The 72,089-nt window shown below is 41.8% G+C and overlaps 1 pseudogene; it reads left to right on the top strand.

Annotated features, from left to right (window-relative positions):
* Positions 1 to 18,330: 18,330 nt before the first annotated feature.
* Positions 18,331 to 44,292, top strand: LOC144253374 (heat shock factor protein 2 pseudogene; annotated as a pseudogene).
* Positions 44,293 to 72,089: the final 27,797 nt, after the last annotated feature.

The following is a 72,089-nucleotide window of genomic DNA, read 5'->3' as shown; positions in this document are numbered from 1 at the left end:
ACATGTTATGTCACTGTAGACTCAGAACATCTCTGCTCAGCAGGTGGGCAGAAAAACTGAGGAGTCTATGAGGATGAAGTCCTGAGATGTCAGTAGAGATGCCAGCAATGCCCTGGGCACTTCACAGGCTTAGAGACCCTTTTTGCTATCCCTTCAGGTATTCTCTCTAGGATGGCCCGTTGGGTGTTCACTTTTCCATAAATAGATGGAGAGGCATTCCTTTCGTGTTCTCCACTGAAGGCTGATTCTGTTTCTGGCCATTGTCCTGACTTAGCAACTCAATGAGGGGAGGAGGGAACTGGCTCCTGCCCTCCAGATCCCCACCCACAATTCCCCCAAACTTTACCCTCCATCTGGGAGCTAGACCTGTGTCTCTGATGTTTTCTGAATTATGGACATGGCAGAGAAGGAAGGATTTGCCCTGTCACACGTTCAGACACCCCCCAAAAAGCTGAGGTTCAGTATTGTCTACCTGTGGTTCTTCTCCTCCTGAAGAGTCAGAGACTCTACCTGCCACCTGCCCAATGGAGACACCCTATAGAAGCCTCCTTCAGGAGGTCAGCCATGTCTAGAGGGAGCCTGACACTAGCTTGTAGCCTCCAAGACCTGAACCATCTGCCTCCCCTGTACCTTGTGGGGGTTGCAGAGGGTCTGGGAAACCTTGGCTTTGGACCTCACCTACCCACAAGGTGCCACCTAGGGACCCTATGGAGGACGAAGCCTATGTTCAGCTTAGTTCCTGGGTGACCTGTGGAGTACCAGTGTTGTACCCATTGACTGGAAGTTCCCCAACCTCCTTGTCTTCTCTGCCTACCTCCCAACAAATATATGACTCATTCAGTGGGTTTGAGTGGAACTGTAGTGAGCTCAGCGGCTGCAGATATGAATATGGCATATGAGGACACAAGCCACATTGTTGCTGCAGGTGACTGAAGGAGTAATAATCAGACCACAGGACACCTTGGCCAAGGTCATGTCCAGTACCAACTCAAACATGTTCCATCTTTCCTCCAAGTACCCCAAATGCAGTTGCCCCTACTCATCTGGGTCCCGACCTCAGGGTGCCCTATGGTAGAGTGTCTGACTGGGGCAGGGGCCATGCCCTGAGAGTCTCCCTACCTGTTGGGGTTGGGGAGGAGACTCCTGTCAGACAGAAGTAGCCAGGGGCACAGAGTCCTGAAGGGGCAGCAAGGCCAGAAGCAGCACAGAAATGTCCTGGAGGGCAGGACAGACACTCAGAGGCCATGGAGAGAAATATCCTGGGTAGACAAAAAGAAATCTGGGAGATAAGAAGGTGATCAGTGGAACCTGGAGGCTCTGTAGGTTGAGGGTGGATACATCCTGGTAGGTGCTGCCGTATGGGCTGCCTGTCCTCAGTTCAAACTCAAGCTCTCTGGGGCTGCTAACCACCCCCCTTGAAGCTCTAATTGGAACATCTAATAGCCTTCTCATATCCATGGGCTCCTTGGCTGTTCCTTTGCTCTAGCTTGTCCCCTTTGGGGGGCTGAAGCTTCCTAAAGAGGGATATGGGATCTGGTCTCAAATGGGACTCAGGAAAGCACATGGATTCTTCATCACTTTGCTCTCTTTGAGTATTATAAGCCCCCAGGAACCCATGTTGGCCACAATTGTCTGACTGTTCTCTCTCCAACCCACAATGACTTCCCAGGGGATTTCCACCCTTCCAGGGTAGGGAGGGTTCTACTTTCTGAGACCCATGTTCCCTGTCACTAGGGGAGCATGTGTTGGGAAGGAGGTCTGGGAGGAAGCTGGGACTGTGTTTGGCCCTAGGTTAAGGAAGCAGCACTCACGGATCTGAGAAAGTACCCACAGGGCAGGGCAGGGGCAGCCCAGTGCCCATAGGACAGAAGTGGCCTAGAGGGCAGGGCCCCCCTGCCATCACCAGGATACCATCTCCGTTGGGGTGTGCCACATCAGCTCCTGCCCAGATAGTTAGAAGAAGGTTTAACCAAAGTGCAGCTCTTCCCTGGTCCCAGCCACCCCCTCCTTACAGAGTTTTACAGTAGGACATTCAAGAAGAATGGAGTGGAGCATAAAGACTGGAGTAACTGAACCTTCTATGGCAAAGGAAGCTTCCAAGCCCAGGTTCCTGGGCAACCCTGACTCTCCTGGGACTAGTGGGTGGATCCTCAGAGGTGCCCCTTTGGAAGAATTATTGGCTATTTTGGTAGGACCCTGCACAGGAATCCAAAGAAAGCGTGAGAAAGAGGTGTCAGGATTTGTTGTTCATCCTGTGCTTTTGGTCCTCCTCAGGGTGGAGGGGACCCTACAGCGGAGCTGGGAGGTGCCAGACCCAGCCAAAAGATAGCACAGGCAACTGAGCATGGGTTTCTGGATATTTGTTTTCAAATATGCTCCCATCTTGGCCAACATTGTCACTTTTATTTACACCTTTAGGTAATTTCCTGGTGGTATGCTCAGATGTTTGTAGAATGAGAGTGGACACACATAATTATTTGAATATACTCAAGGAGAAGGGGCCAGTGTTATTATGGGAGGATGAAAGACCCAGTTACATGGTCCTGTTCTTTGTCTTCAAGGTGTGTGTGTGTGTGTGTGTGTGTGTGTGTGTGTGTGTGTGTGTGTTTAAGGATGTGTCATCAGTGCATCAGTGTGGGTATGTACTGGGAAATGTGTGGAGACTGAAGGTCATATTCCTGCTTGGGAGACAGGTGCAGAGAGATGGCAGTATGACAGTTCTTAAACACTGGGATCCTATAATTTGCACAAAGTTATGCCCATCACTCTGAGGTTACAGGAGAGAGGTAAATGTCTGTTATTACTTCCTGGCTCTATGTTATTTAATGTTCACCTCAGATCTACAAGGAGAATGGATGCTTAGAGCTCCTGAGTGAACTGATTTCCCCAAAGGAGAAAGCAGATCTGTTCTATCCAAAGGTCCCACCTTAACTTTCTTTTTTTTTTTTTAAAGATGTGTATTTATTTATTTATTTTTCAGTTTGCTTCATTCATCTATTTTCATGTGGTGCTGCGGATTGAACCCAGGGCCTCACAAGCACTAGGTGAGCGCTCTACCACTGAGCCACAACCCCAGCCCCACCACCTTAACTTTCAAACAGAGGCTGCAGAAGAAGCAGTTTCTAGCAAGCCAATGTTCTCTGATCCCAGGACACAATCTTGGATTCTTTCCCCAGGATAGACCCCAGCTGCCCATTCTCCTTACCTGCAAGACATGGCAGACAGCTGTGCATCTGGCCTTGACCCTGCCAGGGACTGGACAAGCTCAAGAGGCAGTAGTGACCAGGAGGACAGGTCTTCTTGGGGAAGCCCTCTTGCTCTGGAAAAGAAGTGGCTCTGCTCATCTGAGAGTCTATCCCCCTTGGTCTGTAGCAAGTTTTCAAAGCAACTCTGCCACCTTCTGAGCTACCAAGTACCTGTGCCATTGCTGTGCTCCTTGTCCAGCTTGGATATGGCCACTAGGGGGCCTCCAAGATGTCCACAAAGTCCTCCCAGAGGTCTTGGGGTCCTTGCCCCTCCTGGGCAATAAAATCCTGCAGGCAGAAGAAGCAACAGACTGGAGCTTTGTGGACTGGAGCCTGGCACCTCATCCAGCTCAGGTTTCTGCTGCCCAGTGCTGGTTGTATAGCATCTTTATGAACTCATGATTTAGGGCCCATTTCAACCCACATCTTTAATTTGTGTCCCCTGTGTGATCAGGGGAGGCTGTGGGTTTGAGTGGCAAAATGGTGGAGGAACTACCAAGCCCACAGGAAGTTGTGGTGCACAGGACCCCCATCCTAGAGGCTCTTGGAGGATGATTAGGCTTTCCGCAGAGCCTGGTCAAAGTGTCTTATGAGGATACAAATTCTTCCCTGAGTGAGCAGGCAGGAACCTCTGATTCAGCTTCGAGGATACCTCTATCCTTCTCCCCTTCTTCTCCCACTCTACTTGGGCGTTGGGGCTGGGTTGATGCAAATGACTTGTGACAGGGTTACCGTGTGAGGCCCCATCCCTACCTTGGTCATTCTCCAGCCTGCCTCCCTCTTCCTAGCCCAAACCTGGCCATGCTGACCGAGGCACACTTTAGCATGCCTGTCCTCTGGAGGTTCTTTTTAGGTGTTGTGGTTCCCAGGGCTATTGGATGTTCCTCCCACTTGTGCTCTCACCTGGTGCACATGGACCCCTAGGGGCTGCCTCACCAGCCTCAGTGCAGAATAGCCCGGGTGGGCAGGGCAGACACCAGCTCTGGTCCCAAGCCCCTCTCTTTGCATTCCAGGTCCCAGCAGGGCAGGGCCACTGCCTGGGATCCTTGGTGCCAGCAGGGCAGAAGTGGCCAGGTGGGCAGAGGTCACCAAAGGGGAGTCCCTCCTGAAGAAAGAGGGACCATTGAGGTTTAAAAGCTGAGAGCCAGAGGCTTCCTCCAACCATGGCTGACTTCCCTCCCATGGCTGGCTCAGCTTAGCTGAGCTTAGCGTGGCTCAGTCCAGGCACATCTGTTTTCCTGCACTCCAGTATCTCTCCAGAAACCACTCTGGGATCTTAACTTCCAGAAAAATGTAATCGGTTTTAGTTTTTAAGTTGTTTAATAACCTAAACAATCCCAACTCCATGTTTTTTAGCTCATAGTTCTGATACACAGCTTTAATTGTGGTGAGTGCACCTCTCTGCCTTTCTTCCATCTATCCTCTATTAATTAATCAATCTGTCCACTTTTCATATATCTATATTTTTATCAGTTAATCTATCACCTATCTTTTATATTAGTTAATCAGTTTATCTATCAGATAGGGAAGAAAATCAAAGTAGGGCCCTGACAGATAAGGGCACTTAATGTGCAGTGGGGAGGCCTTGCTACACCAGGTGTCACGCAAATTGCCAGCTGCACTTTTTAAAATTTGTTCTTTTTAGTTAGCCAAGCCAGTAGAATGTATTTTGACATATCATACATACATGGAGTATAATTTCCCATTCTTGTGATTGTACATGATGTGGAGTTATAATTGTTGTGTATTCATATATGAACATAGGAAAGTTATGTCTGATTAATTCTATGGTCTTTTCCATTCCCATCTCCTCCCTTACTTCCATTCCCCCCTTCCAATACCTTGAACCTCCACTCCTCCCCCTCTTCCCCTCCATTGTGAGTAAGCATCTGCACATCAGAGAGAATATTCAGCCTTTGCTTTTTAGGGATTGGCTTATTTCACTTAGTATGATAGTCTCCAGTTTCATCCATTTACTGGCAAATGCCATAATTTCATTCTTCTTTATGGTTGATAATATTGTGTATATGTATCACACCAGCTGCACTTTTGAAGTGAGCTGTCTACACATACCCACTGGTATATAAGCTTGTGAACTGGCAAGCTGTAACTTTCCAGAATGAAATTTACTAGCCTTTTTAACAGTTGTGAAAGCAGACCCCTTTTTACCTATCTTAAACTGCTCAGAGATGGAAAATATGCCCTATTTTTTCTTACATTTTTTCTTAAACAATCTTGTTGAATGAATAATTCTTAATAATCAAGTGATGTCATTAAAAATGTTCTTTTTAGCTGGGTGCAATGGTGCATGCCTGTAACCCCAGCAGCTTGGGAGGCTGAGGCAGGAGGATCATGAGTTGAAAGCCAGCCTCAGCAAAAAAGAGGCACTAAGCAACTCAGTGAGACCCTGTCTCTAAATAAAATACAAAATAGGGCTGGCGATGTGGCTCAATGGTTGAGTGCCCCTGAGCTCAATCCCTGGTACCCCCTGCCCTCCCCCGCAAAAATGTCATTTTTTTACATCATCAAAGGAGGGTTTGTTAATGACAAATCCCCCTTTGTAGTTTAAGTTGTTAAAAAGAGCCACCAGCCTATAAAACCATGGAGTACAAAGTCAAGGCCACTTGAAATTGTTGTCTTCAGGATGGTGATCTTTATAACACCCAGATAATCATAATTCTTCTTTGTTCTTGACTAGATTGTTTTTCTCCTCAAACTGTCATCTACCTATCTAAAATTTATCAAGTAATCAATGTACCTGCCAATCATCTGTCTGTATCCATTTAATTTGTATTAATTTATCAATTAATTGTTCTCTCTATATATGTATGTATTTATGGGGTTATCAATCTATATTGTCTATCATTCATCTATTTTTTTCACCAAATCATTTTATTTAAAAACATTGTCATGCATAGACTCTATTATAAAGAGATCCTTTTTAAATTTTTTATTTATATGTGACTATTGTTCATCTATTAAACAATCACTCAATATATCTTTCATATACTCATCTTACATGTATCAGACATTATAGCTACCTGTCATTATTACCAAATATCCCCCTAGGTTGATTTGTTATTTCTCTGTCTAGACATTTTTCTATTACTAGGCTTTCTCACTGTTTTGTTGTTGTTTTGTTTTACCTATTATAATTTGGTGTTTTGAACACTTTTACGTAAATGACTCTCCCCATTCCAGGTTCTTCCCCACATTGAAATTATTGAACCCAGGACAGAAATTTTCTGGGCTCTTGCTGTGTATGACAAGTATCCAGACTGCAGTGGGGTTGGACTCTTCCATAGTGATGCCTTGTATGATTTCCAGGGTTAGTAGATGTGTCTGGCACAAGAATGATATTGCTTCATGTGCCCTTGATATTAGGGCAATGCTTTCTTTCAGTTGATGACATATTTGTATTTGGGCTTTGCACAGTAGACCCTGGACATTAGATGTGTCCTTTATTGTCACTGCATGTTCATTGGGTAAAGTTAGTGTCCATTGTTCTACTCACCTTTTTCTGTTTCCCACAAGGCAATAAGCACTAGTGGGCAGGCACTGGGCTTTGCCCTGTTGTGGGAGGCTCTGAGGGGCCTGCACTCACCGGAGATGCAGTGCTGGAGCCTGGTCCACAGTGATGGCCTGGGCGGCACAGTCCTTGGGGCTTGGCTAGACCGGCTCTGCCACAGAAGGTCCCTGGGTGGCACAGCTGGCAGTCCTCCATGTGGGCAGCCCCAGGGGCCTCTCGAAAAGTGCCCTGTAGTAAGAGGGAACTGCCAAGGTCAAGGAGGCCAGAGTTGGGGCTGCAGGTTGAACAAGGTGGACTTCTGCTGAAGAGGGAGCACTGTCCTACTGACCCCACCCTCCCCATTGGCCAGACATGACAAGGGGAGAAGACAAGTCATCCTACCCAAGAATGCATCCCCAAGACAAGCACTAGCGGAGGGACTGACTTCCTTAGACTAAAAGTGTTTGTGAAAGGCTCACCTCACAAGGAAGTTTGTAGCTACCATTGCTTCATAGCAAATTGTGATAGCACTAGGACAAAGAAAACAGGGCAGCCCTCATCACTTGTAGAGGGGTGTGTATCTTGGGAGGGCAGCCATGGCTGGGAGTCATAGAGGTGAGGCTGACCCCTCATAGGAGCTCTTCCTGCACTTGCTCTCCCAGCATCCAGAGCCCCTTCCTTCTTCTCCCACCTTCTTTTCTTCCCACACAATGGGATAACTCTGTCCTGTGTCATGTGAAGGGATGTTGTCCTTCCAATACCAGTGCAAGGTTAAGGGCTCCAGGACTTTATCATGCAATAAACCCAGAGGTCCAGTGGTGATCCAGAGGAGGGTCTTACCATGGGGCAGGGGATGGACAGCAGGCCTGGGGCTGGGCAGTAGTGGCCAGGAGGACATGCTATGGGGTCAGCCAGGTTTGTCTGGTTGCAGAGCTTTCCTCCTGGGCATTTCTGGCACTGGAGACCTGCTGGACCCTAAAAGGTATGGGAAACAAGGCCAGGCTATCTCTAGGTCTCTACCATTAGGTGGGACCTGGTGCAAGGCCAGTGATCAGGACATGAGTGAAGCTGAGCATGGCTGCTTCTGACAGGACCCCTAGGCTCAATGTGCATCTCCCTTCCCTCAGAGCAGAAGTGTGGCAGAACTAGGAGACTCTCTGTGAAACTTAATGCCCACACAATACAAATTGTTATAGTTAGACCAGTACATTATAGCTGGGAATGCATGAGGGGTACAGCTCTTGTCTGGCTAAGAAGAACTTTTTATAGGTTTCAAAGAAATTCTGTCATTATGTATAAATATTCTCCTCATGTTTTGTAAGCATCCAAGGATGATCCCACAATTGCAAAATTTCTTTAACAAATTTTGTTTTTAACACTTGTTAAGACTAACAATTCAGGCAAGATGGCTTTCATGGCACCCCAGTCAATGAATCCAATCTTCCTCTGATCTCCAAGACCCATGACTTTTATATCCAAACAGCTCACATAAATCTCTCTTTTTGCCTTTAAAAACATCTCCCTGCCTTAGCTTCCTTGAAGATGTCCATATTTTACTATGATGTGTGTATTCTCATTATAGTGCTCTGTTGTTTCAAAACTAATTATCAGTATTCTTTGGAGTCTCTCTCTGAATATTACTTAGGTTGAGATCTAAATGTCTGACATGACCAACTGTTAACAATGCCTGGAGGAAGAGGCCTGGTCTGAAGGTGCCTCAATTCCTAGTGGAGTAGTACCCTGTGTGAGTCCGGAGAGCTGAAGTGGGCACATAGAAGGTTCTGTTCCCTGCTCCCCACTCTCCTACCTCCTCCTGGCTGCCAGGACTCCTGGTGTCTGAATTAGAGTCTTAGGCACTTCAGGAGGAAACTGGGCAGAGAGATGGATAAATAAATGGTGCTAGAGCCCCACTGGATTTGTACCCTTGCTCTGCCATCTGTAGACTCCCCTCATTTAGAAAAGGGGGAACTGTGTTCTGTGGATCCCTGGGTTGGCACATGTTTGGATCTTCACAGATCAAAGCTCCAAATAAATGGAAGGGGCAAGGAAACTGCTTAGTGAGAAGCAAGGGAAGATCCTGTCTCTAAATACACTCTGGGCTCTGTGGGCAGCAACACAATTATCCTCAGTTCTGCTGAGTGAAAACCTAGTCATACTCATTAAAATGCAGTTTATGACTTGCTCTGAACAGCCCTCCAGTGTCAGTATCACTGCCCTGAGCTCAGTTTACTTCCTTGAATAATCCTCAAACTCTCCCTAATGAGAAAAACCTGTAGAGATGGCAATGGCAGAGCCAGTAAAAGTTAATGAAGTACCACCTTCCCCTTCACATTGAATTGCACTGTTGTCACTGGAATTATGAGACAAATGAATGCAGTTGTGGGTAGAGGAAGGAGAGCATGAATGTTTCTCTGGATTAGAAAAGGAATCTCCTAGACTCCTGCTCATTGCTAACCTACTAGCTAAATGAAGTCAGATGCCTTCACCATCTGTAGCTTCCTGCAGTGAGCACTAAATAGGGATGCTTCCCCTAGCCAGGCTCATGGCAATGACTGTGTAGAAGGCAGCAGTGAGTACAGAAGTTGTGTGCAAGCCCACACAAGAAACTTTTAAGTCCTCCCCAGCCCCTGGACTCCACTTAGCAGGGCTGGGCTATAGGTGAGTCCAGGGTAGGTCTGGACCAGCCCTGCTCCTGGGCATACATATAAAATGCCTCTTCCCCGGTTTCCTGCTGTAGGGTGGGCTTGATCATGGGCAACTTTATCTTCAGATGCCTGTGAACACTGAAGTCCTTCCTCCAGTCTCTTCCCGTTACCATAAATGTTTTATTTACACACAGCCTGTGTGCAGGATTCTTTCACTTGAAAGGAAATGGATTCCCTTTCTGGCCCAGGGAGGAGGCTCTATGCTTATTTTCACATCTCTTCCTTAAAGGAACATCTGGGGCCTCCCCAGTTTTAAACCCATCCTGGAGGGGATATTCACTACACTTCCCTCCATGCCCTCCACAAATTGTGTGCTCCCTCCTTGACTGGAACTCAGCTCAGGCTTATCAGGGCTGAGCCTCCCACCTCCTGCCTTCAGGGCCCTCTGAAGATGGCATTTGTCCCAGGGTCACTTACAGAGAAGCTTCCAGCATCACATGGCTGAGGCTTGATGGTGCCTGGCTCGGGACAGTGGTAGCCAGCAGGGCACAGGGCACAGGCTGCAGCCTGTGTTCCACCTGGAGCTTGGCGGAAGGTTCCTCTAGAGGAGAGAGTACCAAAGACCCATAGCATTCCCGAAGGAGCCTCAATACATGGCAGGAAGTCTCTGCCCCAGATTCCTTGCAATAGGTCAGGGCAAGTCCCAGCCTGCTACAGCCCTGTAGTAGGACCTGAAGATTAAAATAAGGCCAACTAGGCTGTTTATCAAAGTTATCTCTTCATCTATTTAATTTATGTTTTTCTGTTGATTCTGCCTCCATAGTCCACCCCCTCTGCCTGTCTTATTTTCACTGACTTGTAAGGGCTTTTTATATGGTAAGGCATGGAGTATATTGATACTTGGCCTGTCTTTCCTGTTGTAAAGGCCTCCAACTTTGCTCTTGAATTTATGCCTTTGTTGATAATGCTCTCAAATGACAGAATCAAGAAATGCTTTAAAATCCTGAATTTGGCGCCTCTTTTAAGGCTGGATAAATATACCTCACACTGATGCCCTCCTTGGTTTATCCAGTTTAGAGTTCTTTTTGGTTCAACATCTAGGCCATGGTGATGGTGCCCATCACCTGATTAACTGAAGCCCTGGAATTGCTTTTTCCCTGTGTTCTGTCTCCTCAAGGCATCTGGGTCCTGAGTTCAGCATGGATCTTCTTTCTCTGTGAACCCCTCAGTGCCCAGGAAAATGCCAGGTTCAGCAGGGACACAGTACACCATGGTGACTTGGTTTCAAACACAGCCATTACATTTGGCTCAGCTTTCCTTACCGTGGGCAGGGCAGAGGCTTGGGAGTCCCATGGGGGCAGAAAGCTCCTGGGGGGCAGGATGCACATTCCTGTAGCCAGTCACTGCTGGCTTGAGAGTTGTAGGTGCCCGCTGGGCAGGACAACTGGGTACCCCACTTTGTGCCTGGTTCAGAGAAAAGAGGGAGTTGAAGGAGGAAAGAGGGTTAGACTATGTCATCCTTCACAGCAGCTCCTCAACTGCTTTCTAAGGATAGTTCCCTAGGGGATGCCATTGGGAACAAGGCAGGGAGCAGGGTACCATAGCTCAGACCCCATCCTTTAGGAGGCTGCCTTTTGTTTGGGCTGAGATGTCCCCAAATGCTCCACCAGGATTCACAGTGGTTGACCAGTTTCCTTTAGCCTCAGTCTACTGACGACCTCCCCTCAGTCTGAAATAGCACTCAGAGATCCTGCCTCTCCCAGTTCTCCTCTCAGGAAGGTCTTCCTAAAATCTGGTCTTAATCCCTTCAGTTATACAGAGGCCTTTCCTGCCATATCTTCTCCAGAAGGTGACAGGCTGGCCCATGGCATCCACTGCAAGCATCATTTCCTAGCATTCAACTGAGACTATGCCAGGGCAGAGGTTGTCCCCCTACCTTGTGGGCAGTAATATCCAGCCATGCTTGTCCCTGAGGGCTCCTGGGCTCTACTGATGCAGAACCAGCCACGAGGACAGGGCATACACTCCTTGCTCGTGGTCAGTCCAGTCTGGTTACTCCAGGTGCCTGGGGGGCACTGGAATTGGGTGGGCTCCTTGGTGCCCATGGGACAATAATGTCCAGCTGGACAGTGGATAGGGGGATAGTCTGGGCCTCTAGTTCCTAAAAACAGTTCTGGACTAGGCATGAACTCCAGCCATATCCTCTGGCAGGTGACAGGGTCAGGGGGCTGAGGCATGGAATTGGGGTAGGGGCATCTGGATCAGTAGCTCCCCAGGCTACTACAACTGGTGCAGTTGGTTGGAGCTCAGAGTGCTAGTTATGGGCCCATATTGGGGGCTTATTCCCACAGTTAAGTGGATCTTGTTCCTTTTTGGGAACAAAGACCCTGGGGAAAGGACTGTTTTCCTAAACCCCTGCCCTAGATGGTGTTGGGTCTCCATCCTGAGGCACGGCCCTACATTTCCACCCACTCACCTCCAGTACAGGCCTGTTCCATGGGGCAAGTCTTGCATTGCAGTGGGTCAGAGAGGTCTGTATGGTTGCTGAAGGTCCTAGGTGGGCTGGCATGGGAGGAAGCATGGGGATTGGAGGAGCCCACAGGGAACACATACCTATGACGTTGGGGAATGGGAACATGGTGCCCACAAGGCAGAGCCCAGCCTGCAGAGTTTCATTATGAGATCCTAAGGAGCTCTTGGACTTCTATGTGACTTTCACAGTAACCTGGTCTCTATGAGCTCTCTTTGCCCATGGACAAAGTTAGGGTGTGGGTTCTTGTGCTACTTCCTTGGTGTGGGGACCTGAAATGTGGCTAAGCTGAGTGTTTGAGGGGCAGGTCCTGGAGTCCCAGGCTGGCTGAGGCTGAGCCCTTATCTGGAAGCATGACCTTTGTCTGGCCCAAAGAGGGCAAGAGGCTTGGAAAAACCTGGTATTTCCCTGAAACGAACCTCCAAGAATAGTTGGGGTTGTCTCTGGCTCCCATGGGGGAACTGCCATTGACAAATGGCAATACTCACCCTGGTGTGCATTGTGCATCTGGTTGAGTCAGCCCAGCCTGGGTGCAGGCCCTGCCTGCTGGGCACAGGATGCAATCTGTGGTTTTGTCTTGGCATGGACAGGGACCAAATATGCCAGGCTGGCATGAAATGGGGTGGGTGGCTCTGTGGGGACAGAAGTGTCCTGCAGGACACTGTAGACACAAGCTGAGCACTGTGAAGAGAGCAGTTATCTCTCTGAAGGAAACCAGAATAGAGAAATTCAGCAAATATTACTAGGCTCTAGCCCTACCTGATCTCCCCTGGATCTAGGCCTGCAGGGATCTGCCTTTCCCCTCTTTATCAGAAGGGGAGTGAGCTTCAGAGTAAGGCCTATTCTTTTGACTCAGTGACTTTTGCCATATATACTGTCTAGTGTCCCTGCTCTGAGCTTGGTGCTGTGTACTTTGGGGAGCCCCCACTACCTCCCTCACTACACAGTCCAGGAGCTGCTGTGACTGGGAACCCTCCAACTTCTAATCTCCCAGTTTTTCTTTTTAAAATTAAGGTCATAATAACCTGTGCTCCTAGACCAGCTATGAGGACTGAGCATCCATTGCTCAAATGTGCCAAAACTTTGCACAGTTCTGGGCACATTGGAACTCTCATTGATCACACTGGCAGACCCTAGAAGTGGAACAGCTTCAGGTTGCTGGGCTCACACAAAATTCATGTTCTCCTGCCCTGAAGTCTTGCTGCTTCTCCAACTTCTGCTGTGGCTGATTATATAAGCCCCGCTTGAGAAAACTGCTGCTCTTCCTACTTTTCAAGCAGTGAAATTCCTAGGCTCAAGGTGGGAAATTAGTGTCTGACAGAAGGAGAGACTAGTAGGTCCTTGGCCTCTCACATTCTGAACTCTGAGATCTCAAGAGGAAGTGACTCCTCCCTGTTCAGCACTGTAATCCGGAGAGCCAAGCTCAGCTCTGATCTCCTGCCCTGGGTTCTCAGCAGATCTGGGATGTACACTCCTGGGCATTTTGTGCTTCTGCCCACTATAAGAAACATCTCCTGTGTACCTGTTGATGCTCTACTGATTTACTCTAAACTGTTTATTTCTATTTTTTCCATTCTTAGTGCTAGTGGTTCCCAGCCAAATCACCCTCTGTCTTACTAAGTTTCTGTGTAGAATCATTTAGGTTAACAATGACCTTCCTGTACATGCTCTGATTCTCCCAGCTGAGTTCAGAGAAGAGAAATGGGCCTGATGGGGACTGGCTTCACTCTTGAGTGTGGTTTTCATGGGTTTCACTCCTTCACAGGCACCTTAGACATGATTCCAGCCTGTGATTGGCAGTTTTCATCAGCTTCTGAGATGTGCCCAGTTAGCAAAGTTAAAATTTCAGCCACAATTCCCATTGGGAAGGCAAAGGTGGAACCCAGAATTGCCGAGCAGGATCTTGTGTTGGGCTAGGGTATCTTCCTTCTGCTCTTGAAGCTTCTGTTCAGATATAACTCACAGGCAGCTCCTGTCTGGAGGTAAGTTGCCTGTGCATAGAAGCCTCATGGGGTGTGTCCACCAGGGCTGAAAGTCCTCATCATGAGGGGAACCTGTAGGCTGATGGAGTGTGGGCAAGGAGGCTAGGACCATGGAGGGGCTTCTAAGGGATCAGCATTACCCAGTATGTGGCAGGGCCCTTACAGGGCCAAGGATGGTATCATTGCAGGGAGAAAGGCAAGTGGCAAAGCTCAGTAATGGTCAAAACAGTAGTGCTTTGCAGAGGTAGAGGGGACAGCTGGAGACTTCTTCTGCTATCCCTTCTTCCCTCCCTGCTTTCCTTGGCAGAAAAAAAGAAAATTAAAAGTAACTAAAAGGAAGGATATAAGAATACTAGGAATTGATAAAATGGAAAGAAAAATAAAGAAAATACATTAAGCCAAAAGCTAGCTTTTTGAAAACATGAGTAATGTTGATAATATGGTATATCATCTTTAAAGAAAATTGACAGTAAAATACCATGCTTGCTTTCTGTTCCCCTAGACCTAACCAAGTTAAGGAACAATGAGAACAGTCTGGGCTGGAAGGTCCAAATACATATTATCTTGAAGGACACAGACTTTCTCTTATGTGTGCTGGGTACTAGGGAAAGTTAGTGTTTTCTGTAGGAAGCTAATTTTTTGAATATTCACTGGGACATTTATTTCTTGGGATGCTGGTCATATATGCAAAATAATAATAATAATAATAATAATAATAATAATAATAATAATATCACTGCTTCTGCTGCAAACCCATACCAGATTGCCATAAGCTGTTTAAGCAAATTGAGAAGTTGGGAGGACTTTGAGCTAATTTCATGAGCTACCAAGACTTTGATACCAAGACCAGACCAACAAACTAAAGATAAAAATGCTATACCAATATTCATCATGAACATAGATTCAAAAAATTTTATAAAAATAGTAGCAAATAAATATATTAGCAAATCAAATTCCAGGTACAAAAAGGATAAAGGATCATGACCATGTGGAGTTGCACAGTTAATGTAACAATAAAAACATAAGATTCAACATCATCAGAACAAAAGGGATTAAATTCAATATGCTCACCTCAATAGAGTCAGAAACACCCCCCCACACACACACACACACTCATAAACATACACACACACACACACACACACACACACACACAAATCAGTTAAATACCCATTCATGGAAGGAATTCTCAGCAAATTAAAAATAGGAGGGAACTTCCTTAATCTGACTAAAGTCTTTGATAATAAACTACATCTAACACCATACATTATGGTGACAGGCTGAATATTTTCCCCTCAAGAAAAAAGAAAGGTTATCCACTTATATTTAAAATAGTACTAGAGGTTAAAGATAGTGTGGTAAGGAAAAAAAGTATTAAAATTGTGCCAATTGAAAAGATAAAAGTTAAACCATCTTTATTCCCAGATAACATGACAGGGTATAAAGAAAATTCTAAGAAATTTACACAGAAGCTATTATTACAAGTCAATAAAGAAGGCAGCATTCATGAATCACTGTTAGACAAACAACTGAAACCTGAGATGGAATATGCAACTCCTTTTATAGCAACATACAGAAGAAGCACGATCTCCTTGGGGACAAGTTTTACAAAGCAAAGGTAAGACCTGCATACTAAGATCTGTAAACACTCTGCCAAAGTCATGCAAATATCAAGAAGCAGAAGCAGGACTCAACCATGCTGAATGTCCTGCTCCCTATCACTCTTCCCTTCTTTCTGCATTATCATTGTCATTTCTGCATTCACTAAAGTCCTGGAGGTGGGAAGGGAGACTGTTTCCATGCTTTAAGACCCATGTGTAGGTGCCAGGGGTAGCTGAACTCTGCCCCTCAGAGACCACCTGAGCTCTGGAAGTATACAGTCCAGTTCAAGCCCTGCGACCTGATATGGTTTGGATATGGTTGTGGCTCCCAAGGGTTCATGTGTTAGCATCTTGGTCCTCAGAGTATTTAGGAGAGTATTGGTTTAGTATTGAGGAGGTATCCCTGAGTGCAAAGTACTTAGGTTATCAAGGGCTCTGCCCTTGGGAGGAAATAATATAGTTCTTGTGGGACTTCAATCAGTTTTTAGGAGAGAGAATTGTTATAAAGATGTGAACCTGGGGCTGGGGATGTGGCTCAAGTGGTAGCGCACTTGCCTGGCATGCGTGCGGCCCGGGTTCGATCCTCAGCACCACTTACAAGCAAAGATGTTGTGTCCGCCAAAAACTAAAAAATAAATATTAAAATTCTCTCTCTCTCTCTCTCTCTCTCTCTTAAAAAAATATGTGAACCTTCCTATCCCTTGGGAGACTGAGACAGGAGGATTCCTTGAGATCAAGCACTGAAGACCATTCTGGCAACATAGAAAGATCCCATTTCAAAAAGAAAAAGAAAAAAGAAAAAAAAGGGTGAACCTGACCACTGAATCACTCTCTGCTTTCCTGTTTGCCATGTGATCCCTCTTGCATGTGCTTCCACCATAATGCTATTGAACAAATGGAGCTGCCCAAGGTTGGATTTTCAGCTTCTAAAACTTGAGCTAAATAAACATTTTAAAAGTTTACCTATATTTTGTCATAAAAAAACTGATTCATCCATAACCTGAGGACTCTCCCAGTCCACCCTGTTCTCTAGTCCTTCCCAGATGTCACCAGGTCCTCCACCCCATTATTACCTACCTTTGTGGCAGGGCTGGCATCCCACACCTCTGCCTGTGAGGAAGTGACCCAGAGGGAAGACGGCACAGCTGGCCTGCTGTGGACTTGGCTTCTGTCTACATGGGCACTTCTGAGGAACAAGAAGGCACCCCAGGGTGAGAGGGCAGCTGGATTGTGCACCACACATCTACCTGGATACTGCTACAGGTTGTTGCCTCAGTTTAGGTGTCTGCTTTGCCGAGTGTCCTTGTAGACCCTTAACTTCTTTGTCCTCCAGTTTCATCTGTTAACAGAATATCGCCTCCTCGTGTTACAGTGGGGAGGAATTTATTTCTGTGGTCTGTTCAGTTTGTGGATAAGGGAGGTCCTCACCTCCTCCTAGGACTCTATGAGGGACCTGCAGTTCCATCCCCTGTGGCTGTTGCCAGGACCTGGCTCTGAGGGTCAGCTAGCATTAGGGTTCAGAGGACTTCCTGACCCTCCTCTGTATCCCACCCACACAATGGTGACATATGGTATGTGAGGGCCATGGCCAAGTCATGGGGTGGCCACCATGGATGTTCACATCTCTGTTGCCCCAGTCTTCATGGCATTTCCCTTCATTGCATGACACATGGAAACAGTGGCTCTGAACCTCCCAACACTTGCATGTTCATCATCTCATTGATGCCATAGCAGCGTTCCAGGTGTGTTGAAGTGGTTTCCATGTGACACCTAATATATATGTCCCTGGATGGGTAAGTGGAGGTGTGGGCTGCTCCCCAAGGACAGGGTTACTGCTTTAGGCTTATACAAATTAGGGATGATGAGGTTTAGTTTTGATACCTGAAGATTTAGCCTTTTCTGGGTTCTTTCCAATAATCTCCATTCCCCTCCTCCCCCGAGGAATAATGACAGAGCTTCAACCCCACCCCACACTCTGAATTACCTGGCTATTCTTGATGTCTGTGAGTCTCAGATGCCACCTACAGGTTCTTGGGGAGCACATCCTTGGAGGTGTCCTGTCACCCAGACAACTGCAAAGGCCAAAGGAAGCCAAGAGCCTGAAGAGAGCCTTACCTCCTATTCCAGGGAGGCTATGAAACCCAGATCAACTTGGCCATGATGTGAGCATATAATGGCTGCAAGGCTCTTCCCATTGCCTGGGTATACTGTCACCTGGCCCACTTTCTGTTGTCCCCACTGGGGTGAGTAGAAGGAGACAGGAGAGTGTCCCTAACTGGACAATCCCACTAGGATGAGTAGAAGGAGACAGGAGGGTGTTCCCAACTTCACGATGGTCATTGTGAAGGGCTTGGGGACAGGGTCCATCCCATCCAGCTCATGGGAATGCCCTGCCTTAGGGCATTAGCCAGCACAGGTTCCCCAGAAAAGGTTGACCATTTAGGATTCATCCTGGGGTCCCAGAGAGAAGGGGCTGGAATTGTGGGATCCTGGGCTAAGGCCTGGCTTCCTTCATCTAGGGTGAGAAGGGGCCCCAGAAGCTGGAGAAGGAATCACTTGGGAACATGCCTCTGGATACCAGTCCTACTTTCCAGGCTTTCCGGTTGAAGACTTACCCAGGTCGCAGAGCAGATGAGGAGCAGAGCAAGATCAGCACACCCTTCTTATCATCCTACATTCTATTGAGGTCTATGTCCTGGGTGGACCCTGGGGGATCGTTCCACCATACTTGGGACACTCAGGGCTGGGACAGCAAAGATCGTCTCCCTGATAGTCCTTCCCACTTGGGGCTATTATGAAGAGGACCTGCCAGGCTCCCCATGCCCTCCCTTCCATCCTCCTGGGAACAGGTGTCTGATCCTTACAAGAAGCCTGCAGGGCAGCTCACACAGTCCCTTGCTGTGGAGTTCTGGCCTGGAGAGCAAGTGAGGAGGCATAGGAGGAGGCAGTTGATCCCACTACAGGGGAAGAAGGTGGCCAGCCCTGGGGAGAACAGAGTTGGTATTAATACCCTGCTCCCTATTCTTCTGCAGAGAGTCCCTCTGAGCTGGCCTCTGGACTAGAGTTGTCACTTCAGTGTAGAACTTCAATTTCTGACAAATCGAAGTCATAAGAGCCTTTGGTAAGCGTGTAGGGTACAGTAGCCATGCTGAGGATGGCTGTGTGGGTGACAGCACCATAAAGTACAGGAAAGGAAAAGCAGAGAGATCATGTAACAAGGGCCAGTATCAGCGGAGAACCCTAGGACCCTGGAAACCTGACACAGTGAAGAAGCCACAATGGCCTGGTTGCCATCCTGTGCTAGAATTTCCAGGAGCTCAGTGCCCTGCAGTCAACACCGTGGAAGAACAAAGCTGACATCTGACCTCAGGGCTGGTCAGGCCTCTCATCTTACACGTAGGGATGCTCAGGGTAGAGGGGTCAAGTAACTGATAAGCCAACATGGGCCCCCGTGGGAGAGCTGGTATGGTGGGCTGGGATACTGTCTGGATGCCCCAGAGGGCCTGAGATTGGCTTCTCCTCCTTCTTCAGTCCCCCAAACCACATCTGTTCTACTAAGGCAGCTCACAGCCTCCTCTGAGGTCAGAGACTGACCAAGGAATGTCAGCTGAGCTTTACTCCAAAAACAACCAGCAATTCCTTACAGGGCCCTGGATGCTCTGGGCCTCAGCAGGCAGGCTACAATCACCGGGGGCAGAGAGACCCAACTCAAATCAGCTCTTCCAGCCCTTTTAGTGTGACTTGGGGCAGGTTAGCAGTTTCTCTCAGGTTGTTTTGTCATGTGTAAAATGGACCAATATATCTACCTCTGAGAATTGTGGGAAATAAATGAACAAGGGTACACAAACGTGCATGTGTGTGTGTGAGTATGCACACACACATGTATACACACACACACACACACACACACACACACATCCTCCCACACCCACCCACATTGGTTTGATAAAATAAGCTACAGGTACTCTTTGATATGAAGCAGAGTGTGGTTTCTTGCTATCCAGTGCAGACATAGAATTTTAGGGAGACTTTAATCTCCATCAGGGCAGGAGAAAAACCCTTCAAGGCTGCATGCCCCCAAGGAAAGTGCAGAGTAGAAGGCGAAGGGACCAGAGAGGGAATGAGTGGTCCTTGAGGACTCGAAAAGGAAGCATGCTGTATGCAGACAGCTCTGCACTTGGGTCAGGGAAGAGAGTAATGCCTTCAGACACAGTGCAGATGAGACAAATTCATATGTCACCAGCAGTGCCCACTCCTGCTGCTTCCTCAGGGAATTGCCCCAGCAGCATTGAAGGCCATAGCTGCTTCTTACCTAGTCCTGAGTCTTGTTGCTGACCTACCCATGGCCTCAAGACTTACCTCTCTGATCCATGAGTGCTCATCTGAAAGCATCAGTCTGAAGAATGTATGAAGCTGACCAGAGGCTGATAGAAGCAGGTGGAGGTTTGTGTCCTACATACAGTGTGTGCCCAGGCCTGGAGGCTTGGATTTTACCTTCCTGGTTTTTAACTCACCTGCATTGTTGGCAGCAAGCAGAGGGGCCAGGGCCATCAAGAGTTTAGGCTGTGGCATTCTACAGCAGTAGAAAAGGCTGGGCCAGAGAATGCACAGGAACCTTGGTTTGTTTAGACAGGAGCCTATGATTCAAGCTGGGTAACCTGACCCAGGATGTCCCCCAAGGCACCCAGGAAATGTGACCTCTCTCACAGCACCAGAGCAAGAGGGGTGGGACCTGCTCTGTGTCCAGTTTTCCTGCCCCGGTCCTTCTCTAACAACATGCTGAGGTTCCAGCCTATCGGGTTGGACAAGCTGGCTATGGGATCCTCTTTTCTGTCTCAGTTTCTATCTGTCAAGGAAATTGAGGAGAGAGTTCACCCGATAGCCTGCAGGAGATCTTAGGGAGGTCTCCGGCAGGGCCTGTGCACATGGGCTTAGTATAATTCCTCATTCACATTTCAGTACCTTAAGCATCAAATAAGCACCCTGTTTTTCCTTCAAGATAAAGGGACCTTGTGGAGGCAGAGAGGTAAAAATCCAAACTCATGTTCCTAAGGGCTGAACTTAAAGGTTCCAGACCAGCCCCCAGACTACCCACATCACAAGCCAACCATCATTTGTATAACTCCCCTGTGGGCTAGGCCTGGGCTTCATCTTTCCCACATAGGGTGTAATGTCCTTCTTCCTGGAACTCTGTTCAGCATTGTTATCTTTGTGGGTGCAGTGAGGACTGTGTCTTTGAGAGGTGCCCTATGCCCATGTGGCTTAATACACTTTTCACAGTGAATCTGTGTATCAATCACAAACGCAGAAGCCTATTCATTTACCCATACATGACTCATTCAAGGCCAGTGGCTGGAAGTTGGGGCTAAACTCATAGGGGAAGACCCTCTGGTCCAAAGATCTAAAGGACTGTTGAGGAATTTTTCATCCTCATCAGTGATCCTGGTGGGTGTGCTGCTGATGGAAATGCTGATGTAAAAGTCATGAACTTCAGAGCAGGAAGGGCTCAAAGGACATCAGTGCCATGCCCCGAGCTCCATCCTTCCTTACTTAGTCACACTGAGTCTACTTGTAGTCACCACATACTTTCTTTTGTTTTCATTTATTTAAGGACCACTTCCAGCGTTTTCCTCAATGGTATCTGTCTACTGCTCAGTGCTCTCCTACACTGTCCTGCTTTATTCTAGACATGAACCCAGAGCCATCTGTGTTTATAGATTGTTCATCTCTTTCTACAGCACTCTAAGCACATGGGAGAAGGACCTGGTTGGTCTGCCCTCCTCTGTAGCAACATTACCTGGCATAATGCCTGACATGTAGTGGGAACCCATAATGTCCTTGTGAAAGAGTGAAGCAGGGAGAGTCTCCAGCCCTGCTTTTCTGGGAGCTGCATAAATTCATTTTTTTATGATCTTATAATCATCCAGTAATCAAAATTTCAAGCAATGAAATTTGGGTCAGAGTGAAGTAGCTCTTTTTGGCTTGAGGGAAATAGGGCTTAGGGGTTCCTATAATCCCATGATGCCCTGCAAGCAGCACCCAAGTTTCCTTGTATAGTACCCAAGGGCTCAAAGAGCACAACTTTACACCCATAGATCTGGTCCAACCTCCTCATGAGTAAATAAAGGCAGAGAGTTGAGATGAGGTGCCCAAGGCCACATAGGAGAGGCAGGACTGGAGGACAGCTTATTTACCTGACTACACCATCATAATACCAGATGGATACTGTCCATGCTGGTCTACCTGTTTGTCTGGGGCCACCTATGGGCCAGCTGCCTCAATATATTTCTATCTCTGGGTTCTCAAACAGAGGTCAGATCCCAGCTGACTGCATTCTAACTTACCTCTTAATATCTACAAGTAATGAAATTTGGCTTTTACTCCACATACAAGGAGAAAGTTGGTGAGCTGTAGCAGATGCCTCAGGGCTAGATTGATTTTCAATAGTCTCTCTTCTATTGAATCAACTGCTCTTAAACCAGTGGGCTTGGGGGCAGAAATGATTTCTCCTTGAATTCTGGATGTGAAGGTTCTGATTTCTGAGGGAGAAAATGAGGATTAGATAAGGATCTTGATTATTTTAAAACATAGGCTCATGGGGGTGGTGGATGTTGATAGTGATGGTCTTGACATGATAGTGATGATGCTGCTGTTGATTGTATTAGTCAGGATTCTCCAGATAAACCAAACCAATATGATGGATGGAGATATCTATCATCTATCTATCTATCTATCTATCTATCTATCTATCTATCTATCATCTATCATCAATCTATCTATCTAAATTATATATTAGATTGGCTTACAGGATTCAAAGCTGGTTAGTCCCACAATGACCATATGCAGTTTGTAGTACTAGAGGAACCAGTAGCTGCTCTGTCCAAGAAACTAGACCTTCAGAAGAAGGGGCTCTAACTAATTAAATAATTTACTTAAGTCCCTTTCATTGAGAGGCGAGATGTGATTTAAATTTGTGTCATCTTAATTATAGTGACAGGATTCTCACCATGGGGAATGTATCTGAATCATCTTGTTTTTGTGTTAAAACTCCAGATATGAAATCCTGTAAACTAAACATGGCAGCACTGTGCCCTATTCCCTTACCTATGCATCACAGACCATGTCCCTTCTCTACTGGTTCCAGCTTCATGTTCAGGAATATGTATTACTCCAGGGAAGTTGCTGCTGGGTCACAGAGAGCCTGAAATCCCTCTTCCTACAGAAAAGACTTTGCTCAAACAAATAAACAAAAACCAAAAAAAGAATGTAGTTTTGTAAAATTTCTGAAGATAACTTAAATTGGAAATGAATATACCTATTCAACACTTTCTTCCATTCCACTCCTATTAACTCTAACCAAGTGAAAGATAAACCCACTCACAAATTTATTTCTGAAGAGCCAGAATAAGGTCAGCAGAAATGGTAGAATTTCACAACTCAGCCCTTCCTGATATTTTCTCAGGCCTGCCAAAGATGGAATCCATAGAGTGAACCATGGCCCTCATTATGGACAACTGAAAGACTCTTCATATGAGTGGTTCTCATATGAAGGCTGGAGAATAATAGAGACATGGCAATGGATTACATAGGATAGGACTTTGCATTCTAAGTGCTAAAAATTACACAAAAGGAACAGATTTCTGGACTGGGACGCATTCAGAATCCGCTATTTTATATACACTTTAAGAATTTAAAAACATCATTGAATTCAACAAAGAAGTTACTCATGTCATGAGTAAAATTATAACATATGATTCTTCACCAATTTTTCTTTGTCTCATTAATGTAAAAACAAAAACAAAAACAAAACAAAAACACCATCAGCCCTATTGGAACAATATGTATCAGTTGGAACTGTGGGATATCAAGAGAAAAAAGTTTGTGAAAAATTAGCAGAGGCCTATGTTAAGGGTCAATTGTCTATAAGGAATTTACAATTAACTGTATTGTGTGTTTTTTAATTATTTGTAGATTATATGGCATACATTATTTATATCAGTAAAATTTATAAGTAAAGCATATTTACTTAAGTATAGAATTATTTTGAGAACCAGAATATTACTGTGTGAATCTCACATAAATTTTAAGCAGGAATCAAAATCCCTGATGAAAATGACAAAGGATAAGCAAGAAGTTTTCATGTTCTCTCAAAACAAAGAAGAATTGTAGACATGCTCATGCGATACTGCAATCCAGATAAGATAGCAGGCAGTTCAGCTGGGAAGATGGGGTGGGATAGAATTAACTTCAGTAATGAAATTTATTAGATTTCTTAACAGGCAAAGACTCTTAGAAGGTTTATAAGATTAAATACACGTTCATCCAGTGTGAGAAGATTCAGCAATAAATCAGCCCCAAAACAATGTGAAAAGATAGGTAATAACATTTGTTTTTTTGGATGATCATTTTTATTTATTTATTTATTTATTTATTTATTTTTTGATTTTTTTCTTTTTCTTTTTTTTATTGGTTGTTCAAAACATTACAAAGCTCTTGACATATCATATTTCATATATTAGATTCAAGTGGGTTATGAACTCCCATTTTTACCCCAAATACAGATTGCAGAATCACATCGGTTACACATCCATAATTTTACATAATGCCATATTAGTGACTGTTGTATTCTGCTACCTTTCCTATCCTCTACTATCCCCCCTCCCCTCCCCTCCCATCTTCTCTCTCTACCCCATCTACTGTAATTCATTTCTCTCCTTGTTTATTTTCCCATTCCCCTCACAACCTCTTATATGTAATTTTGTATAGCAATGAGGGTTTCCCTCCATTTCCATGCAATTTCCCTTTTCTCTTCCTTTCCCTCCCACCTCATGTCTCTGCTTAATGTTTATCTTTTTTTCCTGCTCTTCCTCCCTGCTCTGTTCATAGTTGCTCTCATTATATCAAAGAAGACATTTGGTATTTGTTTTTTAGGGATTGGCTAGCTTCACTAAGCATAATCTGCTCTAGTGCCATCCATTTCCCTGCAAATTCCATGATTTTGTCATTTTTTAATGCTGCGTAGTACTCCATGGTGTATAAATGCCACATTTTTTTTATCCGTTCATCTATTGAAGGGCATCTAGGTTGGTTCCACAGTCTAGCTATTGTGAATTGTGCTGCTATGAACATCGATGTGGCAGTATCCCTGTAGTACGCTCTTTTAAGGTCTTCAGGGAATAGTCCGAGAAGGGCAATAGCTGGGTCAAATGGTGGTTCCATTCCCAGCTTTCCCAGGAATCTCCATACTGCTTTCCAAATTGGCTGCACCAATTTGCAGTCCCACCAGCAATGTACAAGTGTACCCTTTTCTCCACATCCTCGCCAGCACTTGTTGTTTGACTTCATAGTGGCTGCCAATCTTACTGGAGTGAGATGGTATCTTAGGGTGGTTTTGATTTGCATTTCTCTGACTGCTAGAGATGGTGAGCATTTTTTCATGTACTTGTTGATTGATTGTATATCCTCCTCTGAGAAGTGTCTGTTCAGGTCCTTGGCCCATTTGTTGATTGGGTTATTTGTTATCTTATTGTCTAATTTTTTGAGTTCTTTGTATACTCTGGATATTAGGGCTCTATGTGAAGTGTGAGGAGTAAAAATTTGTTCCCATGATGTAGGCTCCCTATTTACCTCTCTTATTGTTTCTCTTGCTGAGAAAAAACTTTTAAGTTTAAGTAAGTCCCATTTGTTGATTCTTGTTATTAACTCTTGTGCTATGGGTGTCCTATTAAGGAATTTGGAGCCCGACCCCACAATATGTAGATCGGAGCCAACTTTTTCTTCTATCAGATGCCGTGTCTCTGATTTGATATCAAGCTCCTTGATCCATTTTGAGTTAATTTTTGTGCATGGCGAGAGAAAGGGATTCAGTTTCATTTTGTTGCATATGGATTTCCAATTTTCCCAGCATCATTTTTTGAAGATGCTATCCTTCCTCCATTGCATGCTTTTAGCCCCTTTATCAAATATAAGAAAGTTGTAATTTTGTGGATTGGCTTCTGTGTCCTCTATTCTGTACCATTGGTCCACCTGCCTGTTTTGGTACCAGTACCATGCTGTTTTTGTTACTATTGCTTTGTAATACAGTTTGAACTCTGGTATCGCTATACCTCCAGATTCATACTTCCTGCTTAGAATTGCTTTTGCTATTCTGGGTCTTTTGTTTTCCCATATGAATTTCATGATTGCTTTATCTATTTCTACAAGAAATGCCATTGGGATTTTAATTGGCATTGCATTGAACCTGTAGAGAACTTTGGGTGGTATCGCCATTTTGATGATGTTAGTTCTGCCTGTCCATGAACAGGGTACAATTTTCCATCTTCTAATATCTTCTTCTATCTCTCTCTTTAGGGTTCTGTAGTTTTCATTGTATAAATCTTTCACCTCTTTTGTTAGGTTGATTCCCAAGTATTTTATTTTCTTTGAGGATATTGTGAATGGAGTGGTTTTCCTCATTTCCATTTCAGAAGTTTTGTTGCTGATATACAGGAATGCCTTTGATTTATGCGTGTTGATTTTATATCCTGCCACTTTGCTGAATTCATTTATTAACTCTAGCAGTTTCTTTATAGACCCTTTTGGGTCTGTTAAATATATTATCATGTCATCCGCAAATATCGATAATTTAAGTTCTTCTTTTCCTATTTTTATGCCTTTAATTTCTTTTGTCTGTCTAATTGCTCTGGCTAGTATTTCAAGAACTAAATTGAATAGAAGTGGTGATAGAGGGCATCCCTGTCTTGTTCCAGATTTTAGAGGGAATGCCTCAGTTTTTCTCCTGAGGTTTAGCATATATAGCTTTTACAATGTTGAGGTAAGTTCCTGTTATCCCTAGTTTTTTTAGTGTTTTGAACATAAAGGGATGCTGTACTTTGTCAAATGCTTTTTCTGCATCTATCAAGATGATCATATGGTTCTTCTCTTTAAGTCTATTGATGTGGTGAATAGTGTTTATTGATTTCTGTATATTGAACCAGCCTTGCATCCCAGGGATGAATCCTACTTGATCATGGTGCACAAGTTTTTTGATATGCTTTTGTATTCGATTTGCCAGGATTTTATTGAGAATTTTTGCATCCAAGTTCATTAGAGATATTGGTCTGTAGTTTTCTTTCTTTGAAGTGTCTTTGTCTGGTTTCAGGATCAGGGTGATGTTGGCCTCATAGAATGAATTTGGGTAGTTTTTAATTTGAAATAGTTTCTCATTTGATTGATTATTCCTTTAGTGTACTTGCTCCCTTTGCTGCTTTTCACTATTTTTTCACCTTAGCTTCAAATAATTTGTTGAGAATGTTCTGTAATTCAGGATTTCTAGTTGCAAATTCTTTTAATTTTTATTTATCATGGAAGGCTTTTATTTCATCTTCAAATATGAAGCTCAATTTTGCAGGATACTGGATTCTTGGTTGGTATCCATTTTCTTTCAGAGCTTGATATATATGTTATTCCAGATGTGAGTTAGAAATCAACTGAGATCTGTAATGTTTTCCCCCTATATCTGATATTTTCCTCTTGTGGCCTTCAAAATTCTATCCTTATTCTGAATGTTTGGCATTTTCATTATAATGTGCCTTGGTATGGGTCTGTTGTAATTTTGTACATTTGGGATTCTATATGCCTCTTGTATTTGATTTTCCATTTCATTCTTTAGGTTTTAGAATTTTCCTGATATTATTTCATAGAAAAGATTGTGCATTCCTTTGGTTTATATCTCCATGCTTTCATCTATCCCAATAAATCTTAAATTTGATCTTCTCATGTTATCCCATAGTTCTTGGAAGTTCTGTTCATGGTTTCTTAACATCCCTCTGTGGTCAACTCTATTTTCAAGATTATATACTTTGTCTTCATTGCCTAAGTTTCTGTCTTCCAAGTGGTCTAGTTTGTTGGTGATACTTTCTATTGAATATTTAATTTTGTTTATTTTTTCTTCATTTTGAGGATTTCTGCTTACATTTTTTTCAGAATCTCTTCCTCATTATTAAAGTGATCTTTCACTTCCTGTGTTTTCTCTCTGATTTCATTTCTTATACCTTTTATTACTTTGCAGACAGTTTAAGTACATTCTAAACTCTTTCTTTGATATTTCTTCCACTGTCGTGTCAATGAATTCTATTATTGGAGTATCTTGGTTTGTTTGGGGAAATTTATTCCCTTTTTTCATGTTTTTTGTGTGTCCATGTAATGTATAGAAATGAGGCAGTGGAGTCTTTACCTTGTGATCTTATAGTGTCCCTGAAGGTTTCCAGGGACCCCACTGTTTGGGAGGGACAAATAATAACAACCAATGCAAATAATATACAGCAAGCCAAATAATTTTTACTATCACACCTACAATGTTAATTATCACAATAAACAGAAATGATATGTTATTGTCTACATAAAAATAGCAATTTTACAAAAAGAGTTTATAATTTCAAATGGTGGGCAGGGTGAGAACAGAAGTGATATAGGATGTGATGATTATGATGGAGGAGGAGAGAAGGAGGAGTAAAAAATTAAAGGAAGAGTGAAAGGGAGAACAAGAGAGCTTGGCTGTTAGCAGAATAAAACAATCAAGGAAAACAGGATAAAAATATATATGAAATAAAAATTTTAAAAATCTTGAGATTTTAAATCATTGCATCTCAGTACTTGATGGTTCATGCTGGAAGAATGTACCTCAGCAATCTCCTTTGGGTTTCACTCATGTGGTGTGGGACACAGTTCTCAGTCTCTTACACCAACTTCAGACCCACATTTTCTGGTCTCAGGTTTAGTCTCCAAACAATCTCTCCCACCCCTGCCCTTAAAGCAGTGCCAGATTGGAAGAGGATATGGGGTAGAACCCACTGGGTTTCTATATTCAGTTGTTCCCTGTGTAAGCTTCCCTCCAAGTTTGATTTTTTTCCTGGTCATTAAAGCACACTATGTTGTGCAATGTGTGTTTACTGTGTCTATATTTTGGGCCACACTCAGTTTTTTTCCCAGGAATTGGCTCCCTCTGCTGCCAGTCCCCATATGGCTGCTGAAAATTTTTTTCTTTCCTTTTTCTCCACCTGCTTCATTGGAGACATGGCAACTTCTTTTTCCTCACATGGATACTGTGCAGTTTATCTTTCAGGTTTCCCAGGCAATGTCCTTGATCTCTAAATGCTCTGTACCCAGACATGCCTTGGGCCTCTCCAAAATGCTTTTTCCTTTAATTCTCTTATCTCTTTACTATGCTCACAGAGGGACCACTGTGGCAGTGGCTGTGTAGCTGGGGATTTCCCCTCCTTCTCCTCCTCCTCCTCCTCCTCCTCTTCCTCCTCTTCCTCCTTCTGTTTCACTATATCCAATAACCTGAGCTCCTGATCTGCTTTGAATGTCCAGTTTTGAATTCCAGTAAAGTCCCCTACTTTTTTGTTGTTGTTTTTCACCCACCTTGCTAAGAAGCTCCCTGTCTGCTTTCTTGGTTTCACTTCATAGAAAGCCAGGAAAGCAACATCCTCTATTCTGTCACCTTGAAAAAGCCTCCTTATTAACTCCTTACTTGTTTCTTCTTCACAACCAACATTTCTAAAATCTGGAAATTGCTCTTTTTCATGTTCTATTGTTTTTTCCAAATTAAAATTTTTCTATATTCTTTTTATATTTGTGCAAAAATTTAATCATACTATATCTAAATCATAAAATTTAATAATTATTAAACATATCAGAAAAATGAATCTGAGGGGCTGGGATTATGGCTTAGTGGTAGAGCACTTGCTTAGCATGTGTGAGGCACTGGGTTTGATCCTTAGCACCACATATGAAATTTTAATAAAAGCCCATCAACAACTTAAAAAAAGTGAATCTGAGATTAGTTTTGTTGGACTTCAAATGTTTCATGGCCACTAGTTTATTAATACTTAAAATCTGGGGCTGGGGATGTGATGTGGCTCAAGCGGTAGCGTGCCCACCTGGCATGTGCAGGGTGCTGGGTTAAATCCTCAGCACCACATAAAAGTAAAATAAAGATCTTGTGTCCACTGAAAACTAAAAAATAAATATTAAAAAATTCTCTCTCTCTTTAAAAAAAATACTTAAAATCTCCCCTGTAGTTTAGAATACAGATTTAAAATACTGAAATAGGTATAGTGTTAAGTTTCATTCTAACTATAAATTAAATCCTGACATTAGAAATTTAAAAATTAACATTTTATGCTTTTCTCTGTCCAGCTCTCATGGTATTTCTACTTTTAAAATTCTTGAAAATTTACATTCTTTTTTTTCTAATTATAATTTTTATACTTCTTTGTTTTTATGTACACATAAATTCAGTACTTATAACAAAATTTTACCATATTAATATAAGGGACTATTAAAATCAATTCTGAATTTTATGGTCAAGCTAATGTTTCTGAGCTCCATGTTCTCTGGTACTGCCATTCTCACCATTGGTGAGATTGAATAATTCTGTATCACTAGACATAGAAAATTTTCTTTTGTTAAATACATATCACCTCTCTCTAATTTTGGTATCAGATGTGGGATTTGAAAGTTCAAATTAGTGACAGAAATTTTAATATATAAAATACATCAATTTAGATGTTGAGCTTTAGCAATTTTTTAGTACTGGACCCTAAAAAGACAGCCAATCAGTGAACATACTGCAAAAGAGGAGGATCATGAGGAGGGTCATTGGAAAGGGGAGACATCTCTGATGCTTCCAAGGAAGCCACATGGTCAGTGAAACCTTGACTCATCCTAACACAGATGGCACTAGTGAAGCTAAAGTGTTGCTCACAAGTTCCCCCAGAGTGAGCCCCCCAAGGGAACTCAGGTGACTGTTAACAATGGGTAGAAACAAAGTCAATTTGATCAGCTTGATTTTAAACACCTAGCAAAATAGTTAAAAGTCAAAACATAGCCATTCCTGGGCATGTAAAAAAACAATAGTTATTTTGATGTAACTTAAGATGTACACTTGCATTAGTCCTCCTAGAATAAATAAGACTGGAGGTGACAAGAGAGATTCTTAGGACATGACAAGAGATATTCTTATAAAGAAATGCCTGATACCTATCAAGAGAAACTGCCAGAGTCAGAAGTTTTTAGTCAGTTTAAGGCCTACAGATCTTCCTAACTTTCTATACAGGTAGGCTTACATTGATTTAAAGAGATCATGCCAATAAAAAGATATTTTACAAAAGTCAAATGACATTAAGTAACTTAACTAAATATTGTGTTGACATTTCTGATGACTTTGGAAATCTTAAAAATTTACATTCCCCCTTTCCATGACAAGGCTAACAATTAAAACAACAGGTAGAAATAAAAGTAAGGTTAAAAAAAAAAGAATTCAACAGGGCACTGAGTGTGACTTGAGTTTGAGGGTGGTGGGTCACCAAGTGGCTGATGGGTCAGATCTGTCAAAACAAAAGGAAAGTTTCTTCCTAGAGCAATTTGAAAAAAAAAACACATTAGAAACAAACCAAGGTAGAGATTAACACAAACAAGCAAATAAGGGACAAACAACAAACAAGATAAGAAAAAATCAAGACAAACACTCTCTCCTTCCTCTACTGGATCCCAGTCTCCAGACTGCTGTCATGGTCTATTTACTGCAGTTCACTGGTTCTTAACCTGAGCCTTGTGAGGTTTCTGGTCATTTGATGTACCTTGGGCATTACAATAAAGCACTTGATATTCTTTGAAAGATTTACAATCAAGCACTTGATACACCCCCAGAGGAGAGCCCCTGATACATCTTGAAAGATTTACAATCAGGTGCTCAGAACTACTAAGGAATTACAATCAAGTCAAATGGAAGGAACAAAGCTACCTTCCAACACATGCAGTTTTGTCTTCCTTCAAAGTTTCTGGATTTACAGGTATGAGCCACATAAGACTCTGGAATTACAGGCGTGAGCCACATCATAAATTCTTTCATGGGTGGGCTCAACATTGGTCACTGCGGATCCCAACCCTTGCAAAGCAGAAAGCTCCCACAATTAGAAAGGGAGGGTGTCTTTTCTCTCCTTCAGAGGATCCAAGATTCCCATGGAGTCAAAGCCCCATCATCTTGCTGGGACCTCCAAAATGCTATGGTGAGATTGCAATCAATCACCAAGTAGCTCTTAAAGCAAGAGACAGAACCATTTTTCTTCACCAGCCAATCATCTGGATCCACTAGCTGGCAAGCCAAGGGGCAGGCTGCAAGTCTACACCCTTTGAGCCCCTCCAAGAGTTAGGGTACACATTTATAGTCCAAAATCACATTAATTATAAGTGGTTGTTACTATGATTCAAAACCATAAACAAACATCATGAGATCTAAAATCATAAGCAGAAGGAGAAAATGGGTCAAAATGACCTTAGTTGAGTACAAGTGAAAGAGTAGTTACTGATGTTTAGACAATCATTCTCTGACAGGGTACATTGTCCAAAACAATGAGAAGCTAGTCAATCTTTAAAAAACAAATACCAAATGACTCCTTTGATATAAGGGAGTAAACAAGGACAGGGTAGGGACGAAGAGCTTGAGAAGAAGATTTACATTAAACAGGGAGGGGAGGTGGGAGGGAAAGGGAGTGAGAAGGGAAATTGCATGGAAATGGAAGGCGATCCTCAGGGATATACAAAACAATGAGAACCAAAAAGAGAACAATTTCATTGTATAAGAATTGTCATTTTTTGTTGCTAAACATTCTATGCTAAGTGACTCTTGATGGGTACAGAGACAGGATGTTCCCATAGGAGAAACATTTCTTACATGACACAGAGTCTCAGGGGCCCATAACAAAACAAAAGAAAAAGAAAAAATATCTCAAAAAACTTTCACCTCCCAGTGTGTAAAAAAAGTCAATGGGTATGTGTTGGCAGCTTTTATGGGTGACTAGAAACTTCTACGATAACCAGAAACTGCCTTTGGAAAAGGGAGAAGAGAAAATTTTAAGTTAATTGCAGAGGAGGGTAGAAGATATGGAGAAAAAGAGGAAGAGAAACTACTGAAGAAGGGAAGAAGGGAGAAAGGGATATTTTGATATACAGTTCCTGAGGGCCCAAACTGAGAGTAAAGAGAAGATTTAGATGATTCATGTCTCTTCTCTGACTTTGGGCTTAGACCACCTACACACCATAGTTATGTCAAAGACATAGTGGTGGGTCTAGGATAATTTTCTTTAACAATTACATTTTCTTTTTATTATAATTCTTCTACAGAAATTTAGAAAATAAATGATGGCATACAATTTCTAATATTCTTTTTTCTTTTAATAAAGATTAAAGTGGATCCTAGACATGAAGGAACATTGGAAAAATATACTCTTTAAATAGGTTATGTAGCTATGAATGTAAAATCATATAAAGGTTATATATTTAGGAGCAGATACTAATTGTTTTGTTAGATGGAAAATGTGAGGCTCTTAGTAAAATGTAAAGAAAAAATGACACATACACAAGCACTCACAAACATTGTTTAACTGTGGTGGCTAATGTGAGGAGATAATATTTGGATTTTTATGGGAAATGAAATAGTATTGGTCAATACTGAGTTTAACAGTAGACAAACCACTCCTCTGAGACTGAAGCATTGTTCAGTGATGCTGGTGGATAGATCAGGGCCAACAGCATCATTTCAAAAGGAAATTTTGCAAATTATGGAGGTCAATCTTATACATTAAGTAAAAGTTTGAGTATTTAATCTGTAATTTCCAACAAACTCTGGGGCATTGGCATTTCCTGATGGTCCCATAGAAAGGCTTGGAGAGTGAGATTATCTTCATTCAACTTCAATAAAATCAATACATGTTCAAGATGTTATAGATCATAATATGAGAAATACAAAACACATACACCTATCCATATCCATGTGTTTACAAATGAAACACACACATCAAACAGAAAAATAGTGTAGGAAGAGACACATTTAAATCTATCATAATCATCTAATTATGTATCAGTTCAGATTATTTGCCTCTCAAAGACAAGACAAAACAAAACATTGCACCATGGTTTTATTAGAGCAGCCCAGGAAATAACAATGATCAAGAGGAATCTTTCTTAAGTAAAAATTCAGAGTAGAAGCACAGGTGGATATTACAATTGTCCTCCATGTTATAATTTATGATTCATGGACTGAGTTAGAAGATAAATTTTTCATAGGCTTTCTCTTGTTCAGTGAGGAGGTCCTTGGAACTGGATAGAGGAGAGTGTGGCTGCGGAGTTGCTAATCAAGACCTCCAGAGACTAAGCAGGAAGCAGGTCTAATTTTATTGTGCAGTTACCATGTATATATTATCAGGCAGTAGCTAAGCAGATTACAAGAACCACCAATACAATTGCTGGCCAACTGTCCCTGCAGTGACCAATCAAGAAGTTGGCCATGGAGCAAGCTCAGGGACTACAACACGTGGCCTCACACCCAGGGTTGTGTTTACAGGGTAAGAGGTTTGCCATTCACATGCCTAGCATGGGGGAATGGTTTGCCACTCAGACAGCCTTAATGTATGCCATGTATGCAGTACTCCATGCACTTGTCTCCACAAACTTTGTCATCATAAATATAGTGCTTTCAGAGAAACTCTGGCTATAAAAACAAAAAGAAATTAGTAGTACAGGTATTTGTTTGGCTATGCCTGGCAGTGGAATGTCACATCTACACATTTCCCTGTGTAGAAAACTGAATCTTATCATCAGAACTAAGTACTAGGGATTTTGATAAATACAACACAGTATGCCCAGATCAAAAGTAGAGAACTAGAATTCTCTGCTCCATTTACAAATGACACATTATGCAAATACAGTAATCCATAACATGCATTATGGGTGCAATAAATATTGCTCTACACTTAAAAATTTTAGTAGCAGGAACAAGTTCATTTTCCATGCAGGTGAAAAGCATGCATATTCTGTGAAGATGCTTATGGATAGGGAAATACAAATGAACATCAAGCAAGAGCCAGGTATCTTCTATTAATTATCTCAGGCAACTTGAATTTATAGAAAGTTTTTCTGGAGAGTGGGCATGAAGTGTTCTGAAAGGAATAGAGTATTACAAAACAAACGTGAAAATATGGCAGCATGAGCCAGCAGAAAATATGCTAGATTGTTAGAAGAATATCAGCTTCAAACAGAATCAATATGGTAGGATCTAAGAGAGCAGGATTTGGCACTTTAATTCCATGAGCAAACAAAATCCATGTATTTTATTGGCTAATATTTTCATAATTATCTCCTTGTAGATTCATCAGCACTCCATTTGCTAAAATCTCATTTCCTGATAAATTTCTATGAGCATATGAAATTTCTATGCTCGGTTTCTTAATAAAAGCTATAGTTGATACCCTTTCTCAGGAGGAAATGGAGATAAAATAGTATCCAGACTTTAGGTAATTGCATGTCACATTTTAGGTATGGATTAATTTTCAAATTTCTATAAACATTTCAAAACTCAGTTAAAATACATCCAATTCCAGTTATATCCATCACACACACTATTATAATAACTGCTTCTTTCTTTGTTTTGGACTTTTGAATGGGAAATTCACTTTAATAAGTGAATAAGTGTGAGAGTAAATATCATGACTGGTAACAATGCCTGGAACAGAAGATATGTGTTTAATGGCACATAGCACAGATAACACCTTCTATCAATGTGATTTGGTTGCTCTCTTTGAGTGTATTCATGCGGTGAATTTTATGATTGGTTTTTGTATGTTGAAACAACCCTGCATTTCTAGGATAAACCCTTCTTGATCATGGTGCAATATCCTTTTAATATGTTTTTGTATACAATTTGCCAGTACTTTATCAAGAATTTCTGCATGTATGTTCATCAGGAATGTTAGTCTGAAGTTTCTTTTCCTTGAGATGTCTTTGCTGGTTTTGGTATCAGGGTCATACTAGCTTTACAGAATGAGTTTGGAAGGTTCCCTCCTTTTCTATTTTATGGGAGAGTTTGAGCAATATTGGTGTAAATTCTTGGAAAGACTGGTAGAACATGGCTGAGTATTGGTCTTGTCCTGGGATTCTCTTTGTTGGTAGGCTTTTTATGACATCTTCAATTTCATTGCTTGAAATTGATCTGTTGAAATTTTCTATGTCTTCCTACTTCAATTTGGGTAGATCATATGTCTAGAAAGTTATCAATATCATAGTTTTCTTTTTAGTATAGATTTTCAAAGTAGTTTCTGATTATCATCGATATTTCACTGATATTCATGGTGATTTCCCTTTTTTGTCACAATTTTTCATAATTTGTATTTTCTTTCTTTTTTTCTTTGTTAGCTTGGCTAAACATTTATCAACTTTATTTTTTCAAAGTACAAAATTTTGTTTCATTGATTATTTGAATATTTTTTGTTTCATTAATTTTGGTTCTGATTTTAATTATTTTCTGTCTTCTGTTTTTTGTGTTATTTTGTTCTTATTTTTTAGAGGTTTTAGATGTAATGCTTTGCAATTTATATGATGACTTTCTTTTCTTTCAGTGAATGAGCTCAATGCAATGTAGTTTCCTCTTAGAACAAACTATATTTTGTCACTATTTTCACTTATCTCAAGTATTTTTTAAAATCACTTCCCTGCTATTTTCTGTTATCCATTGGTAATTAAACAGTGTATTACTTAGTTTCCAGGTGTTATAATAAATATATTTTTAACTTTATCTTTATTTCTAATTTTATCCCACTATGTTCTGGTAAAATGGAAGGTATTATCTCTATATTTAGTATTTGGAAGCATTTATTTGTTACCTAAGACATAGTCTATTTTAAATGAGGATCAATGTGCTCCTCAGAAAAAAGTGTATTTATTTATTGATGAATGAAATATTCCATATATGTCTGCTAAGTCTAAATAATTAATTGTATTTTTTAGTTGTATAGCTTCTTTTTTTATTTTTTGTTTGGAAGATCTATTGAGTGGTGAGACAACAATTTAAGGGTCACCCAGTATTATTGTATTTTAATCTACTGGAAACTTGAAATTGTGAAGGCTTGTTTGATGTATGTAGATGCCTCATTGTTTGGGGGCATGCATACTTAAGATTGTTATGTCTTGATGATTTATATGTCCCATAAACAGTAAATGGGACATAAAGATGGCTTCTTTTAAAAATACCTTCATTTTATTTATTTTTTAAATATGGTGTTGAGGATCAAAGACAGTGCCTCACTTCATCCCTGCAAGGCAAGCACTCTAACATTGAGTACAACCCCAGTATGAAATGGCCTTCTTTATTCTGTAATTAATCTGTAATTCTCTTCAAATTAACTTTAACTTGAAGTCCACTTTATCTGATATAATGATAGAAACCCCTTCTTGTTAACAAGATCCATATGAATGTTAGTTATCCCTCCCAACACCCCCCACCCCAACTCCTGCTGTATCCTTTTGCTTTCAGTCTATGCATGACTTTGCCTACGAGATAAGTTTCTGGAGAGAGCAAAATGTTATTGTTCTTGTTATTTTCTTTTAAATACAATCTGGCAGTCTACCTTGCTCATGGATAGGCAGAATTAATATTATTAAAATGGCCATATTACCAAAAGGACTTTACAGATTCAATGCAATTCTGGTCAAATCCCAATGACATTCCTCACAGAAATAGAAAAAGCAATTATGAAATTCATCTGGAAAAATAAGAGACCCAGAATAGCTAAAGCAATTCTAAGCAGGAAGAGTGAAACAGGTGGTATCACTATACCAGATGGTTACTATTACTTCAGAGCAATAGTAACAAAAACAGCATGGAACTGGCACCAAGGCTGATAGACCAACCCACAAAATTACAACTACCTTATATTAGACAAAGGTGCTAGAAGCATGCAATGGAGAAAGGATAGCATCTTCAACAAATGGTGCTTGGACAACTGGAAATCCATATGGAACAAAATGAAATTGAATCCCTAACTCTCACTATGCACAAAAATTAACTCAAAATAGACCAGAGATCTAGGAATCAAACCAGTGACTCTGCATCTAATAGAAGAAAGAACTGGCCCTAATTTCCATCACTGGGGTTAGGCCTCAAGTTCCTTAATAAGACACCTATAGCACAAGAATTAAAACCAAGTATCAACAAATGGGACCAATTTAAGCTAAAAAGTTTTTTCTCAGCAAGAGAAATAATATGTGAGGTGAATAGGGAGCCTACATCCTGGGAACAAATTTTTACCCCTCACACATCAGATAGGATTCTAATCTCTTGGGTATAAAAAGAACTCCAAAAAATTAAACACCAAAAAACAAGCAAACAAACAAATAACCCAAGGATAACAAATAACAAATGGGCCAAGGACCTGAATAGACACTTCTCAGAAGAGGATATACCATCAATCAACAAATATACAAAAAAAAAAATGCTCACCATCTCTAGCAGTCAGAGAAATGCAAATTAAAACTACTCTAAGATACCATCTCACTCCAGTAAGAATGGCAGCCATTATGAAGTGAAACAACAATAAGTGCTGGCGAGGATGCGGTGTGGGGGGGTGAAGGTACACTCATATATTGCTGGTGGGACTGCAAATTGATGCAGCCAATATGGAAAGCAGTATGGAGATTCCTTGGGAAGCTGGGAATGGAACCACCATTTGACCCAGATATTCCTCTTCTCAGTCTATACCCAAAGGACTTAAAAACAGCATACTACAGGGACACAGCCATTTTTACAGCAGCACAATTCACAATAGATAGACTGTGGAGCCAACCTAGATTTCCTTCACTGGATGAATGGATAAAAAATGTGGCATTTATACACAATGGAATATTAGCACTAAAAAATAATAAGATCATGGTATTTGCAGGGAAATGGATGGCATTAGTGCAGATAATACTAAGTGAAGTTAGCCAATCCCCCCCCCCCAAAATTCGGAATGTCTTTTCTGCTATGGGGGGGGGTGACTCAAAATGGGGTAGGGAAGAAGAGCATGCGAAGCTGCTGAATGCTCCCAAATGAAGTTGTTCCTGCCATTCCGGAGAAACACCTCTGCTTAGAAAGACTTCAGCAGGGCACAAAGGAGAGAGTGCGCCCTGAGAACTAATTGAATATATAAAGTTTCAAGCAGCTGGTGCAAACACTGTTGGATTTCCAGTTCAAGAGAACACTTGAACCTAGGAGAACAAAATTTGGGGCAAAGTGCGACTGGTGAAAGTGATCCTTTGTCCTGCCAAGTCAAGACAAATCGGAGGAAAAAAGTTTTCAGATTTTCCAGTATACACGGACATTTCTGCAAGCTGCTGAAGGCTCCCAAATGAAGTCGTTCCTGCCATGCCAGAGAAACGACTCTCCTTAGAGCGACTTCAACAGGGCACAAAGGAGAGAGTATGGTTTTCGTAAAGTAGTACATATTGACTCTGGAATAATAAAGCAGGAAAGAGATGGTCCTCTTGAATTTCAGCATCCTTTCTTTAAACAAAGCCGGGATGACTTATTGGAGAACATTAAAAGGAAGTTTTCATTTTCAAAACCAGAAGAAAATAAAATTCGCCAGGAAGATTTAACAAAAATTATAAGTAGTGCTCAGAAGGTTCAAGTAAAAGAGGAAACAACTGAGTCCAGACTTTCAGAATTAAAAATTGAGAATGAGTCCCTTTGGAACGAGGTGTCTGAATTAAAAGCAAAGCATGCACAGCAGCAACAAGTTATTCGAAAGATTGTCCAATTTATTGTTACATTGGTTCAGAATAACAAACTTGTGAGTTTAAAGCACAAAAGGCCTCTACTTCTGAACATTAATGGAGCCCAGAAGAATTTATTTCAGCACATAAAGAACCAGTTGATAATCATTATCATAAAGTTCCACACAGTAGGACTGAAAGTTTAAAGACAGGAGAGTGGATTTCAGATGACATCATTATTTATGATGTTACTGATGATAATGTGGATGAAGAAAATATCCTAGTTATTCCAGAAACTAATGAGGATGTTATATCTGATCCCTCCAACTGTAGCCAGTATCCTGATATTGTCATTGTTGAAGATGACAATGATGATGAGTATGCACCTGTCATTCAGAGTGGAGATCTGAGTGAACCAGCCCGAAAATCCCTAGTTTCAGGCAGTGGTGGCATCAACCCTCTCATGTCTAGTGCTGTCCAGCTAAATGGTTCATCCTGTCTGTCCATAGAAGATCCTGTGACCATGATGGATTCCATTTTGAATGATAACATTAATCTTTTGGGAAAGGTTGAACTGTTGGATTATCTTGACAGTATTTATTGTAGTTTAGAGGACTTCCAAGCTATGCTGTCAGGAAGACAGTTTAACATAGACCCAGATCTCCTGGTTGATCTTTTCACTAGTTATGTGCAGATGAATCCCACAGATTACATCAATAATACAAAATCTGAGAATAAAGGATTAGAAGCTACCAAGAACAATGTAGTTCAATCAGTTTCAGAAGAAGGAAGAAAATCTAAGTCTAAACCAAATAAGCAGCTTATCCAGTACACTGCCTTTTCATTTCTTACATTCCTTGATGGGAATCCTGCTTCTGCTGTTGAACAGGGGAGTACAACATCATCATCAGAAGTTATGTCCTCTGTAGATAAACTCATAGAAGTCGATGAGCTTTTGGATAGCAGCCTGTACCCAGAAACAACCCAAAGTAAGCTTGTTCACCTGGAGCCATTGACTGAAGCTGAAGCTAGTGAAGCTACACAGTTTTATTCATGTGAACTTGCTCTTCCACCTCTGGATAGTGACATGCACTTTTAGATAGTTAAATCCCTAAGAAGTAAACTCAACATGTATATATTCATCAAAATGATGAATTATTTATTTTAAAATATCATTTGGTACTTTTCTTTTGTAAAATTGCTTTGTTTTTGTAAATTGCTTTGTTTTGTTTAATCAGATACTGTGGAATAAAAGCACCTTTTGCTTTTCTCACTAACCATACACTCTTGCAAAGCTTTGAAATGTTACTCACCTGCTTAGATATACACAAAATTCAGTGCACATTATTGGCATATCTTTAAATTGGATTCAGATGGCCATTTTTCTCCAGTTGTAATTTGGATTTCATTTTACAGGATATAACCATTAGCAACAGTTATTTTTGTTTTGCTTGTTTGATGGTGTCTGTTTGAGTGTAAGTCACTAGAACTAATGATAGAACTTCTAAAGCTTTCTCTGTTCCAATTATTTTTATTAAGTATTTTTCACATGGCTTATTTTTAAAACTGGGAACATAAAGTGCCTGTATCTTGTAAAACTTCATTTGTCTCACTTGGTTTGAAGTAGTTCATAAATGTTTGGAGTTCATTCATGTTTAACAGGAAGGGCAAAGTGTACACAAATACTCACTGTCTGATATGGTTCCAGCTCCATATACATGGAAACACATATACATAATATAGTATATAAGTAGCTGATAGAAGACAAATTATTAATTTGTGTATTTAAAGAAAAGGAGAAAGTTCAAATGTTGGCCTTCATGCTCGAGACATGAAATAATTTTAAAGAATATAAGGCATTTTCAATTATATAGAAATTATTATGAAGGCAGAAATTGGCAAATCTTCATCAGGAGAAACAGAGTATTCTTATAGTGATTCTTGGCACCAGTGGGGAATGAAGTTTCCTGAACTTAAAGTTGTACTCCAAAATGCTTATTTCATGTAACCAATTATTAACTTGGCCTGTAAAGAGTTAATTTGATTATATTTTGCTTGTTTGGTGTTAAGTACATGTGTTGTTGGAATATTGGGAATTTTGTGTCAGATCCTGGTTAAGAGAATATATCTAATAGGTAGATGATGGTCTATTTTTTTCTCCAAGTTCATATGAAGCAATCTTCTGTCAATAGATGAAGGAAAAATTAAAAAAAAATTACAACTCATAAGTATGAGTCCATTACAGGTACTGAAACATTATGTGGCACCTCATTAATATGTACTTTTTAAAAATGTTTTTGTGTATCAGTTAAAACATAATTTTAAAAGATTTGGTTCTAAATAACCATACTGTTTGATAGAAGTGGAAAATTTTTTTTTTTGTTATTGTTGTTGGAATTACAACACAGTTTTTTGTTTGTTTTTGGGTACTGGGCATTGAGCTCAGGGGCACTCCAGGGCTAAGGCAAATCCCCAGCCTTATCTTGTATTTTGTTTAGAGACAGGGTCTCACTGAGTTGCTTATCACTTCGCCTTTTGCTGAGGCTTGCTTTGAACTTGCAATTCTCCTGCCTAAGCCTCCCTGAGCCCCTGGAATTACAGACATGCACCACCACACCAGGTGCACAAAACAGTTTTTATATAAATATTCAGGCCTTAGGTGATTGATTGACTTTCTACAGAAAATATGTGCACTTTGAGGTCATAAGATTTATTATCTATCTTTATATAGACCATACTTAACTAATGTTTAAAATGATTCATACGTCCAATCACTGTTGTTAATTGTTTTGCAGGTTCGTCATTTTCAGTTCTAATTAGTTTTGGGATTACTATAATTTATTGCCCATTTTGACCTAGGAAATCCAAAATTTTCAGTTACTATACTTAATATGAGACGTTGCTATTCTTTCTCTTTTGTAGACAAGAATGGCTCAAAAAGTGCATTCTAGGGCTGAGCTGATCTTGTGGGCACCGTGCTCGCAGGTTCCGTTGTGTTGAACCTACAGTCAAGATTTCAATCATTTAAGTGCTAATTCCACCACTGTTCTAATTTTTCCCCAAGAAATGTCTTGAGTCAAGGGTCAGATAGATCACTAAGACTTATGAATCACTTTTCTGTCCAGAGAGGCTGAGCAATTCGATCTTGCAGTTTAGGAGTGTGTGGATGTGTGTGGGGTGGGGGGTTGGTGTGTTAGAGAGTAGTAATGGAAAAGTAGAGGCCTGGTAGAGACAAATCTTCAAGTACTCTTCTTTCCCCAATTAGGAGATCTCAATAGGGTTTCCAAGGAAAGACTCTGAGTCCTAGGTTGCATTTCCCCCCAGGATGGTAATAATTTCATTGGCTCTGTAACAAATATGCCTTGGAAATGATAGCTTTCTTCACTAAGGCCTGTTAGGTAAAGCCTTTCAAATTGACTAAGGTTAGGCCTTTTTTTCCAGGAGTAAGAACCTTCAACAATTTTGGCACAAATAACTGCAAACTAAAACTCATATTGGATTAAATTGAAACAACATCACATTTTCTTGAGATGTTTTCCTCATTTAAAAGTGTTTTGCTAGCTTACTGTAACTATTGATTTTCATATAAATCTCATGATTTTTTCTTCTTTATTAATGACATATATGTTTGTAAATATTCAATGTAATGTCCAATAGAACACTCAGCTAGAGATAGAGCTGTATGTGGTATTCTCACACAAAAAAATAATGGAAGCAGAAAACACTTGTGCTGAGACTTCTGTTGAAAAGACATAATTTCTGCTACTGGATTGTACCATAAAAGTTATTGATCCTCTGGAAAAAACAAACTTAGACTTAATAATTCATAATTAAGCATTTCTTCCTAACTCATAGTAAATACCAAAATTTTGTCCTAATAGAACATTCCTGATAAATATTATTGAACTGAATATGCTAAGCAATCAATAAAACATAAACCTTTATTGTTCCTGAAGAGTTATGGTATACACACTTAGCAGAATCCCATGGTTGTGCATTAGTAGTCTGAATTTTGATGCTAGAAACCAGTAAGTGAAAAATTTTAACCCAGGGAAGAAGATTTGCAAGTCCAACCTGATAGGAAGTTAAAGGAATAAATTACTAATTAAGAATGGAGATTTCAGGTTGAGATGCATTATACAATTTAAACTTCAATTTCATTGGGGATTAATGTTACATTTAATGGGCTAAAGTGATTTCAAGTGTCCTTTTTGGCATCTCTGTGCACATTAAAAGTAACATGAGTGTCATTTATCTTTGGTTAATCTGAGAAAGTAAAATAATTTTACTCTAATATTGCATTTTATATATTAATTTTTGATATACATAATTTTTAAAATGGAGCTGTCATTTTTGTGTTTCATTTAAGCAGTTTTGTTGTGAAATTCTGAACAAATATGTACTACATTTCACCAATATGAAAATGTCAAAATAAAATTGAGCCCATATTTATAAATAGTTAAAATTCAAAATGTGTAAAAACCAAAGATCACCTTTTGGTTATATTTTTTTTCATTTTTTGTTGGTGCATTTAAGAACAAAATGATACTGGTGTTAAATTAAAATTGATGAATTGGATCTAATATAATATGAAAACTAAAAAGCTAGCCAAAACATTTAGAAAATTTCTTTTTCAATAATCACTTCCTGATATAAATCAAAGTATGATTGTGAGCATATGTATGTGCATGTGTGTATATGAATTTAAATATATTTTTGTATCTTTTCCTTTATTTTGTTGGGGGATGTCAAGAAACTAAAAATAAAATTAGGAATGGAAATGAGGTTTTTGGTTTCAATATATTCATAAATTAAATAAATTCTTAAGTGTTTGATTTGCATATTTCTTTCACTAAGGGTCTAATTGTATTTGCTAAGTGTCTTACCTAATACTTTCCTGAAATTTCATTATTTTGTCCTAATATCTGTGAATATTGACTTGGTTGTTTCTTTCTTAATTCCATGTTTGGTTTCTTTCCTGTGACATACTGCATCTCCTAAAAAGTAAAATGAAATGCTGAAAGAAGTGATGCTAATGAAGCTTTTTTCTTACAGATCTTAAAGGAAGCTTTTGGGCTTTGACACTCTGATATTTACTCTGAATATTTTAAATATACCTGATTCTTTTCTATAAAAAATTTTTTTCAGCTGTTATAGAGATAGCCTTATGTGATTTTCAAAGCCCTTTTTTAAATAATGTATATGAACATTGATTTTTTCTGGAGTAAACAAACTTGGCCATAATGTACATGGCCAAAACAGCCCTTATTAGATACAGGTAGTAATCTTCTTTTACCAGAGGGCAAACAATGATATCATGATACCTTAAAATTGCCAAATGCTTTGTCTTCATCTATTAAGCTAATCATCCTATTCTGTTAACATAGTGGCTTATACTGTTTGATTTTCAAACATTAAACTAACTCTTTATTCCGGGGTTCACCCCACTTAGTCACAATATATTATATTGCCATTTATGTTGTGTGGGTTCTCTCTTGTCCAGCAAGGAGGTCCACAGAACAGGGTAGAGGAGAGTGTGACTGCAGAGCCACTAACCAAGACCTCCAGAGACCAAGAAGAAAGCAGGACTGATTTTATTGCATATATACTCAGGCAGTAGCTAAGCAGATTGTAGGCAGCCACAAATACAATTTCTTGCTGCCTGTGCTTGCAGCAACCAAATGAGGAGTGAACTGTGGAGCAAGTGCAGGTACTGCAACACATGGCCTCACACACAGGGCTGTGCCTATGGGGTAAGTGGTTTGCCACTCACGCATCTAGCACAAGGAGAGTGTTTTGCCACTCAGACACCCTTAACATATGCCACGTATGCAGTACTCCAAGCACTTGTCCCCATATCGCCCCCATCTGACTATGCTGCAAGGACATCTGCCCGCATTGCTGGTTTTTGTTCAGTGGCCTTTATAAGGTTACATAATTATCTCATAACACAAGAAAAGATTATCACTATTATAAAAAGTAAGGCCAGGGTAATAGCATTTTAAGGATTAGTTAATTTGGCTATCATGTCTTTCCAATGTTCAATCAATACCTGGAAGAAAGAAGAGGTTGTCAAGATAGATACATTAGTCTCATTGGTTTTGACAATTGCCTTAGTAAGTTTATGCATAGTTATACCATAGTATTCCAAGTGCCCTTAATATACTGAGAAAAACTGGAGAAGTGTAAAATTACATTTTCAGATACAAAATATTGGGTGACACAAATACTACAAAATTCAGGGTCACAAGTGAGCCTTTGCAACATAACAGAATATCTAGTTGTTCCTGGTGGAGATCTAGTTCTTGCCAAATGACTAAATTAGCAGCTTGGTAGAATGTATTTAAGTCATTTTGAACAGCAAAGGCTTCTGCCATGGCAGTAGAAAAATTGTTTACAATCTGAGCAGTCTGGATACTCTGAGTGAGAGAAACAGTGCCAGTGGCTGTGGCACCGATGGCATCTACAAAGGAAATAATTCCAGCAATGATGAGGCTAATTGCATGCCTTGTCCAATTCAGGATCTCATTCAGAAGATTCTTTATCTCCATGTCCCATGGGCTCCTCCACTCTGGACAGGTTCACTGGAAGCCAGATTGCTGGGGCACTCTGAGGATAAATGTATTTCTGGTTTCACAGGAGGGGTTATACAATTTGTGAGCCAGTAGGATGTATTGACTGCACAAAGGATCTCTGTATGAGTGATATTTATGCCATCAGTATCATTGATTATTAGCAGAGCAAAGGGTTGTGTAACAAACTCTTGTGCATAGTGGGTATGGGTATAATTTGGCATAAAGGCAAATTCATGGTGAGGGTCTGGACTCAATATTGATTGATTCATCCAGCTGGCTGCTGCCCTTTTGATGGGTCTAGCAGCCAGCAATATTGGCGTGATATCTATCATGCCATATTGATTTTCTGCATAACGGTTGGTAATGGCTGCAGTAGCCAATATGGTGCAGTAGCCAATATGGTTTTTGGGCACATCAGCTACATTCCAGGGAGCTGCACTCACCCAGGTACATAGATGTTCTTCACCAGAGAAATTCCTCTTATCAAGGGAATAAGGTATGGCTTGGGATGCTATCATTATCTGAGGGGGCTTCACTGTTAACAGTAAGCACTGCACAGAGGACCACCCTCATAGGCCCAAGGATGAGACTGCTACCAGGCAAAGGAGCCTATCTGGTGACTTAGTCAACAAATACTATCACCCCAGGTAACTTTACTTGAGGTCCATTTGCATTGTTGAGTCCTTTGCCTGCAAGGGTTCTCCTCCAGAGTTAGTTCCTTCATCTTCTTGGTTGGTGGTTCTTGGGGTCCAGAGCTTGACTTTCTGGTAGGCACCAAGATGCGGTGATGCTCCTGTTAACATATGCAAATCCTGAACCCTTGCATATGAAGAGCCCTGGGTCATCCCATGTATTTATTATGAGATCCTTTCATGAGACCACAGGTAGACGGGAGGGCCCTGTGATGGGGGCCCAATACTTATGGGCTGATGTTTCCATAGAAAATTTTGAAATTGAAAGGAAGTTTAAATTAAATAAGATTTTTTTAATTCAAGCATTGCAAGGGGACTTGGTATACTTTCTCCCCTCTGTTTTTTTTTTTTTTAATGTATGGTCTTTAATTTCTTTTGTGTTCTTTCTATAATGCCTTGAGTATAAGGGGTTGTAGGAGATTCCAGTCAAGTGCTGTATATACCAATAATTGCAAACCACTTGAAATGTCTTGCTAGTATAGGCTGGCCCATTTTACTTTTTAATAGACATGGGAACATCTGTAACTTCATTTTGCCCTATAGGGAGGAATGGAAATGGAAATGGATATCAAACAGGGTTTTTACTAGCTGCTTGCAAGTTCACACACTCAATTAATTCTGCACTCTCTGATTTGTTACTTTTTGAAGTAGTCCTAAGCTGAAGTTAAAAGAAACAGCTTTATTTGTGAGTGTTTTAGGAGCAATCGGAGAATACTGAGGTACTGAAATAAATCTGAAAATATTTTGGTCGGATTTCTTTGATACTGGGTAGGTTTTTATCCTTTTCTTAGCCTTACTAGGCTCCCCAAGTTTGGGTCTTCTAAGTTAAATGGTTGTCTAACAGGTTAGCATTAGGGTTAGGGTTAGGGTTAGGTTTGGTCGAATTTCTTTGATACTGTGCAGGATTCATTCTTTTCTTAACCACAAGTTTGTGTCTTTTAAGTTCAATGGTTCAATGTAAGAAACAGTTTAAATTTTCAGGTTTAACTTCATTTTGCCCTATAGGGATATGAATGGAAATGGAGGTGGAAATTAAATAGGGTTTGTGCTGACTGCTTAACACTTCACTCACCTATTAGTTCTCAGTGTGCATTCTCTGATTTTCTCATTGTTAAAGTAGCCCTCAGCTTATGTAGAAAGAAAAATCTTCATCTGTGAGTCTTTTAGGACCAAGCGGGAGAATACCTTTGTACTGTAGTAGCTCCAAAATTTTTTTGCTCAGATTTCTTTGATACTGGGCAGGATTGATTCTTTACTGAACCTTACTATACAAATTTGATTTTTTTTTTAAGGTTCAACAGCTTGCTGGAAGAAACAGTTTGAAATTTCAGGTTTCACTTCATTTTTTTCCCAATAGGGATAAATGGAAATAGAGGTGGAAATCAGTGTTTGTGCTAGCTGCTTGAAACTTCATTCACTCAATTATTTCTCAGTGTGCATTCTCTGGTTTGTTCATTATTGAATTTGCCCTAAGCTTAAGTAGAAAGAAACATCTGTATCTGTCAGCATTTTAGGAGAAAGCACAGAAATATCCATATATTAAAATAGCTCCAAAATATTTTTGTTTAAAATTCTTCCATACTGGGCAGGATTCTTCCTTTACCAAGCACCACGAGGGCTCCCCAGGTTTGGTCTTCTATGTTCAAGGGTTCTCTAACAGGTTAGGGTTAGTATTAACATTAGTATTAGGGTTAGCCTTAGCTTTATGATTAGTGTTAGTTTTGGTTGGATTTCTTTGAAGCTTAGTAGAATTCATCTGTATTCGGCCTTAATAGGCTCCCCAAGTTTGGGTCTTCTAGGTTTAAGTGTTCACTGGCAGGAACACTTTGAATTTTTAGGTATGACTTCATTTGGCCCAAGAGAGATGAATGGAAATTGAGGATTACGGTTATGGTTGGGGTTAGGTTTAGGGTTAGATATTGTCGGATTTTTTTGATTCTGTGTAGGATTCATTCTTTACATAAACTTACTGGAGTCCAAATGTTTGGGTCTTATAGGTTTAACAGTTTGCTGGCAGAGACATTTTAAATTTTCTGGTTTCACTTCATATTTTTCTATAGGTATGAATGGAAATGGAAGTGTAAATCAAATAGGGTTTGTGCTAGCTGCTTGAAGCTTCACTCACTCAATTACTTCTCTGTGTACACACAATCCTTTGTTCTCTGTTGAACAAGCCCTAAGCTGAAGTAGAAACAAACAGCTTTTTCTCTGAGTTTTTTAGGAGCAAACAGGAGAATATACATGTACTGAAATAGCTCTAAAAGTTTTGGTCGGATTTCTTTGAAACTGTGCAGGATTCATCCTTTATTTAGCCTTTCAAGGTTCCTCATGTTTGGTTCATTATGTTCAAGGGTTCACTGGCAGGAATAGTTCATGTTGCTCTCTAGAAATGAAAGGAAATATAAGTGGAAACCAAGAAGGGTTTTTGGTAGCTTCCTGAAATTTACACTCACTGAATTATTTGTCAGTGTGCACACTCTGGTTTGTTTTTTTTTGGGTCGAGGGGACTCCCCCCTCAAGGGTGGAGAGCCTTCCAACCAAGGTGTCTATGGGAACTCCCATGGCACCCCCGGATAGAGGCGACTTCCCTTGCTCGAGGGTGGAGAGTCTTCCAACCTGGGTGTCTGGTGGAGCTCCCACCACACCCGGGTTGAGGGGACTCCCCCCATGAGGGGGGAGAGCCCTCCAAACAGGGTGTAGGGGGAGCTCACACCACACTCCTGGTAGAGGGGTCTCCACACCCAAGTTGTGAGAGCCCTCCAACAGGGTGTCGGGGGAACTCCCACCGCACCCCGTGTTGTGGAGACTCCCCCCTCGAGGGTGGAGAGACCTCCAACCCGGTGTGGGGAGCAGCTCCCACCACACCCCGGGTCGAGGGGACTCCTCCCTCGAGGGTGGAGAGCCCTCCAAACGGGGTGTCAGGGGGAGCTCCCACCACACCCATGGTCGAGGGGATAGAGCCTTCCAAAAAGGGTGTGTGGGGAAGTTCCCACTGCACCCCAGGTCTAGGGGACTCCCCGCTGGAGGGTGGATAGCCCTCCAAATGGGGTGTCGGGGAGGAGCTCCCACTGCACCCAGGGTCGAAGGGACATCCCCCTGGAGATGCAAGACCCTTTCAACTAGGGTGTTGGGGGAGCTCCCAATGCACCCCGCGTCAGGGGACTTCCTCCCAAGCGGGGAGAGCCCTCCAACCGGGGTGTCGGAGGTAGCTCTGAATGCACCCTGCGTTGAGGGGACTCACTCTCCAAGGGGAGAGAGCCCCCCAACAGGAGTGTCATGGTGAGCTCCCAATGCACCTCGGGTCTAGGGGACTCCCACCTGGAGGGGCAAGACCCTCCAACTGGTTGTCTAGAGGAGCTCATACTGCACCTTGTATTGAGGGAACTCCCAGCCCGAGGAGGGGGGGAGCATCCACCCCTAGTCCAGTGGACTCCCCCCCAGGGGCTATACCGCTCCAACCGGGGTGTCCGGGCCAGCACCCACCGCACCCCTGGTTGATGGGACTTGCTCCCAGGGGCGAGACCCCTCCAACTGGGGTGTCAGAGAGAGCACCCACCATACCCCAGGTTGAGGGGACTCCACCCCGAGGGGTGAGACCCCTCCAACCGAGGTGTCAGGGGAGCTCCCACCACACACTGGGTGGAGGGCACTCACCCCTCGAGAAGCGAGACCACTCCAACCAATGCACCCAGGGTTGAGGGAACTCCCCACTTGAGCGGCGAGACCCTTCCAACCCAGGTGTCTGGGGGAGTTCCCAATGCACCCCGGGCCGAGGGGACTCCCCCGTCGAGCGCCGAGACCCCTCAATCTGGGTTGTCGGCGGGAGCTCCCAACACACCTTGGGGGGATGGGACTCCAGCTAGAGGGGCGAGAGCCCTCCAACCCGGGTGTCGGGGGAGTTCCCACCGCACCCCGGGTCGAGGGGACTCCCCTTTTGAGGGACGAGACCTCTCCAACTGTGGTGTGGGGGGAGCTCCCAACTCACCCTGGGTCAAGGGGACTCCCCACTTGAGGGGCAAGACCCCTCCAACTGGGGTTTTGGGAGGAGCGCCCAACATACCCCGGGTCCAGGGGACTTCCATCGAGAGGCAAGACCCCTCCAACTGGGTTATTGGGGGGAGGTCCCACCGTACCTTGAGTCTAGGGGACTCCCAGATCAAGGGGGCGAGACCCTTCTAACCGGGTTGTCAGAGGGAGCTCCCACTGCACCCCGGTTCAATGGGAATCCCCCCCAGGGGGAGATCCTTCCAACCAGGGTGTCGGGGGGGAGTTCCCAATGCACCCCAGGTTAGGGGACCCCCCTTCGAGGGGGGAGAGCCCTCTAACAGGGATGTCGGTAGGTGCTCCAACCCACCCCGCGTCGTGGGGACTCCCACCTTGAAGGGCAAGATCCGGCGGGAGCTCCCACCGCAACCCCACTAGAGGGGACTTCCCCACCAAGGGCCGAGACCAATCACAAAGGACAGGAGGGCCAAACCAGAGCACAGCCTGAAGGGCTGCAGGACGGGTGTGGGTGGGGTGGGGGCCATGACCCCAGCAAGGAGCCCAGGCAAGGGAACAAGAAGAGGGCCCAGGCCCGGGGAGAGCAGGGAACTATGGACCAGTAAGGCAGTGCTGCACTAGGGTACTGCAGTGCAGGAATGCCAAGGGGAGCAGGGAAGCAACCATAGCAAGGGGCCTTCAGACAATGCCCAGAAAAGCAGTGAGCAAGAAGGTCCACCAGAGGCTCAAGCAAGGAGCCAGACCAGTGAATGAAAAGACAAGTGCCAGGGTTTGGGCAGGGGTCTCAGGACAGTGGAAAAGATTTGGAAAGGAAGGCAGAGGATCCAGCATGGTGCAGCCAGACTCCAGGCCCAGGGCCACTTCCAAGTTTCAGGGATCCTGGTGCCGGACAAGCACTCAGGGAGAGAAATGGACCCAGGCAAGGGCCAGGGCATTGTTTCCCGTAAGATGCCCTGGATCAGATGAGAATCTACAGCCAGAGTCCTAGCAAAGGAGGCCAAGAAAAGGAAGAGCCCCAGAAGGAGTGCAATGGGAGGGCATGGAAGGGGGTTGGGGTGTTTTTGCATAGGGGCGAGACCCAGGACCAAAGCCAGGCACCCAGGCAAGGGACCAACCCGATCAATGGTGATTGGGGACCCAAGTAGCAGGAAACCTGCAAGTACCAGAAAAAGGCACAAGGGGAAAGGGATGAAGGGGCTGCGTGAGGATCAGGAGAAGCCAAGGGGCACCTAGGGGAACCCGCTGGCAGCCGGAAGGAAGGGGCCCCCAAGTTAAATCCAACACAAAGAAAGTCCTTGCTATGCCAAGGGCCATGAGGAACATGGTCAGTGACCCAGGAAAATGCACAGACCCAGGGATATAAATTTAGATTCAGGAACATAAGTTATACAAATAAAATACTTCCCTTTTTTTCTTTTTCTTTTCTTTTGAAACTGTTAGGGGATGGAACTCAGAACCATGCATGTTAGGTAGGTGCTCTAACACTGAGCTACACTACCCTCACCCCTAAAATACTTAAATTTTCTTATTAGGGTTAATTTGCAAAAAGGGTTCCACTACCTAAAAGCTTGAAAAGCACTATGTGATGTCCTTGCTACATGATTCTTTTAGCTTTAGAGTAGAAAAAATTCACATGGTTACAGAACCTCATACTATATAATTTTGTATTCTGAAAAGAGTGCTAACAGATGTGTCAAAGCTTGAGATGCTATATTTAATTTGGAGTGTATGGGTAACTTGTAGAGGAATCCCAATAGGGAATTCAGTGCTAAAGAGATTTTCCTTCAAAGCATACTCTTCCCCTCCCCCCCCTGCCCCATAGCTGACACCTGTAACATATTTGCCAAACACAATAGGGCTGTCCTGTGAATATTTGCATATGTAGCCTTTTAAGTTCCCCACTGCATTTACCCTGTGCACCTGGGATTTGAATAATTAGCTTCAAATACAGCATTATGATTAGCTAGGGGTGGTAGGTTGATAGATGATTTACCATGAGGAAAAATTAAGAAAATATGCCAGTTGAGAGTGGTACTTACCACAAAGTGGACATTTAAAGTATTTAATATTCTAAGATGTGCTTCAGCTGTGCTGGCCTAAAACCAATTCAAATAGAAGCCAAACAGTTTAAGCATATGTTGCATACATGTCCTAAAAGTGTGAATGCCTTGTGAATGGCACAAGACAGTGCCATTTGTGATGTCTGTGACAGTGTCACCTTCAACCCTTTGGAAATCCAGATACGAGAATCTTGATCATTCACCCTCAGCTCATTTCAAAGACTTGGGCATTGATTTGGTGCAATTTAGTTTTAGTGAGATGTGTGCCGAGGTCTAGGTCAGAAAGTAGCACAATGAATCACCCTAGGCAATTTGCCATCAAGGGCCACTGGATTGTTCCCCATCTGGGGGCACCCATGTTGTTTGGCAACCATTCTGTATCAATGCAGTTCACTGTGTTGCATTTGAATGAGGTCACAGCTGTAGCAACCCTGTGTCCCTCTTTTCCCCATTTCTGAGTGGCTCACCATGTCACTCTATAAGCCTCCCTCCACCTGCACATCGCTCATTATACAGGCTCCATCCTCACTCTGGCCAGTGGTCCTTATGATCTCTGCACATCACCATGGCTCATGCCATCCTTCAACTCTCCTGAGTTATCAGTGTGTGGCTCTATATTCTCTCCTCCCAAGCCTTCCATTTCTATTCTGGTGCAACTTTGGGGGTACAGAAACCCTAGAAAATAACTAAAGGACCAAACCTTCCCTGAAGTGATTATAATGTTGTGTTTGAGCTGAGACGCTGCTGAATACCAGGGAAGGAGCCAGGTCCTCTTTGTTGCTAAGCTGAAACTTGAGTTTTCTCCAAGGCTGGTTTCCACAACCCCTACATCAAAATTACCTGGGATATGGGTTAAAATGCAGAATTCTGAGCCCTATCTCAAAACTATTAGTCAAAACCTTGCACATGGGACCTTGGCAGTCACAGTGTATCCACTACTCCAGAGTGATACTTATTAGGTGCTCTGAAGTTCAAGAGACTCTGCTGTTCAATAATAGGAGCCCAAGGGTGCCACCAGTGGTGTGACCTGAGATGTGGGTCAGATGACTGATGGTGGCTCATGGACTTGGGGCTGGTCCAGCATCCCCACTCCCCCCGGGTCCATCAGACTGTCCAGAGCTCGGCTTCCTGCTTGGTGGAAGACAGGGCCTTCCCCACATGGTTGAGCTAATGACTTGTTCATTTTCACCTTCAGACCTCAGGTGCAGGGGTGCAGAACTGCCATTCTAATGCCACATCTGGTTTTCCAATTTAATACTTTTTCAAAACAACTCATGCTTCTCATATGTTTTGGGGTTTTTTGTTTTGTTTTGTTTTGTTTTGTTTTGGAGTTTTTTTGTTTGTTTTGTTTTTGATGAGTCTTGGCTTCACAAAACACATGGGAGATTTCATGGTCCTTTTCTTAATTAATTTTGTGCAGCTATTACAAGATACCTGAGATGGGGTATTTATCATGAACAGAAAATGTACTGGCTTACAGTTTTAGGGGCTACAAAGTCCAATATCAGAGTGCAGACATTTGGTGAAGACCTACTTGCTGCATCATCCCATGGTGGAAGGCAGAAGGACAAAGGGATGTTGAGAGATTTAAAAAGGGCCTGAACTTTTTGTAATAAACCAGCTCCTACAATAATGAGATCATTGCCATTATGGATAACATGGATAACAGCAATAATCCATTCATTTTGCCCTCATAGCTTACTCACCTCTCAACACTATTCTATTGGAGATTACATTTCCAACACAAGCTCTTTGGGGAATACATTTCAAACCATAGCATAACTGTTGCTTAACCTCTCACCCCCAAAGGGAATAACAATGGATCTGATGGTACCTATGACTTTGGTTTTTCATGGCTGTGGGGTGAAGTGGGAGTGGAGGTGGAGAAGTGACCAGGACATCTCGCTCTATCCTTCACTTTAACTCCATATTTGAATGTTATATCCCCCATACTGATGTACTGGTCAGTATTTAGTTGTAAACAACAGAATCCACTCTCACTTCCTACCAGTCAGTGGTACCCTTCAGAGCTAAGATAAGGGCCCACTCTGGCAGGGAGCCCAACACCTCCTCAGGCTGCATAACCACCTAAAGTCCACGTGTGGCCAGAGGGTCTTGCCTAGGGTGGGTCTAACACTAACATCTTGTTGATCCTTGACCAGGAGAGTATCTATGTGTTTTTCCCAGTCTCTCCACTCCTGAGGAATATTTTACACAAAGAGCTTTGATGTATCCTCTGAAAGCTGTCATTGGCTACTCCCATCATGAGTATCAGATGGGTCTGTGAGTGTCAAGGTGCCAGCTGTAGATGAAGACTGAGACTATGTTCCACCTACTACATCCAGTCAAACACATTCCACAATCCAGGGCTGTAGAGGAAATCGATGCAGGAAACAAATCACAGCAGGAATAAGGAGGCAACCCCATTAGTATCAGACTTAGTATCTAGAATGTTGTAATCACTAGACAATTGTATTGAAATTAGATAATACGAAAAATCTACAATGAAGAATTTCATTAGTTATGTGGACCTGTTGTTCTAACTAACACAAAGTTTTTTTTTAGGCCAGACAAAAACACAACATGGCTATATGGTTTTCAGAAGAGACACATCTAAAATAGGGAAGGGACAGAAAATTTTATATAAAGAAATTCAAAAGATGTAGCATAAAAACACCAAAAGTAAACTAATGTTGCTATATTAATATTAGAAATATTACTCTTTAAGATGAAATGCATAATCAATACTATCATCAAGAGCAACACTTTATAAAATAAAGGGTTTAACTTTCCAGGAAGACATAATAATGCTTAAATTAGGCACAGAAAACAACATAGCTTAAAAATAGATAAAGCAAAATTTTATAGACTGAAATGGCGAAAAGAACAAGATCACAGTTGTTCTGGAAGATTTTAACATTCTTTTCTCAGATATTGGTAAAACAACGAGATTTTAAAATTAATAAGAATATAGAAAGTGTGAACCACAATTAGCCAAATTATCCTAAAAATCATGTGGAGCATTGCACACTCAATAACTGTGGAACATACCACCTTATTGAGGACTCAGTGACACATTGATGATATGCTGAATATCCAAAATTTCAAAGTATTAAAATCAAACACGGGAAAATTTTCACCTCAATATAATTGTGCTAAAATTACCAATAAACAGATAAACAGAAAGTTTTATTTGTTTGAAAATTAAGTAGTATTTTTTCAGGGCAACAGAGAAATCATAATGGAAATTAGTAAATACTTAAAAATTAGTTATGATGAAATATTTTGTGCCAAACCTTTAGATCTCAGCTGCTAGTTATGCTTGGACAAAAATTTGATAACCTTGAAAGCTTAAATCAGAAAAGAATAAAAACTATAAATCAATGAGCTGAGTCTCTCTAAAGAGGTTTAAAAATGAACAGGAAAAGAAAGCCAAAGAAAGCAGAAGTTAAGATGAAACCCAGAATAAAAGCTAAAACTAATGACTTAGAAAAGTAAACATACCAAAGAGGATCAAGAATCCAAAGACCAACTATCTGAGAAGACTAATAAAACACACAATTACCTGGAAAGACTGCTAAAGAAAAAAGATTAAAAAAGGAAGGAAGGAACACAAATGTCAGGAATTATGGGGGAGAATTTTTGCTAAACATCTTACCATCATTAAAAAACTAATATTCAAACCATGCCAATGCATTTGAAAATTTAGGTGCAATGAATAAAGTGGGATTCACAGTGTGCGTTCTGCATTTTGTGTTGACTGAGATCATAACTTGTTATGTACCACATTGTTCATTTCATGGTATACTCTGGAACTGGATCTTGGCAATACCAAAGTGATGGGTTTTACAGAGAGAACGATCTTGGTGCAAAATTCAAATTATAAGATGGACGTAGTCACTGACAAAATTCTCAGGAAGTTTAGAGGCAAGAAGAGGAGTCTTTTCTGCCATTTAAGGCCTTATTGGCAACATCTGCCTTTTCCTGACATGGGGCGCTGGGAAGGTGGAACCTATCTAAACTCAGTTTATAGAAGGAGGGAAATTGCCTAGAATGAGGCAAATTCAACCTGGGCATTGAAATTGAAATTGAAATTGCCTAGAATGAGGCAAATTCAACATGAGGCACGTATTCCTAGAGACAAGGGCTTTAGCTTTACCTTCAGACTATTTAGCAGCACAGTCCCCCACATGGTGGTGGCTTCAGATTTTTCCAGAAGGTAGCCTCCTGTGCAATGCCAGCTTGCAGAGTACTTGACTTAAAGACTGGGTAGTGTTTCTCCAAAGGGCAGGTCATACTGGGGCAATGAACTCTTTCAGTTCTGCAAAAACCAAATATTCAAAACAGTCGCTGAGATTTCATCCTGACAGTCATGAGCATCCTTTTTGTCCTGGACTGATCTCCAACAGACCAGGTGCTTTGGTGGGAGTGGGAGGAGGCACTTGCTTGGTAGGGCTGCTGGTTGGAGCCCCAGATAGTTTCAAATTGCTCTTTCCTTATCTGATGTTTTCAGAAATGCAGCAGACCATGTCCTAGCAGTCTTAGTCCATGTGGGCTGCAACTGGCAAGGCTGTAGGAACAGAGCTGCTGAAGCATTTTGAGGTGCATATATTATTACCACATGCCACAGATGCTTGACCTGAGCTACCATATGTAATGTTTGGCCTGCTGGGTTTCTGTTTTGCTTTGTTCCCATCCCTTCTTTCTACACCATAGTCCCCTCTTTTTTTTTCCTCTGGTTATGCTCCTCCTGACTATATTTAACATCTAGTCGGTCCATGCAGACCAGAATGGACTGATTAAGTTAGGGCTCTCACAATCAAATCATTTTAGCTCCAAATATTCCTACATCAACAGGAGTTTTTTTTTTTTTTTGTGTGTGTGTGTGTGTGTGTGTGTGTGTGTGTGCGTGTGTAGCGGGGAGGAATCCTCATATCCAAACCATAATAGATTGTTCTCTGATTGTCCAATTCCTGGTTCTGAATAGTTTATAAAAGGAAGGCAATATTCCAGACTGCAGAAATCTGATAAAAAGGGGCAGACAGGAGGGCTGGGGATGTGGCTCAAGCGGTAGCATGCTCGCCTGGCATGCGTGCGGCCCGGGTTCGATCCTCAGCACCACATACCAACAAAGATGTTGTGTCCGCCGAGAACTAAAATATAAATATTAAAAATTCTCTCTCACTCTCTCTAAAAAAAAAGGGGGGGGGCAGACAGGAATATTTATTTAGGACTTGGTTTTCATATCAAAGGCATGATCACAGGTAAATTATTTCTTTTTCTAGGAATTCATAAACCATGTGAAGGGCAATTTTGCTTCCTAAGAACACAATATTCCAATGTCAAAGTATCATAAAATATTGACGTAAAATATGACAACCACTATTAAGATGATAGTTGTAAGACATTCTGATTTTATTCTTTATTCCTCAAATGACTAATGATTTGAACATTTCATGTATTTTTTGCATTTGTATATGTTATTTAGTGAAGTCTATTCAAACACTTCACCCTCTTTAAGTTTGCTTGCCTTGTTATTTCATTGAACGAATTCTTTATGTGCTATAGGCTAAAGTTCTTTATGAGCTATGGGTTTTTTAAAAAATTATTTTTAGTTATAGTTGGGCATAATACCTTTATTTTATTTGTTTATTTGTATGTGGTGCTGAAGATCAAACCTAGCAATTCACATGTGCTAGGTGAGTGCTCTACCTCTGAGCCACAAACCCAGTCCAGAGCTATATGTTTTAAAAATTCATATATAACATGCTTTTCTAATTTGAACAGCAGTTTACTTTTCTTTTTCGTTTTGATGAATTACAATTTATTATTTCTTCTCTGAGTAATGCTCTTTATGTTGTGTTTCAGAAATCATTGCCAACCCAGACACTTTCTGTGTTGTTCTAAAAGTTTATGTGGTTTTCCTTTGTGTCATGTTCTAAAAGTTATATAATTTATGACATTACATGAAGTCTCCCATTGAAGTTGTCTACATTTTTACATTGTGTACAATGTGGACCAAGTCCCCCCGCCCCATGTATATTCCCATATTCTTTTCTCCACAAAAGTACTTTAACTTTTTTTTTTTTTGAGAATCAATTGGCCATATAAATGTGGGTCTACTCTGGAATCTCAGTGTTTTCCACTACATTGATTTATGTGTCTTTATGGAAATAGGGTTGTTTTGATCAGTATAAACTAACAGCATATTGGGAAGCATAAGTCCTTTTTCTTTCTTCTATTTTTTTCACACTTTTCCCCTAAATTCCTTGCATTTGCACACAGACTTTAGAATTTGTAGATTTCTACATAAAATCCTCAGGATATTATGCAGAAAAAAAGGGATATCTGAAGTCTATTGAAGAATGAGGAAGGTATGACTAACAGCAATGAAAGAAGTGTCTGCTAGTTCCAGCAGCCAAGTGGCAAAGACTGCAGTGCTGCCTGCTCGTGGGCCATCTGGGGTGCTCCTCCTCTGCTGGGAGGGAGAGTTGGGGGTGGGGATAGGTCTTGTGGACACCCATCGTCTGGCAGCTTTTGCCCACTGGCCGCCAGGCGAGGCCCTCCCGCTTGAGGACCCCATGGCAGCGGCCTGTGGGGACCCAGACTCTGCGTGCGGCTTGGTCTCCAGACCCTATCTGTCCCCTCAGGAAGGACTTGGCGTGGTGAGGAAAGTGGCAGGGGCTGCCCAGGAGCCCTTGGAGCCCGTGGAGGCCGCACATCCGGGCCCTGCGGGACCTTGCTGGGCCCACAACCGCGAGTCAAGGCCTTTAGGGTCCCGGAAGGTGAGGAAGCCCTGGTCCATGGCAGTGGGTCTCGGTTCTACCAAAAGAGAAAAGGTGGAGGGACTCGCCAAATGTGCCGCCTGCAAGGGTCCACCCTTCCACCCTGTGGAAGACTTCCTGCCCATTTGTTGAAGGCCCTGCCTCTATACCATCAGCAAAACAAAACCAAAGAAACCCACCTCTGCCCTCAACTTCCCCCACCTTCTAGGAGAAGAGGACAAAGGGAACACGGAGCCTGAGAGGAAGGTCTTGCGCCAGACCGCGGGTGGGTGAGTCCTCTGACAACGCTGGGCACGCAGGGGCACGCTGGAGTCCTTATTGAGAATATCTAGTGTTCTAGACGCTCAGAAGTGTACAGAGTATGAGCATTTTACAGATAAAAAAGACATTTGATCATGAATATGGCATTTATTCAACATATTTAGGCATTTGTTTTATCTGAGGAACATTTTATGGTTTTTCTTACATAAATCATTCATGTTTTATAAATGCATTCCCCGTATATTGTTATAAAAGGTGTTTCTTATTTTAGTTTGTGAATTTCATTGCTACTCAAGAAGAATAAAATTATTTTATGTATGTGGATCACACATCTTTCGATATTATGAATTGCACGTAGATTTTATAACTTTTTGTAGGATGCTAAAAATTATATACTGAGTCAATTATGTTTTGTCTGTTTTAAAACTTATTTGCCTTTATTATTGTGTTTTTGGCTAATCCCTACAGCAGAGATGTTGGATAGAAGTAGGGTAGATAGCTTTGCTTTGTTTCTGAGCTTAAGGGGAAATTGTCTATTCCTTTACCACAAAATGTTGTGTTATGTTCTCTTGAGGCACAATATGGTTCAAAAGTTTCCAAGTTTTGTATGCCAAGAGTTTTAAATATGACTTGACATGAGATTTTTGTCATTATATTGCCTTCATGGAGATTATTTCTTGGTTTCTTTTCATAAACATCTTAATATTGTGAATTACTTTGACTGATTTTCAAATGTTAAATCAACTTTCCATTCCAGGCTAAATTCCCAGCTGTTCTGGTGCATTATTTGTACACATTATTAAGATAGGCTTTCCAAAATTGTATGAAGAATTTTTGCATTCATTTTCATTTGGGTGTTGATCTGCATATTTCTTACATTGTTTTATAGACATTTTGATAAACAGGATAATTATGATTTCAGATTTGAGAGTTTTTCAGATCTCTATAATTTTCTGGAAATGTTTGCATGGAATTCTGATATATTTTTCTTTAAGTGTGATTTTTACCAATGAAACTATCTCAGCTTCCTAAAAAAATGCCTTTGAAGTACCATTACACATTGCAATGTAATTCCAAACTTTTATGTTCCAGATCATAATCCTGTATCAGATTAATACCTTGCCATGTTATTTCTGTTGCATCTTAATAGACTGTGATATTTATTTCACAAAATAACTCCATTTACTCTCACCTTGGTCATCAAATGCAACTTTGATATTTGTTTCCATTGTGTGTGTGTGTGTGTGTGTGTGTGTGTATATTTTTTTCCCACATTTGTTATTGGTACATTATAGTGATGGGATTTGTTATGTAATTGTGCATGCATACAGTATAATTTGAACATTAGCATTCCCCAGTATTTCTCTTTTCCCTCCTCACCTTCCTTCCCTGCTCCCTTTTTTTTGACTCTATTGATCTTCCTTTGATTCTCAGGATATTCCTGCACAACACCCTGCCCCTGCTTTTCTTTTTCTTTTGCTTCAATAGCTTCCACATTTGAAAGAAAACTTGAAGTACTGAGTTTGGCTTATTTCCTTTAACATAATAGTCTCAACCTATCCATTTTCTTGCAAATGACATACTTTTTGTTTTTCTTTATGGCTGAATGAATCTCCATTGTGTGTGTGTGTGTGTGTGTGTGTGTGTATCACATTTTTTTTCTTAGTAGGATCATTGTTTTTTTTTCTTATTGATTTTTTTAAATACACGACAGCGGAATGCATTACAATTTTATTACACAGATAAAACACAATTTTTCATATATTTGTATATAAAGTATGTTCATGCCAACTCATGTTTTTATACATGTACTTTTTGCATTACAATTCTTATTACACATATATACCACAATTTTTGGTATTTCTGTATATAAAGTAGGTTGACACCCAATTTGTGTCTTTATACATGAACTTTGGATAATGATGTCCGTCACATTCCACCATCCTTGCTAATTCCCTGCCTCCTCCCTTTCCTTCCCACCTCTTTTCCTTATCTAGAATTCATCTATTCCTCCCATGTTCCCTCTCCCTACCCCCACCATGAGTCAGCCTCCTTATATCAGAGAAAACATTCAACATTTGTTTTTTTGGGTTGGCTAACTTCACTTAGCATTATCTTCTCCAATGCCATCCATTTACCTGCAAATGATTTTATTTTTTTTTTATTGCTGAGTAATATTCCATTGTGTATATATGCAACTTTTTTTTATCCATTCATCTACTGAAGGGCATCTAGGTTGGATCCACATTTTAGCTATTGTGAATTGTGCTGCTATAAACATTGATGTGGTTGTGTCCCTGTAGTATGCTGTTTTTAAATCCTTTGGTAAAGTCAAAGGAGAGGGATAGTTGGGTCAAATGGTGGTTCCATTCCCATATTTCCAAGGAATATCCATACTACTTTCCAATTGGCTGCACCAATTTGCAGCAATGTATGAGAGTGTACTTTTCACCCCACATCCTTGCCAACATTTACTGTTGTTTGTCTTCATAATAGCTGCCGTTCTGACTGGAGTGAGATGATATCTTGGAGTGATTTTGATTTGCATTTCTCTGATTGCTAGAGATGGTGAGCCTTTTTCATATATTTGTTGATTGATTGTATATCCTTTTCTGTGAAGTGTCTGTTCAAGTCCTTGGCCTATTTGTTGATTGGGTTATTTATTTATTATTATTATTTTGGTGCTTAGCGTTTTGTATTCAATATATACCCTAGAGATTTGTGCTCTATCTGATGTGTGAGGGGTAAAGATTTGCTCCCAGGAAGTTTCTTTTCCTGAGAAGAAACTTTTTTGTTTGATTCCATCCCATTTATTGATTCTTGGTTTTAATTCTTGCACTATAGGAGTCTTATTAAGGAAGTTGGGGCCTAATCTCACATGATGAAGATTAAGGCCTACTTTTTCTTATTTAGACGCAGAGTCTCTGGTTTAATTCCTATGTCCTTTATCCATTTTGAGTTAAGTTTTGTGCATGGGGAGAGATATGGGTTTAATTTCATTTTGTTGCATATAGACTTCCAGTTTTCATAGCACCATTTGTTGAAGATGCTTTCTTTTTTCCAATGCATGTTTTTGGCATCTTTGTCTAATGTAAGATAATTGTAATTTTGTGGGTTAGTCTCTGTGTCCTCTATTCTGTACCTTGGTCTACCAGTCTGTCTTGCTGCCAATACAATGCTGTTTTTGTTACTATTGCTCTGTAGTATAGTTTAAGGTCTGGTATAGTGATCCCACTTAGAGCAGGATGGACAAGAGGGCAGAAAGGAAGTGAGGGTCAAAGATTTTCCCTGGTGTTCTTATTTGCGCAGCTGGAGAAGTAAAACTTAACTTTGTGGAAATGGAGAAAAGGAAAAAGAGATTGAGAAGATAGGGCCAAATAATTAGGAAGCCATATGGAAAGAAAGGAGCATGAAGCCTACTTTAAAAGTACGTCAAGTGAAGTCAGCCAATCCCAAAGGAACAAATACCAAAGGAACAAATGACCAATGTGATTCTACAATATGCATACTGAGAAAAATGAGAAATTATATCCCATCTATGTGTGATATAGCAAAGTATATAAGTGCATTCTATTGTCATGTATAACTAATTAAAACAATTTTTTTTAAAAAAAGTACATCAAGAGGGTAGAGAGTTTAAGGAAGTCAGAATAGTGCCAAATACTTTTATCTGTCAAGTAAGTTAAGAACCAAAATTACCCCTGTGATTTACTGACCAAGAAGACAGTCTCTGGGTGAAGGCAGTTTCAGTGGGGTGGTACAGATGGAAACCAGACTGCTGTGGGAGGAAGATGAAGCGAGGAATATAATATACACATACAAATATATGTGTATGACCTGTCATCCATCATCAAAACATATGCTAATCTCTATTTGCCTATAGGTTTAAATTTAATGATTCAATATATAATGTGAACTAATTTAAATTATACAATTAGAAGATGAATAGGATTATCATCATTTAATATTTTAGTGAACACTTTTCATAAAGCTGGATCATGAAAATAATAATATTCAATGTCAAAGAATCATTGAATTATTGTTTTACATTTTAAAATATTTTAGGTAAATATTATTTTGTCAACTAAAACATTAAAGAATACAATACTGCTTAAAAGAGGAAGTATTTCCCCACTGCTTACATTTTCCATGTTATGTATTTTTTATAAATAGGATAATTATTACCAGGTTCCCATTTAACTCTCAAGGTGTCTAGAATGTGTCTTGTCTTGGGCTTTTGTCTTATTGTTGTGGTGCTAAGTATTTTTTTTAGGATAGGATTTGTATAATGAGGGTTAACATTCATGGAACAGCAGAGCTCTCTCATCATGTGCAATAACTTCTGGCCTTATAAAACAAAAAAGCTTTCACTATTTAAAAAGAAAATATCATCTATGATAGAATGAATGATGTCCTTGTATGATTATGCTCTCAACCATCTTTCAGGTGATTTATTTATTCATTAATTCATTTATCACATAACACTTAACATCTGAGTCTTTTAGGTGCCAGGTACTGTTTAGATGCTAGGAGAGGCATCAAAACAACATATAAAATCCCTTACTTTTGTAGTCTCCAGATTTCTAAATCACAAATAAGATACCTGTGGTGAGCCGTTTCTGTGAACTGTGGCCGCCATTACAAGATGGCGCTGGTTTCCCCTGTAGTCTGTGACAAACAACTCCTTATCAGAATGAGTTGGCACGCTGTGACTTGGCACCCTATAAGAAAAGTCCACGTGGCAGCTTCGCATTGGGGCTTGAGGTGCTTTATTAAGGCTGGGAGGGGCATCCGGGGAGAAGAAGAAAAAGTATCAAGGACCTGAATAAACTGCTGAGAGAAGATTCCCGAGTTGCGTCTTCCTTGCGGGCAAGGGGTCGCGACAAGTGGTGCCGAGACCCGGGAACCAGAACTTTCAGTCAGTCAGGGGTGGTGCACTGGTTAGTCCCAGGTAAGTGGGATCTGCAATGAAAGCAGGGATAGTCCCAGTAAGTGGGATCCGCGTCCAAAGCGGGGTCAGCTCCTCTGCAAAGAAAGAGAGAGCCTCATATTTATTGCAGCTGCACTGTGTACTTTCACTTTTGTTTTCTGTGTTTCTTTTGTTGTGTCATCTCGTTTTTGTTTTTTGTGGTATCTCTTGTTGTTTTTTGTGCGTCTTTTGTTGTTGTGTCATGGGTGCCGCGTCTTCAAGTCCGCTCCTCCTGGCCCTAGATGACCTGTTACGTTCCAAGGGCCTGGAAGTGAAACGTAGTACTTTAGAGAGATTTTTACAGAAGATAGATATTGCTGCACCGTGGTTTGCATTCTCGGGCAGCCTTACTATACCTAGCTGGGATAAATTAGGCAAAGACCTTGACTTTGCTTCTGAGCAGGGCATATTAGAGGGTGGGGTGATACCCCTTTGGAAGATGGTCCGTAGTTGCCTCACAGATGGCAGATGTCAGGAAGCACTTACTAAAGGACAGGAAGTTTTAGAGCAATTACATGAGGAGAAGTCAGAAACGGCAGAAAGTGAAGTATCTCAGGAGGATGGGAGTGTGCGGAGCATGAAACAGGGGAGGAGGCGGCTGTCTCCGGCAAGAAGTGAGATATCTCAGAAGGATGGGAATGTACGGAATGTGAAACAGGGGAGGAGACGATTGTATCCAGATCTCAGTGCGCTGCGCACACCCCCATGCGAAAGTGGGTCAGAGAAAGAGGAGGATGAGGAGGAGGAGCTTGGGAGGCTGTCTTGTCAGCCAGGGAGTGTAGGTATGGGAGAAGGGAACAGAAATAAACAGGGGCTCAAGAAAAATGATCCTCCAGATCCACCGCCGTATGGTGGGGGTGTTTCGGGGAGAGCTTTCCATGCCCAAACATGGAGGGCTGTTAATGCTGAGATGGGTCTTGCTTATCCAGTTTTTCAGGATGACAATAGGGGAAGATTCCATGAACCCTTAGATTTCAAAATTGTGAAGACCCTGGCGGAGTCCGTGCGTACTTATGGGGTGGATGCCGCCTTCACACTAACTCAGGTGGAGGGTTTGTCTAGATACTGCATGACTCCCTCTGACTGGGCTAGCCTTGTTCGGGCTTGCGTTTCCCCGGGTAAATATTTGGACTGGAGAGCATTTGTGCTAGAGGGCGCAATAGAGCAGGCCGCCCAAAACCATGCGGCGGGACACCCCGCTTGGGATAAGGACATGCTTTTGGGGCAGGGGAGATTTGCTAATCAACAGACAGGATTTCCTCTTGAGGTATATGACCAAATTAACAGCATTTGCATTCGGGCATGGAAATCACTTCCAAATAGAGGAGAGGTATCTGGTAATTTGACCAAGATTCTACAAGGCCCTACAGAACCCTTTTCAGATTTTGTTGCAAGGATGGTAGATGCCGCTGGAAAGATTTTTGGGGATCCTGATAGAGCCATGCCCCTTATCAAGCAATTGGTTTTTGAGCAATGCACCAAGGAATGTAAAGCAGCAATCACTCCTTATAAAAACAAGGGCATAGAAGCATGGATGAAGGTGTGTAGAGAGATTGGAGGACCTTTAACTAATTCAGGTCTTGTAGCTGCTGTCCTTCGGATTGCCAAAGGGGGCGGTCCTGGTGCCAGAACATGCTTCCATTGTGGTCAATCTGGTCATTTCAGACGGGAATGTCCCAAAAAAGACAGTTTTACTGGACCTCCTTACGGTGGCCCTTCCAATGGCCTTCGTCTACCAGGGTTGTGTCCAAGATGCAAAAAGGGGAAACATTGGGCAAGAGAGTGTCAATCAGTGAGAGACATCCATGGACAGCCTGTTTCAGCTGGGCCAAAAAACGGCCAACGGGGCCCCCGACCCCAGGGCCCACAAATATATGGGGCAATGGAGAATGTCACACCCGAACCCGAGACATGGCCGTCTCTACGCCATCCCATGAAACGCGGAGAGCCACTACAGGCGCCGCAGGATTGGACCTCTGTTCCACCTCCAGACTCGTATTGACACCTAAGATGGGAGTCCAATTGGTAGAAACTGAGTTTAAAGGGCCTTTACCACCTGGCACTGTAGGTTTGCTAATTGGACGTGCATCCTCTATCTTGCAAGGTCTTCATGTTTTCCCTGGAGTCATCAGCCCTGATGCTGTAGGGACAGTAAAGGTTATGGTGGAAGCTCCAAGGGGCATTGTGTCTATCTCTCCAGGGGATCGGATTGCTCAATTACTAATTTTGCCTAGCTTGCATACCCACTTCCCTTCTGACTCAAGGTCACGGACGGGAGATGAGATTGGTGCCACCGGAGGAAATTGTGCCTATTTGTCACTGAATATGAGCAATCGCCCCACTTTGGAGTTAAGCATAGAAGGTAAATCTATTGTGGGATTGCTGGACACAGGGGCGGTACCATTCCGCTTTGGAAATTAGTGAGGGGGTGTATAATGGATGGTAAATGCCAGAAAGCTGTGAGCGAGGGTCAGGCCGTTCTTGAGCAATTGCATGAAGAAAAATCAGAGGGGTCACATAGCGAGGTAGCAGAAAGTATTAGGAGTAAGAGTGGTAAACAGATAAGGGAGTCTGAAGTTAAACAGAGGAGAAGGCTCTATCCGGACTTGACTGAGTTAAAAACTCCCAAGGACACAAGTAGCTCGGACAGTTCTGAGGAATTAGATCCACCCTAGCTGCTCTCAACCCCGCCTTCTCATCTTCCCCCTCCCTATCAGGCCCACAGAAAAATCTTAATTGACCTTCTCCAGAATATTCACCATGGCTTATTTTAGGACTTTCAGCAAAAGAATCTCTACAAAAAGGTTCAATATAGATAAAATTTCCTATTTTCATGTTACCCTGTTTTACTTGGCCACTGTCTGAAAAATTCAGCACTCCAGGCGCTGGACACTCCCTTACTAGTTTTTCACAAAAATATGTAAACAAGGCCTCTGGCCTTCAGCTGGGCTTCACAGTGCTGACTACATTTCTAAGATAAGGGAGTTACTAACTGGGCTCCAGGGTAACAGCTGGCAGGAGGAAAAACTGGAAAGGGAGATAGAGGAACTGGAGGGTCAATTGGAAAAGTCAAGATTTAAAGCACCTACGGCCCTGATGCTGTCACGCTCCCTCCTTATAACCCCGATTGGGACAAGGACAACCCCAGAATGCTGGGGGGTGTTCAGTGGCAGCCTAAGACGGCCCAAACTTCTCAGTAATTGAAAACTTGGATGCCGATGGACAGCCGGCCAGAATACATGTTCCTTTAGCCTTTAAGGATATTAAACAACTAAAGGAGGCAGTTACTAATTACAGACCCCTGCCAATCAGCCGACACCTAGTGACTGGCAACAGCTTTGCATGGCTGTGTTGTCCGGAGGGGATTTTTTGTTGTGGAAAAGTGAAAATCAAGAGAGGTGTCGCGAGCTAGCCCGAGTCAATCAGGACGCCGGCTTCCCACGGCGTAACCTTGAAATGTTAACAGGCTTGGGATTATATGCTATCATAAATCAACAAATTAATTATAATCCTGGGGTCTATGCTCAGATAGCTGCAGCAGCCGTTCAGGCTTGGAAGGCTCTACCTATTTCAAATGCTAAAACAAAAATTTCAAAAATTGCTCAAGGACCCTCTGAGCCTTATTCTGACTTCATTGCCTGATTGATACAGGTAGCAGAAAAAATATTCCCTAACTTGGAACAAGCCATGCCGGTCATTAAGCAATTGGCTCTTAAAAATGTAAACTCCTATTGCCAAAATGCTATTAAATCTACCAGAGCAAAGAGTGTTGATGACATGATTCGAGCTTGTAAGGATATTGATGGAGCTCATATTACTGGACAGGTTCTGGCCGCTGCCCTCAAACCAGGAACAGGGGCCCACCCCAAGGTCTACTGGGCAATCCAGGGGCGGAATGGTGCCCCGGGGAGTGGGCAACTTCGTCACCTCCCACAGACCAACCCCTTTCTATCTGTAGACTCCCCAGGGGAACGCCAGGAAGTGCAGGATATACAAGAGCTGCAACCGCAGGTCACAGAGACAGAACAAACTGCTACCGCAGTAAGATCATGGCCAGGCGGGGGAAAATACAGACAAACTCAAACAAAATGCAATTGGCTAGGAAAACTTGGAGAACTTTTGCCCCAAAAATGGGCAACGGACTCCATGTTGTTTGCATCACCATGGTAACCATGGGGTGCCTGGCCGGAAGAGTAGCTTCCTGGTCCCACCTCCCACACCTTTTCGGGCTTCTGATTGGTTCTTCCACAGTCACTCAGACAGGACTTCTAGTCCCGCTTTCCAGCCAGTAACCTGTACTGCTGTGTTTCAGGTTTCTACCGGAGCTGCTCAGAGCCTGTATTTTTTTTAACAAAAAAAAAAAAAAAAAAAAAATGCCTACCTGTAAATGCTAGTGAAAGATATCTTTTTCAGACAAAATTTAATTCCACAGGTTTCTATGTTACAGTCCTAAATTTAAGCTAGTTCTAAGTTAAATAACCTGACTTTTTCTCTATAGTTGTGTTACTAAATAATGTTCTATTGATGAGAGATATCAAATATGCTTCTTTATATTTTACTTTTAATTTTAAAGGTTATGAGGATGCATTTGCTCGCCACAGGAACAAGCCGGCAAAGTTCCTGTGATGACCAAAAAATCCTTATTTTCATTGCTAACTATAAAAATAAAAATGTATACTCAAGGATCTTATTTCAGTTACATCAAGTGACGTCACATTAAAGAGTGCACTCCTAGTTAAAAATAAATTTAAATGGATCCAAATATTTTAAGACCACGTGGTTACATAAAGTTAATACAATTATAAGTTATGTTCTTATTCTTAATATATATATATATTATTTTTTAGATATTTAGATAACCTATATTTGTTAATCTATAAATTAATTAGCACATGCCTAATTGATTAGTTAATATATATTTGCCTAATTGTTTTCTTCAACAGAAAACCCATAATTTATGTTTTATATTTACATTTATCAGATACTCTGCCTTTTCAGTTACAGATATTTGAGATAAATGTGTTTACTATAAATTTGCTTTTAAGTAAAAATACAATCAAGTAATTTCTAATTCTCAAGGTTATTGTTCAAACTCATAAAATGATAAATTATTATAATTATTTCTCCAAAATATCTAAAGGTTTTAACTTTATTTTCATTGATATTTCTTATCAAAATATAATAATTTGTTTATAGATTCTAAGGTTTTCAAAAATTGTTCCAAAGTATAAAAAGAAATTAAAAAAAAAAAAAAGGCACACATGCCTCCTCCTGGATAAAGAACCTTGGTGTCCTGTGATTTTTTTTTATTTTTTAACCTCGACATCTCTCGCCGGACTCGGTTTCCGTTAGCCGGACTTAGCATCTGGAGGTCCTTACCGAGATTCAGAAAGCAGAGGTAAGCGGAGGAGGCTCACCTTCTAAGGGAGAAGGGGGAAGATTGGATCAAAGATAATTTAAAGAGACAGGGTACATACCATGGGTCACTCAACAGTGAAACTTCGTCTGGCCAACGAAGTTAAAGAACTGTTAAGCAAACAAGAAACAGAAATAAAAACCAAGACAACAACTAAATTCGTTAAAGCTATAGCCCAGGCTTGTCCTTGGTTTCTGACAGGAGGCTTTCTTAATAACAGTGATTGGGATTTGGTAAAGCAGGATCTCCAAAAGTTGTTGAGGGACCAGGGTCCAGATAGAGTCCCGATTGCTACTTTCTCTCTATGGAGATTGGTAAAGGATGCTCTTTTAACTGATAAAGTGAAGATTAAGGAACAGCTTGCTGAATGCAAACAGGCTCTTAATCAGGTCCAAACTGCTGCCACTATTAATCAGGTTATTCAACAAACTTCCAACATACTCGAATCTCAAAGTAAAATTAATCAACATATTTTGTCAGGGATTTTAGCTGCCAACCAAAGAATAGATTTACTCCAAGCTCAGGTAGAAGAATTGGCTGACTTGGTGCTTTTGGGTTGTGTTGACCAACGTGCACATTTATGCATAACCTCTGTCAGATTTAATAATTCCAGGAATGCTTCCCGCATCATCGGAGAGTACTTGGCCGGAAATTGGTCCATGGTGACAAAAAATTTGATCCAGTCTCAACTGACTCAGATAGCTGTTTTGAACGACACCCGTGTCGACACCCGTGTCATACCGGTGACTTTAGGACAATTCACCCTTTGGATTTCTTCTGCCTTTTCCTTTTTTAAGGAATGGGTGGGAATAGGCATTTTTGGTGCAATGTGTTGCTTCGGTATGTTCCTCTGTTTGTGGTTTCTCTGTCGCCTCAAGGCCCGCAATGCTCACGATAAGGCTATGATCATACAAGCTCTTGCAGCTTTAGAAAATGGCAATTCACCTCAAGTCTGGCTTGCGCATCTTAAACAGTAAATCTTTGACATGGTCGTTGCACCCCAAGTTATTATAACATTGCACTGGGATCGACATGTCTTTCCTCGCTGTTCTCTTAGTGTTGGAAAGCCCTTGCACTCTGCCGGTCTTGCTGCCATTGCACGCAGATGGGTTTCCACACTAGTGCTTCTCTATCGCTTTAAAGTCCGTGCCTTTCTTTCAGGGTGCTGTCAACTTGTTTGTCGTTGTACACAGCCACAGTTCAGCCTCAGCTATCCCCCTCCGTCCACCATCGTCACGGTACAGGATGCGAGGCAAGGCACTGCACTTGAGTGATCCTTGGAGTGGACCTCAAGGAGAGCATGTCCTATTGCATGCGGGTTTGACGTCCTTCCTTACCCCACCTTATCCACGCCCCGCCCCACGAAAAAAGGCGTCGGCTGATATGGCCTCGGATCTGGGGAAGGCGCCTCCTTAGGGCTGAGCCATACTATGCAGCCACTTCTGCACAGTGGGATAGGACCTCTACTCTCGCCTGTATTGTCATACAAAAACAAAAAAGGGGGAACTGTGGTGAGCCGTTTCTGTGAACTGTGGCCGCCATTACAAGATGGCGCTGGTTTCCCCTGTAGTCTGTGACAAACAACTCCTTATCAGAATGAGTTGGCACGCTGTGACTTGGCACCCTATAAGAAAAGTCCACGTGGCAGCTTCGCATTGGGGCTTGAGGTGCTTTATTAAGGCTGGGAGGGGCATCCGGGGAGAAGAAGAAAAAGTATCAAGGACCTGAATAAACTGCTGAGAGAAGATTCCCGAGTTGCGTCTTCCTTGCGGGCAAGGGGTCGCGACAGATACCTAACTCTAGATTCTGCAAGGATGCCTTGAATACTCAACTCAAGCTCTGATGCCCCACAACATGCTGCCCCCACCAGTGTCTGGCACCTCACACTGAATTATGATGTCCTTTTCCATATGGATACTGTCAAGGAAAGGCATTGTAAGTTAAAATCTTACTTAGGGGCTGGGGATGTGGCTCAAGCAGTAGTGACTCGCCTGGCATGCATGCGGCCCGGGTTCCATCCTCAGCATCACATACAAACAGAGATGTTGTGTCTGCCGAAAACTAAAAATAAATATTAAAAATTCTCTTTTTTAAAAAAAAAATCTTATTTAGCTGGTGTACATCAGGAAAAACTTGAAGATCAAGTAACTCCTCTCACAAAGCAGGATAGGAGTTTTAGGGTGCAAGGGAAGGAGAGGTGTATTGTACTTGTGAGTCTAGCCCAGCTTGAGGTAATCTTCATCTTTAACT

The sequence above is a fragment of the Urocitellus parryii genome, chromosome 2, assembly GCF_045843805.1.
Source record: "Urocitellus parryii isolate mUroPar1 chromosome 2, mUroPar1.hap1, whole genome shotgun sequence".
Taxonomy (NCBI): domain Eukaryota; kingdom Metazoa; phylum Chordata; class Mammalia; order Rodentia; family Sciuridae; genus Urocitellus; species Urocitellus parryii.
Note: the sequence above shows the minus strand (reverse complement) of the source record. Positions and strands in the feature narration are given on the sequence as shown.